The 59,669-nt window shown below is 39.3% G+C and overlaps 2 protein-coding genes across 2 annotated transcripts in view; both read left to right on the forward strand.

The window, feature by feature from the left end:
• The first annotated feature begins 7,258 nt into the window (after positions 1-7,258).
• slc6a2 (solute carrier family 6 member 2) lies at positions 7,259-37,822 on the forward strand. Its single transcript, XM_083925148.1, has 15 exons — positions 7,259-7,338; positions 7,723-8,169; positions 9,777-9,908; positions 15,014-15,251; positions 24,789-24,927; positions 25,193-25,327; positions 25,854-25,957; positions 27,784-27,908; positions 28,199-28,311; positions 29,738-29,866; positions 31,305-31,404; positions 31,796-31,896; positions 33,713-33,880; positions 35,897-35,968; positions 36,210-37,822. Exons 2-15 carry the CDS (start codon positions 7,875-7,877, stop codon positions 36,231-36,233), a joined length of 1,875 nt encoding a protein of 624 aa, XP_083781274.1. The 5' UTR covers positions 7,259-7,338; positions 7,723-7,874; the 3' UTR covers positions 36,234-37,822.
• An 18,206-nt stretch (positions 37,823-56,028) lies between these two features.
• Positions 56,029-59,669, forward strand: part of slc12a4 (solute carrier family 12 member 4) — a 22,207-nt gene continuing 18,566 nt past the window's right edge. The window contains exon 1 of the mRNA XM_083917925.1: positions 56,029-56,210. Coding sequence (XP_083774051.1) covers positions 56,075-56,210 — 136 coding nt within the window. The 5' untranslated portion in view covers positions 56,029-56,074. The remainder of the gene's footprint in view (positions 56,211-59,669) is intronic.

Here is a 59,669-nt window from a genome sequence, read left to right on the forward strand (position 1 = left end):
GTTATTATCTAATGCACAAGACTTACAGAAGCAGTCATTGTCAGTGAAAATCTTGGGTCTCAGGCTCACTCCAACAATGCACATTAAAATATGCATGAAAAGGAAATCACACAAGTAAAAAACTAAATGTGACTCTAAGACATAAAATATAGGGCTAAAGTAATATAATTTGTGGTAGACAATAACTGCAAATTAATAATAATAATAAACTGAATGTAAACAGAAAATAGAAATGTAGTGGATATACAGTATATATATATATATGCACAACAGTAAGTAAAAGTACATATTCATCTTTTGTAACAAATGAGTTATCTGTTGGTCGAAGCATTACTTTTTGTTGACCATGAATACATTTTGACACAACTAACAAACAAGGCCATAATGCTAATACAAACCAAATATATGCCGTTCTAAATATGATGTACAACTAATGTGAATGTGCTCACATGCACACAAACAAAAAAACCAGTCTGGCTCGATATGCACAGAGGAGGCTGAAATGAATGATGGAGAGTGGGTCGCTTCATTAAAAGCCCGCTGTTAGACAAACTGTGATTACCAGCTGTGATTTCCAGCTTCAATTTGTTTTAACCTTTTCAAACATACAGAGGCTCATTTCATTTTAATCAAAATTGATGAGATGGCATGGAATCAATTAAGTGACATTGTTGCCGCGCTTACAACAGTGTGACTCCTTCTCTATCCACACCTCCTGCTCTCCTCTTCTGCCCCACACCCCTCCATCCTCCCTCTTTCCTCTGCATGGCTGTTGTATATTGCTGTATCCATTTCAGCCCTGCCCGGGGGGGTGATCCTGTCGCAGTAGATTGTGGGAGATATGTGTTGGTAATGTGATTTGGTCTCCTCAGGACCTGAGTGAGTGAGCAGCCTCTGTTTGTGGACACAAGCTGGACACAGGTCTCATACGGATAGGGGACGCACTGTGCCAGGCTGGAAGGAAAGGTCAGAACCAACAGGCCATGCTGTTTAATAGATGTGACACTACTGTGTGCTACAATTGAACCAGGCCGAATGAGGATGAGTCCTGGCTACTCACAGAAGTTCAGACCCAGTCAGCCATTTATTTCACAAACTTTGAGGGTATTTTACCTATTGAAGTGTTGATGGTTTCACCTTCACAAGATGTGATATCAGCCAGATAAAAGTGAAATGTGAGTCTTTTGTCCTCCTCGACATTAATTTTGAGAAGAACCTTTTCATCTTTTTTTGGAACATGCTCATTGGATTTTGGGTTTAGCATTCCAATGAGAATCCCATTGAAACACAATTTCCTTCCCCTACACAAAGAGCAAATAAATATTGTATGTATTGTTAATCGTTATAAAATGGGTTGCTCAAATCAAGTAATCTGATTGGTTCATAGCAGTTGTATACTAACCACATACAAGGGCTATGATGTCTAATTCCTTTGCACAATTCAGTTTCACTCCGTGTCTTAGAAAAAAAAAGTTACCTTGCTGTCAGACAACCCTTTCTAACAGGGAACTGAAGCTGTTATCTGTAATCGCTTCCAAGCTACCAGACTCCTTGACCTTGCAGAACACTCTACTGCTGCCTTAATCGGTTTGTTGGTGTTATTGTGTGACTTTGGCCTTCGCATCGGGCCAAACACCGCCTCTTAGCTGTGAAATAATCACAACATACCACGGCCTGTCGTGACCTACTGCTTAATTAAAGAAACACTCTCATCCACAGAGAGTATGGACACATTTTTACATCTCTATACTAATACAGATTGTGCAGAAAATTTACCAGCATGACTACAAAACATCAGAATGATTAATTTGCCTTATGGTAGTTTAACAGACAATTAAAAAAAAAAAAGAAAAGCAAATGGGCCTCGACAGCACAAGGATATTTACAGAAAGTTACACAAGAGGAAGAAATCAAAGGTATTTTGGCTTTAGGTTCCTATACAATGTATCTTCTTGCTTATAACAACAGGATACCTGGGTGTGGATATACACTCCTGTGACCCCTCCTTTGTCCCGCATGACGAACATGGATGTATGGGTTCAAACATTCAATACAGTGCACATCAACAGCAGGCCAGAGGTTAGTTGAATCGCTGGCCAGAACTATTGAGTGAGCTAAAATACAGTAAACACTAGATAGGACACTAGATAGGAAATGTCAAGTATAGTTAAATATTCTCTCCTATTTCTCACACATGACTGAAACAAAGCCTTTGATAACGTATAAGTAATATATGCTTGTATTGGGTGGAATATTCAAACCCATGATGCCTTGTTCTTTACAGCTATACACATCATCTGCCTAGTATATCATTTTTATATAACTTTCTATTTAATTCAGCATGACATACTGGCAAACATTCAAACTTTTTAGATGTCAAAAATCATTTATAACAGAATTCGAAGATGGACACACTGCTTTGTCCGCTCATACACACCTTCTGTCCAGCTGCTCGGTGCAAAGAGTTCATTGAAATCTCGTGGGTGTCAGCTACTATAGAGCTGGCTGGTGTGGATATCTAGACATTTGTTAATGTGAGTCAGGCACTTACAAACACACACTCACACAACACACACATCTTGCATCACCCTTGACTCCTACAATCTTGAGCCTGGGAAGCTGTCCCCTTCAGCTCTTCAGGGAGTTCCTCCAAACCTCATTGTTACGTTTCCTTATCCCACCAGATGACACCTTGTTGACTTTTTCTCTCTTATTATTCTCTCACAAAAGTGATTGTTCCTAATTTCCTGTGTGATGGTTTATGGGAACAGTGAAGGTCCCGGTGAGTACAAGGTTTAGGGAACTGTATGAAATATCAATGTTTCAACACCACCAGGATCTCCAGCGGTACCCACAGGCCAAGTTTGTTTTCTTGCTCAGTGCTTTTTGGGGTGTTTCACATCTCTGCGTTTGATTCTTTTTGACCGACAGGCAACAACTTTTCCTGTTTAGTATTTGAGGATGGGTCAGCGTTAAGTTGTGGAAAAGACATTTTGTCTTTTACTTGTCAGTGTAACTTGCCAAATAAGGTGTGAAAATGTTTATATGTTCCAAACAAACTCATCCCTCTGCGCTCTATGAGACGAGGAAAAAACATGTTCAAGCACTGTTACCAATGTTTCTCTTATTACTCTGCGCCAAGTGAAATAAAGTATGATGTGTTGCAGTGTGTATGACAGTGCAACAATATCATAAGAGAACATTAGAAATGTCAGTATAAAAGTTAAGAATGTGGCTCTTATGGAAGATGTAAATTCAGTCTGAATCTTACTGTCAATCACAGATTTTTTCTGTTTTAAACATTCACATTTCCAATAGCAATAATGCCAAACGTCCTGCTGTCAAGCCTCTCTCTTTGTGCCACCTAATTACTACCCATCATTCAAACTCAACTTGTGTGTGTCCCCTATTGTGTTCTACATTCACTTAGAGGTTGAATGGATGTGACCTATTGACAGATAAAACTCTTTTATATATGGATGAAGGAGGCTGCAAAAAAACATTATTATTTTAAGCATTTTGAGGACAATGGCACCACATTCTCAAAGACTTATTTTTGCGTGTAGGTTTAAGCACGAGATGAGGTGCTGCTATGAAATTCATTTTACTGACTTGCCCCTTTTTGGTTTTGGTAAATATACAGCATATTTCCCGGATGTGCTGTGTGCTGCGGAGAAATGTTGCTCTCTGTGACTGGACATCTGACTCACACTGATTTTTCTTGACAGTGAATGTATACAACATGTAGGGAATAAGACTTAACATTGCTGAGGTGCTTAAAGCTTTGAAGATACTAGGAAAGCGCCTCCTTTTGTGAGGCTCTGGAGATATAATCCAGAGTGTTTAAATGAGGTCCAGAACAAAACAAACCCCACTCAATGCTAATACCATGAATTGGTTGCAATGTCGTAATGACCTGGTACTTAAAGGATATGGAATGATGAAACAAGAAAGGCACTTTTTCTAAAAAGAAAAAAGAGCTTGTGTCAGAATTTCACTTTTTGTTTGATTAAGTATTGTAGCACCCATTAATGTAAACATTTCCTGTAAATGTAATAATGCATGCAATACAATTTGTACTTAAACTGTAATTCCGGCGCAAAATCATCCCATGGTCTTTTTCGGCACTTATCAAAAAGGCCATCGAGACGTTTTTCCGTGTATAAACTAGGGCTTAACGCGTTAATTACGATTGATTCATTAATAGCAAACAAAAAACATAACGCAATTAATCACAATTTATTTTTGCACAGTGCGAAACGTTTCCCATTGCACGAGTTCCCGCCCAGCCCGTAATACTGAAGCACAGGACACAACACGAAAGAAATTAAACCGATGAGAAGCAAGATGATGAGTTGTTGCTGGGTTCAGTGGGCGGACATTTGAGCAAGTGGAAACGTTGATAATAGCATGGTTGAGTGCAAATTGTGCAAGAAAGAATTCACCTCTTACCAGAGCTCTTCTGCCCCCGCTCCGAACATGTTGCAGCTAACGTTAGCACAGACAACGCTCCTAGGAAGGACTGTCGTTATGGATCATTCTTGTGTCTGTGTTTTTGGAAACATGGGAGAAAAAGCACTCTATGTTTATCTGTTTATTTTATGCTAAGGATATTATTTTAAATTATCAATGTTAGGTTTCCACTTTTCTTGAATATACTGTACTGTACTAAGCACTGTGTGTTTCAGACGTAAAAGTACAAAAAGTTAGTGGTCACTGATAAAAATAAACACACATTTTGTTGTTTAAACTCTTTGTTGTGTCTATTCATTAAGTCATATACCAAAATCCATTTAAATTGAAAAATGTTGCTTCTTGTGTCAAATATTGATATGCGATTAATCAAGATGAATTAATTACAACGCCTCTTATTAATTAGATAAATTTTTTTAACCGTGTCCCACCACTAATATAAACTATAAATGGAGAAATGCGGGAGAGTTGCTAACATCAGCTAACACTGATTCGCTCGGGGCAGTACAGTGAAGGCCTTAAAATGGCTTCTTTTTTAACCACTAATCTTGCTAAAAATAACACCAAACCTCTGCAGTAGCATGATAAGTATCCTAACACATAAAATGAAGCGCCATCAACGCAGTTAGCCTACCCAGAGTTTATTAAAAGAGTGTTTTGAAAGACTTACCAACAGGCCCCGATACCAGCTCCTAAGTCAACAGTGATTCTTATTAAAAAAAACTTTATTACAATATCAGTCAGGACATTTTATGATATTATTGGTCAAGTTATTACATTATTGAGTTTTAATACAGTTTTGTTCAAGTTAGTTGCAAATCATATTACATTTTAGGCTTAATTACATTTTCAGAAAATTATAACACTATTGGGTGATACAATTATCAATTAGCACTTTACAAAAAGAAACCTGGCTCACACAGCACAATAGGCCTTTTTCATTTTCACATTTTGACTCATAAAGCACAGCTGTGACTGCTGATAACGCTAGTGATGGCTCAGTTTTATCCAAGTTCCAGTTTAAGTGACAGTGAGCCAGCATGCACAATACCAGGAAACTGAAATCAAAGCAGCATAATGGAATGCAACAAGCATTTATTTCATTTTTTACACCTGTGCTTTTCCTATTGTGAGAAGTCAAAATGTCTCCTGTGAAAAAAGGTTTAGGCTGTGTCATAAAACATGTCATAAATGGTCATTCTTATTTGTACTATGTAGTTAAGGCACTTTTTATGATGTAGGGCTGACCTTTAAATACTCAGAGAGGGTGGGTGAAAGGTTGTGTGTGTGTTGTGTGTGTGTGTGTGTGTGTGTGTGTGTGTGTGTGTGTGTGTGTGTGTGTGTGTGTGTGTGTGTGTGTGTGTGTGTGTGTGTGTGTGTGTGTGTGTGTAGTGCATGTTTGCACAGGTAAGTGCAGAGACAAAAGAACGTCAGAAAGGAACAGAGATCTTTGCAGTGACCCGAAACAAATGCTCAGGTTAAATCTATGGGTCATAGTGTGTGACTTGAGAGGCTGCATCGTGTTTCATTAGCTTCTCATCCTCGGGTCCACATGGAAGAGCCCAAACCTTAAGAAAGAGAAGGGAGTACTCAGCCAGAAGCTCATCCAGGATGATGTAGGTAACAGTTGACGGATGATATCATTTTGCCGTTAGCAGTCCTGTACACCTCTACGGGTGCAGGTTCAGTTCACCCTTGTTATTGTCTATTCTCAATATGCACCTACCTTACATCTGTAAGTCACTTTTGAAGGACCTTCAAATGATGCTACTGCTAACTACGTTAATCGGACGTTGACATTTTTAGAAAAACAGTTGTTGAATGCACAACATCACACTACGCATATTTATAAATGCACTACCCATAAAACATTAACATGACACAAAACATTTGGTAATTCTTGGCTAGAGATAGGGATACCTGACAATACAAAACAAAGGGCAAAAGAATAGAACTAATTCAGGAGAGGAAAGTAATAACTCATTATCCTTCCCTGTTACCTGGTCCTTTGCTTTACCATCACTGCAGTTATTCAATCTCCACAAACAAAACGCCCAAAACCAGCCCTATTAGGGTTTTATAAAACAAGCACTGGAGAGCAAAGAGGACATTCATTGACTTTAATGGGATGAACTGATCAACCATATCTAATAAAAATCATTGCCCCTGGCTAAAGCTGCTGTAGAATTAAATTACACATGGAACACAAAGCTTTCATGGCTTCTTAGAAAACGGTAATCCAATCTTTTTCGTACAGAGAAGAAACAGATAAAGTCCAAATTAAAACATTAAAAAAGTTTTGTTGCATGCAAAATTCAAGCACTAATATGAAGCTGAAGGTAGTGGTGATCTTATGTCTCCTGAATCAGAAAAGCAAATACATTATCTGTCTTTTTATTCTGCCCTTGACATCGAACAGTCTTCATCAAATAAAAGCACACGCCTATACAGCTTACAACTTTCACATCATGGTTTTCGAAACACAACATTTGATTTATAGAAAAGGTAAGGACTTTTATGTTCCACTATACGTGGATTAATCGTAAAACCACTATAACTAATCCTGACGGATTGTTGCACTGACAAGTCTGAAGCAGATGCACAAGTTTATGGGAACTTGAGCTCAGGCAAAAAAACAAAAAAAAAAGCGATTATGCCAAGTCCACATCAAACTGGAGAGAAAGTGTTCAATTATAAAATATCACGTGGAAGAGAGAGAGGAAACCGATTTAAAAGCTCGCATTTTATATCGTCTCTGCTGGAGAAGGCGAGTCTTATAGTTCCTTCAGAATGGGCAGTCTTCCCTCAGATGAATCTGGACAACAGCAGCATCGGGTCATGGAGAAGTGTCCCTAGCTTTACCAAGTACGGAGGAACGCCTTTTCAGCTGCAGACCTTTGAATTGATTTAGTGCCGGTGACATATTCAAATAACCATGTATCATTCATGAAGGATGTTTTTAGGGAGATTGTTTGATTGAGTTGGCTGTTTAGCGCGCAATAAACTCAGCGCGCGCGGTGACGCGGAGAGGGACTCGAAGTAGTTTGTTTTCACCTGCTAATGCTGGGCATCAGACTACAGATACGATGCTTTATTTTAATGCTGTACAAGTATTAGTAGCTGCTTTAGGGGGAATAATGGAATAATGTCACATATCCCACACCCTGCAGTCCTAACCTGTATGCCTCTGAAACTTTACGCACAAATACCAAATCTCTCCAAACTCTGTTTCTCTTCCCTCCCATCCAGCCCATGTACGCGGAGGTGTCTGCTGTAGTTTCGGTGGAGATCACCCGCTTATCCGGTGTTTGTCAGCGGGATTGCCGTCCTTAAGCGCACCGACTCCGCAGGGGCCGTGAGAGCACCGGGCCAGCGTGGGCTTCGAACGCGCCGCAGTGAAGATGAATATCCAAGTTCTGCCCGAACACAAGCTCTCGTCGGTGGCCCCGCTGAAACAGTGTAATGTGGAGAAAAAAGAGGTAGAACTGATACTGGTGAAGGACCAGAATGGCGTCCAGTACACCAGTTCCTCCATCATTCCAACCCCTGGCCACCTCGCAGGTCCTCACGGATCCACCGAGGACGAACGAGAAACTTGGGGCAAGAAAATAGACTTTCTTCTGTCGGTTATTGGCTTCGCGGTGGACCTGGCCAATGTTTGGAGATTTCCTTACTTGTGCTACAAAAATGGAGGAGGTGAGTAAACCAAATTGAAGTCACAAAACTTATGAGGCACCGTCAGGTACAGATAGGACTGAATCATTGTAGTAACATGATAATAAAGAATACGGCGCGTGACTGAGTCGGTCAGGTACATTGCAAGTTATACGTCCCAAGCGTAAAATTGTAGTAGTTTTTCCATGCATTGATGTTTTGTCTTCTTTCATTCAGGGGTCAGGTGCCAAAGCCTCTCAATTTTTTACTTTCCAATGTTTCAAAAATGCGAATGTGTTTACACCGTGTGGCAAATACAGCCTTGCTATTTTAGTTTAGATTCAGATTTAGATCGCAACTATTTTCTTATGTTGTTAGAATTCTAGTTCCTTTAATCTCGTTTAATTAACTTTCAATTATCCAAGGTTTATTAATGGAGGAACTGCACTTACTGTAGCTAATATGTTGAAGGAAATAGCTCATTTCAAAAAGAGACTGTGTAAACTGACTGTATCATGCGAGACAGATTACAGATGTGAATATATAAATATACAAAACTAAAAATTATTAAAAAATACACAAATATAAGTGTTCTGGTTGCTCCTGGGTACAGATAGGCACCCTCAAGATTGAAACTTGAAGATGAACTGTAGCTACCAGAGGGGATAAAAAAAGTGTTTAGTTCACTGATCACTAACAAAAGGTTGTGTTTTATCTCCAGTATATTTCCGATTCCTATTCAATGTTTTAAAAATAGGACAAAAACCTTAATAAACTAACTACATTGTTATACTAAAACTGTCCAGTGTAAATTGGGATCTTCTATAGCCCTCCATGACCCTTGAAGGGATAAGAAGTTTAAAAATCCCTTTTATAGAGGCATGTACATGTGTAGCCACTGTAGCCACCGTAGGCCTCAAACCAATCCATATTATCAGATGATTCATGAAATGTTTTAGCAGCTATCTGCTTTATCCTGTTTTAAATACACTGTAAGATGCATTTGCCTGGTCTAAGGATAACTGCAAAGACACATTTCTGAGCCGAGGTTTACTCAGTAAGTGTGAATACAAAAGTACAACTTTCACTAGAGTGTATTTGAATCAGAAAAGGACTGTTTTAACAATAGTGTTGTTTACCCTCAGAACTCATCAACAGAGTGTTCACCAGAATGTGTGCCCTGTCCTCTTTTTGCCTCTGTGTCCATTCATGTGGTGAAAATCAACATGTTGTGTTCAGTGCCCCAAAGGGTCATCACCAACACTGTCCTGCCAATCATATTGGCCCTCAGCAAAATGTATTCATTACTGTAGATAATGTGTCATTTGTGATGGACAATATCAAGAACAATTAAATTATGGGAGGTCATTTCCTTGTTGATGGATGTGCTACTGAGGCACAGCATGAAAATAGCTGTGAGCCTTCCTGCTGCTATGGTGTGTTGTTTTTTTCCAACAATGTCAAGAACCCCAACCAAGACTTTCCCCCTTTTTTCTTACTTTTGGTGTTATGTTTTGGCCTCATACTTATTTTCCACATTGCACCTATCCTACAACATCTTTTTACTGTAAGAAAAAAAGTCACACTAGCAGGGCATTAGCTGAAAAAAAAACCATGAAAGCAGGAAATGTAATTATTTCTCTTTCCAGGTGCCTTTTTGATCCCGTACATTCTTTTCTTGGTCATTGCGGGGATGCCATTGTTCTACATGGAGCTCGCCTTGGGCCAGTACAACAGGGAAGGGGCAGCTACAGTTTGGAAAATTTGCCCTGTCTTTAAAGGTGAGTTCAACACAAACACACATTATGCACATACATGTGAACTCGAACTCTATTTACTTCAGTCTTTGTCTTACCTCCTAAAGTGTACTATGTTCAGTGATGCTCTTTTTTGCGTCTATTCAGTGTATTGCCCTTTAATTTCATCCCTTTGTTCTTGTCCTTTAACCCTCATAGGTTCATGAGTGTCACTTGTAACTAATTTCTCTGTCACTTTGCCTCATTCTCTGTTTCACCTCCACCTTTTTGATCTCTCTCTGCTTGTACTTACAACCTTATACCCCCTTCTATGTTTTTCAAATGTCGATTTCAAATGAGTGAAGCAAAAGCAAACCAGGCTAGTGTCTGTGGCATGCTGAGGGAGATGGTGAGGTCAATGTAACTGCAAGTCAAACGATTAGATAGATTGAGATGCACCCAAAAAATCTCAAATCAAACAGGATTTATGTACTATTGTAATAGAGAAGGCTTTGAACACATTATAAAATACTGAATTACATAGAATTATGTTGTGTAAGCTTTAAACTGACACCTGCATAGGGTTAATTATAGTAACTCGAACTTACAATATGTATTGCAGTACAATATCTTTTTACCCCTGTGATAATGACTTCACTGTGAAGCCAAACCTGCAAAACCCTGTTAGACTGTGCTGACTAGTATTAGCATACATCAGCAACAAAATTAGATCTTACAATATGTATCAGGAAAACCACAGCTACACATAAGCTTCTTTGCTTCGCTTCATGTGTTTCCTTATACAACAGCTGATTATTTGAAGTAGCATCTTTTAAATAGGCTACTGATAGATAAGTTCCTCATTCTGCACTACTGAATCAGGACCAGTCATTGTTTTTGTTGGCTCTAGTGCTGAAGAGGGTTTGCTTTTTCCCTTTGGTTAGGTGATGGATTTATGGCTCCTCTGTTTTCATGTAAGGATACCACATTCCAGTGGAGACAAAACAATCCATCAAATAATTTAGGCTACTAAAGAAAAAAGTGCAAAATGATGGAAAGTAAACATTAGCACTCAATAGGTGTGTTTTGACAAATGAAGATGTGAATGTAGAGAGAATGTACAGACCCGGTGGAAGTCGTCGTTCATCTGGTTCATAAGTACACAACAGAATCATAACATAAGCAATGAGGTGTAAAAGGAAAGACACACAAAAAGTCAACATGGACACCACTGTTTTCCGAAAGAGAAATGAGCAGAGAAAGATTAATGATTAAGTGGATGAGTGAGGCTATACTAAGCTCTTGGCCAAGGAAGAACATTTGAACTTTCTGAAATGTAAGCTGCAGGCATAGAAAGAACTACAACAGCTACAGTCAGCAGATTGGATCAAAAGACTGTGAAGAAGCCTTCAAACAACAGTAGATGGTCAGAAAAATGACGATCCAACAACTGCTGCAGGAACTGTGCGGATAAATATCCTCATGATGGTTAATGTTTACTACAATTAAACAACGGTCAGCCTGTGGTAAAATAAATCATTTCCAAGAAAGTGACGTTAAAAATCCAAATATATTAACACAAAATGACCACAAAACAAGGCTAACCAACACACTGAGAAAATCCATTACACAACAAAGACTGCACCGGTTGAACAGAGCTCAACTCTTCAAGCAGTGATGATGTCTATGTTTTTGTAGTTGATGTTAACTTAGAGCTACCATAGATCCACATCAAGCTAAATGGCAGTAATATGCTAGTTTTAATTGATTCAGGATTTCAGCAAACTGTGTCAGTGAAATACATTTTGACAGAGCTATGCCACTTCCACAGGGTAGCACCCATCAAACCAAGATCTACCCCTTCGACTACAGTGTTCCATTGCCTGTCAATAGTGCTTTCATGTGCAGTGTGGAGAAAGGACAGAAAAAGACAATGTGCACATTCTTTGTGATAAGAGGTGACAGACTGTGATAGCATTGGTAGCATTGGTTGCCAGTTCCTACATCTGTAGGTGTCAAGTCAATGTTCTCATCTCCAAAGCATCCAAAGCACTGGGACTGATTAAAGTAGTCACAGCAAGATCATCCACACCACCGTGTTGCACAGTCATAGCTGAGCTGGTAGAAGGTCATCCAGAACTTTTTCAAGTGATTGGCAAACTGAAAACATTTCTGGGAAAGCTTCACATGAATCCTGACATCAAATGTACATGCCAACCTCATAGGCACATGCCATTCCACATCTGCCTGAAGGTTGAGCTGAAGACATCATTGAGGAGGTCCCTGACAAAGCAAGAATTTGTGTTGACATGTGCCAAGCTAACATGGATGATTTGACACAAGTTAAATGAAGAAACTGTGTTTTCCTAACTGGATCTGAGAGGTGGAGTTTCATCACTTTGGATGGATGTGCTACAAAAGACAGAGTTTTGGCAAATATCCCACTGCTGCCAAATGCCAAACACTGCAAGGTCTCTCTGATGTGAAGAACCTCAGCGATTAGGTAATGGTCTACGGTGTCTCATGATGTGAGCATGACAACAACCTCCAAGCACTTTACCAGAGACTTGGATAAATGGGTCTCACACACAAGATGTTTAAGAAAGAAAGATGCTGCAGTTCAGCATGCTGCAGACCCCCAGAATCCAGGTTAAATCCAAAAAGTCTGCTGGGTATTGTCAAATTTTGCTCCAAGTTTATAAGAGACTTCTCCATCTCAGAACCACTGCACATGTTCACCAGAAATGGCACAAAACGCAGGCTGCATTATGGAGATAACCAGTGATACTAGAATCTCAATCTTCTACCCAGGTAGATAGTGGTAGGAACCAGCATTCATAATTAAACAATGTTATCTTACCAACAGGTTCGTAGGATATTGTATGAAAAGTCGTATGATATCTTACGAAATATGAAGGGGAATGTGACGATTATGTTTGGTATAGGAAACAAAAGCTGAGGGTTAGGTTTAGGCAACAAAACTACACTTACATGAAAACCTGCCAGAAAGAGACAGGGACCCAGGTTTCAGTCCTACAACTTCTAGGTGGAATTACAGAAATACACAATGGGTGGCTGTGGCTCAGTGGCAGAGGGGGTCGTCCTCCATTTGAGAGATTGTTGATCCTTGGGCAAGACACTGAACCCCAAATTGCTCCCCGTGCTTAGCATGGGTGTGTAAATGTGGTGTTAATGGTTAGATTAGATGGTATGTAGCTGTTCATCGCCATCAGTGTGAAGTAGTGTGAAAGTGCCTTGAGTAGTCAGAAGACTAGAAAGGCGTTATATAACTACAAGTCCATTTACCATTTACCATTTACAATTCATGGCACAGACATGACTAGCTGATATAAAGCAGTTCAGACAAGTTAGCAGTGAACCAACAACATCACATGCATCAGACATTGTACTGTAGTAATTCCCACTGCCATGCAAATTGGTGTAACAGCTAGTCCACGGAAGAAACCAGGGCATTTTCAAAACTATAGTTACAGTTACGGCTGAAAATGACAGAAATGAACAAGTTTGCCAATTTTACATTACTCCAAAATGATTTCCAGATATCGATTGGAAAAGCACTAGTACACAGTTTTCTCGCATGTCAGGCCAACACACCAGTTGCACATACTGAGCCACTAAAAATCTCAGTTTTGTTAGAAGCTCTCTGCCATGGCATGTGGACCACTTCCAACTAGAGAGTAGATGCAGTTGCTTGTCATCATGGATGATTACAAAGGCTACTCAGTTGAGAGTGTAAAGTCAACTCCAGCTAATAGTCATCATGGGCGTGGACAAAGTTTTCTCCATGTTTGGGATCCCCAGAGTTGAAAACTGATTGAATGGTCCCCCATTCAACAGCAACCAGTTCTACTAGTTTGAAAACTATCTAGGATTCCATCCCCGGCAGATTGCACTACTTTGGTCTCAAGTCACTGCTATAGCTAAAAGATTCTTGTGCACATTGGGCAAAGCTGTTCATGTGACTGAAACAGAAGGAATTCTCCGGAAACAACAACTGAACATCTTCCTACTGGAGTACCGATCCTCACCTCCAAGCATAAACAGAAAGCTCACCTGCCAAACTGTTCTAATGCAGATTCCTACATCCACTTACTTATGCCAAGATTAAATCTCATGCAGACTCTCATTGTCATGTTAAACTACACACTGTTACTCTAGGGGACACTGCTTCATCATCAGCCCAAGCATAACCTCACAGTATAACAGTAAGCCATACACTGTGGCCAGAGTCAAAGGCTCCATGGTCACAGCAGCCAGACACTTCAGCATCAGGAATTTTTCATTCTTCAAGAAGATCTGTCCAGAACTATTGGACATCCCACCAGATTTTAATTATGATGATGATGCTGATTGTGATTAAAATGATACCTCTATAGGATCACAATGTCAAGGTACTCCTCAAGGCACAACAGATGTCCTCCCTCCTACCTACAGGACTATACATAACTTATGGACTGTTAAACACATGGATAATCTCTCAGACAAATACAGGACATGTGTTGAAGCAATTCTGACCTTTCTTGCATGTCTCACAGCGATTCCCTCCAAATACCCACTCTCTTCCCCCTGTCTGACCTCTGATGCCCCCCCCCCGACACGTGCGCTGAGAGAAATGCTGCATTCAAAGTTCTGGACCTCCACCTAGGAAAACTGCACTGGAAGGCCTGTCAAAGTGTAACCTCCCACTAGCGTATCCGAGGGAAATCAACCTATCTTGAATTCACTAGTAGGAGCAGCATGAGCAGTGCAAGTGAAAGACGAGTGAGGATTCAATATTTTTGAGTTTCAACACCTGGTGAACTTATTTACATTTAAGTGTGCCATACACTTGTGAGAAGCATTTTAAGATTACAAAAGAAAAGTGTAAAAATGCCAGAAAAGGTAAGAATTGCTTTAAGAGACATGGGCTGTTGTAAACTCAAAGGGACTGATTCAGTCTCTTTCGCTAGCTTTGGAAGATAAGTGATATTACTTTTGAAAACATGACAAATGTCGTTTTCAAAATTAATCAAATATGATCGTTGAGAGTGTGTAATAAGTGAATTTGCTAAATACTGGACTCTACCTGCACTGAGCACAGTATGAGTTTAAAGCATCATTTTTTTTCCTAATGACTCTGTGTTCCTCAGGTGTGGGCTACACTGTGATCATCATAGCCCTGTATGTTGGCTTCTACTACAATGTCATCATTGCCTGGTCCCTCCACTACCTGTTCTCCTCCATGACTAGAGAGCTGCCATGGCTCAAATGTGACAACATTTGGAACAGTGCAAACTGCACCTACCCCAAGGCAATCAACGCATCCGTCCTCGGCAATGGAACATCTTACGCCAAGTACAAGATCACCCCGGCAGCCGAGTACTATGAGTAAGTGATTTCTGAAATAACTTACCTGTGTATGCCATTGCAGAATTTACATTTTATGCAACTTCAAAAGGAAAAAATAATGATATCAACACTTTATGGTAACCTGACTTTTTTCAAGTTTTAACAGGTGCATAATATCCTAACACTTCAGATGAAGTAACCCACAGTCACACTGCTGTCATTAAAGGGATTTTTGGGGTATTTTGAAGTGTGGTTTATGAGGCACTTATCCATAGTCAGTGTATTACCTACAGCGGTCGGCAATAGTTGGTGCACCCCCAGTTTGGAGAAGCAAACAGGAATGTGGACATAAAATTTAAGCAATGTACTGCTGTGAACGAGGGTAGCAGCAAAAACATATTTTCGCCACCTAAAAAAGGCTCACTTAGAATAATCTACACTATATCATTGTAAATGTACAGTATCAACTTTTGTTCTTTTGTGTAGGGATATGGAAGTTCTACGGTTGAGAAAATGTAGTCCCAAAGGAATGGAGTGAAAATATTCTAAACATAGCGTGCATTTTTACTGATATAGATCGTCTCACAATGACTATGGATAACTAGTATAACATTTAAGGCATGGGATGAATCAGGGTGAATCTATTCTTAGATCAAAATTCAAGACATCTGGTAGATGTAAAAGTGCTGTTGTTGTAATCTCTGTTTCATGGATAGATGTTATAGTACTATTTAAATATAGAGCACATTAGTTATTGCAAAAGGATCAAAGCTTAAAGCAGGCACTGCTTCATAACATCTATTTTTGCATATTTTTCTCATTGTCTATTTGTGCATTTTGTTTCCATTTGGACACTTATAACTGATGCAGTTTTGCTGAGTCAGTGCATTGACTACAGTCCACACAACAACAAAGAGCATCATGTGGCAGTGATGCTTTCATATCTTGTGAATGTCGTCTCAATTGTACTACTACATTATGTACATCCCAGTGCACCATTATCCACAAGAAGAGGGTGACCAGGCACTGAAACATGAGTAGAGGATTCCAAAAGTAACCAGCAATAAATATTTGCACTGTAAAAAGGCGTATACATAAAAAGTTCAAATGCACTCTTTGAAGTGCATGAAAAAAACTCCAGCTATTTATACTTCAAAGACAGCCAGTTCTTCCCCAGCTTCTGTGAAGACTGACTGTGCAGCCCAGAGGAAGTCTGTGAAGTCACTTGTCACAGTGAGACACACAGAATACATTGCGCATGAGTCCCGGCAAATAATTGAGCTTGTTAAAGCTCCACTCCCATTCTGCAGGGCTGCAGTGTCTTGTACAGTATGTTTATTATATCAGTATATCTGGATATCTTTTAAACTTCCAGGAACCCTCAAGCTTATGTTATGTTTAAAGTAGGTAAACACTCTTATTCAACATGAGGAGGTAACCGTTTGTGTGAAAGGTCCAGCCTTGTAAATTACTCATGCAGTCTATGGAATTACTACATACTTTCCAAAAAGTGATGAAATATACCTCAATGAGTAGACATGATGCATAAAATCAGAAGGCAACAATAGGGGACTTCAAGACAGATCTTGCATGGGGGTAGGCTCTGCAGGGGACGATCAATCCTACTGCTTACAGTTAGCTTTGAGCACAGAAGCAATGCCGAGGCACAGCATGAGAAAATGAGGCCAACTGAGTCAACAATTCTCCTGCTTCACCTCTTACGCTCTTCTGCATCCTCTTGAGCCTACTTTCTTCAGCTATCACAAGTGTAGTTTGCAGGAAAATTAAAAAGTAAAACAAAGCATTTCTAATGGAACATTCCTTTGGACTTACGCCAGAGGTGGTATAGAGTTTAGGCTCACTAACCGAGGTGTTTAATAAAGTAAAAAGCGTTATTATTAAGCTCAATTTTTAGCTGATTTATCGTCTAAGATTTACAGTACAGTAGGGTTATTCCTGATTACCACAACCATACTGTATTTTTTTTTGTCATTTCTTTCATGTAAAGTACATGCAATTTTATTGATTTGCTGACACTACAGAAAATGGCATTGTTTAGGAACATTGATTTAGAGAAATACGAGACTACTTGATTGCAGAGGAATCCTTAAACCTGTGTTAATGGATTTTTTTGGTCACTGGGAGGCTGAGGGGAGCCCAGCGATCATTTCTCTGTTTATTTGTCCCTACACTGACACATTTCACATACATATATTCTAGTCAGTCTATATCAGTATGACGGTATATAAGGGCCAAGTATGAAAAAAAATAATTATGGACCCAGGGGAGGGGGTAATATTTTGAGAAAAAGTTGCAGATTTATGAGATTAAAGTGACAAATCTACCAGAAAATAAAGTCACAGATTAATGAGATTCAAAGTAGCAAATCTACGAGAAAAATGTTCACTTTTCCAACTATAAAAAAAAAATTAAAAGTCGGTAAAATAATGTTTTGATTTATACTTCCAGTGTTTTGTTTCATACAGACGCTACTGCATGCTGTGCAAGCTACTATGTCTGCTGCAAACTCTGAAAAATGCTGTGTTTTAAAGTTTAGAAAGAATGAAGAACGCTACAAGGTCCGATGACATCATGTATAATACGTCAGTGGATGTGAGACTGCATTGTGGCGCTTCTAATATTATATGTACGGTGGCAACGAAAACCTTCCCTATTACAGGCAGGAACGTCAGACAGACCCAGCTCTGTGGAGGACGGACATCTGTCTGTACCGGTTGGGGAGGAAGAAAAGGAGAGAGAAAGAGAGAAAAGACGGAGAGATGGACAGAGAGAGACAGAGAGGCACAAAGACAGAGACAAACACACACTTCCAGTAACTATAATAATATCTATAGTAATGTGAATATGACTTATATGTTATGGCAGTTAATACAGCAGAATAGTAGAAACAAGCACAGCTAAGGTTATAGATTATAATAGTAGCAGGAAGCGTCATGCAGGACCACGGCATCAATATGGTTATCTGATATCCGATCGTTTACTAAAACAGCTTCAGATGACAGAGATCTGATGTATAAAAGTCCACATTTTATTTTCAGATTTTGTTGCATTATCGCAGATTTGGTGTTGATTTGTATTAAGTTTTTCTGTATAGCGCCTCTTCTGTTAATTTTTGATCCGGTTAATTTAGATGATCTTGGGGCACACAGCGTTTGTATAGCTGAGCTGGAAAATGCTCCACAGGGAGCGCAGACAGGTGTGTTAGACTGCCACTCTGCTTCCTGGGCACCTGCAATAAGGGCAGCGCAGAGTGGGGTATTAAAATGTGACTCTGCTTCCTGACCCCAACACTGGGTTGGCATGGTTTTAGACCGCTAAAAACTGCGTCCAGGTTCTTAGATATGAGAGCAGCACCCTCCAAAGTAGGATGAATACCATCTCTCCTAATGGACCAGGTTTTCCCCAGAAAGACTGCCAATTATCTACGAAGCCCACATTATTTACCGGGCACCATCCAGACAGCCAGTGACAGAATGATGACATGCGGCTATACAAGTTGGGCAGGGGACCAGAGAAAATGACGGAGTCCGACGTAGTTTTTGCATATGCACACACCGACTCCACATTCATTTTAGTGAACTCCGATTGACGTAATCGGGTGTCATTACCGCCGACGTTAATAACAATCTTATCATATTTACGTTTATCCTTAGCCAGCAGTTTCAAATAGGACTCAATGTTGCCCGCTCTGGCCCCTGGGATGCATTTTACTATGGTCCCTGGTGTCGCTAAGTTCATGTTTCTCAGAATGGAGCTGCCAATAACCAGTGTTGATTCCTCAGCATGTGTGTCAATGAGTGGAGAAAACATTTTTGAAATGTGAACGTGTGGATGGTTAACCATGGGCTTTGATTTAGAACTATGCTTTCCTCTCACAGTCACCCAGGAGGACCCTGGCTGCTCAGAGATTACCGAGGGAGGGTTAGCAGAAGCCAACGCTACACTATGTGGCTTTGCACCAGCTAAAGATATAGGTGGCCGGCTAGCTACCGTAGTACAAGACTGAGCTTCCATGGTGCTGAGCCGTGCCTCTAACTCACAAAGGTTTTATTTCAATTACATTTGCACCAGGGACCGTTGCTAAGCATGCGTTGCTAAGCATGCGTTGCTAAGCATGCGTTGCTAAGCATGCATTGCTAAGCATGTGTTGCTAAGCATGTGTTACTAAGCACCTAATCGATAAACCTGTTCAAGAGGCATAAGTTAAACATGTCATGTTATAACCAAGCCGTCTGGCGTGTGCTGCGATCACTTCACTATAAGCATTAATCGCGCATCAAATAGTGCCGTTAAGGTATTTGGAACTTATTATTGACACAAGTTAAGACGAAAGCTTTCTGTATCCATTCCAACTGTTTTTCATAGATTGCCACAAATCTTTGTCCAAGTGCTATAAAGGTGCTGCTGGCTGTAACAAACCAGCATCTGTCTCTACCAAAGGTGGCTTATTATACATCATTAGACCTTGTAGCGCTCTTCATTCTTTCTGAACTTCACAACAAAGTATTTTTCAGAGTTTGCTGCAGACATAGTAGCCTGCAAGGCATGCAGCGGTGTCTGCGTTGATCCTGAAGCAATGTAGTTTAAATGTTCCATCATCATGTGATAGGGCTTGTTTCGAAGATGTGGAGTGGAAGGGACTATGTGCAGACAGCCAGAGACAAGGCCTCTGCCAAAAAAACTGACCTGGAAATGAGAGGTCTGGGCATTTCCCTGTGATTAATTTGATAACTTGTGAAGCATTCAGAGATCAAAGAAACCTCCAGACATTTAACTCCCAAATCACAGCATCATGTCGATATAAACTCTACAGAATAAAGCTGTCTCAATGCTTAAAGGCATAAAAATCATGAAGCCCTTCTTAAGTTGCCCATATGCTTTATTAGAGATTCTTGTCAGATGGTTGAACAGCTTTGGAAACCCCCTCCCTCCAAACCTCTCTGACAGGGTATGTTTGCATCTGACAATATCTGTAACTTTTACAAACCAACAATTTGACAGTCATGTCCACTCCAATCAGCAATGGACCAGCTGTGAGGATGTAAGAAAATGAGCAGGATTTGAACTTTGAACTCAGTTCTTCTTTATCCTTCTTAACGCAACAATTTTCTGCCACTTGTGATGTGAACATCCAAGTGCAGCACATGGACTTCTTCCAGGATTTAAATTATCGCATCTCTATGACGTTTGGCTTTTACTCCCCACAAATTTGGATGCCGAGAACAGCTTTAGGCTAAACACATTTGCACATCATACTCAAACTAGTCCTTTAATATTTAGCAACGCCTGGCCCTGAAGGTCATGGGCAAATATCTAAATTCCCACAGTGCAAAGAATAGTTATACATCTTTGAACAAGTAGTGGGCTTTCTGTGTAAGTCCTCCTGCTGGCACACAGATCACTAAAGGTAGCTAAGTCTGTAGAGATTTTTCTTGGTGTCACTTACAGCCAACCTATGGATGTGGACTGTTAGCTGGAGAGGTGTCAGTTCACCTCATGGGCGCTGCCAATGTGCCCTTGAGCAAAGCAAGCCCTAACCCTAACCCTTGAGCAAAGCACCAAACTCCTAACTACTTGGAGCACCCTTCCATGGGCAGCCCCACTCTGCCACTCGCCATTTGATGCATGTGTATAGGACCTGTTTGCATGTGTGTATTTTGGGACATATGTGTGTAAAAGGTAACATAACAGAGTTAATCCCCCCAGGGATTAATTAAGTATGTGTATTGACAATAAAAACACCAATTTGTTCCAGTAGCATGTACCCATATCCTTTCTCTTTGGATCTAGAGAAACCAGTTTTGATTTCATGTCAAGGATAACTAGACTTGGTAAAAAGCCCCCATTTAGATTACATAGACACTTGAGAATATTGTTATATATATTGTTTTTACTTCAATCTCACGTGCAATTTAACATATTTGTTGGAAGAATAGCATTTCAAATGGCAAGTGCATTTGTAACTAATTACTGTAAACATATCAAGTTGAAATGCAGTAAAACTCCTTAGCCATGTTTTGATACCCAGGTCTATAGTCCTTTCTATTTATATATTTTTAGCATGCCCTATTTCACACTCTGTAACCAACATTAAGACCATGCAATAGTGTGCCAGCTTTAAGTATACAGAGACCGACTAATGGCAACAGTGAGTGATAGGATAGCAGCGTAACCAGCTCGCTGAGTGACGATAAGTTTAAATGTGTTTAGAGTAACTGGGCCAAAGGGACCGGATTGGTGTTATACTAAGCATTTACTGGCAGCGCACTATCAATTCTATCTGATGTACAAGGAGGCCTTGAGGCATTAAAGCACCAACACGAGGCCTCCAGGTCAGAGCATGGACTCTAAATGTCCTTCTCCAAATAAACTGATGTTTTCACACCGCTATCTTCATCCCCAAAGACCGTTTAGCTTTGAATATATTATCAGCCAGAGATAAAAAAAAATTGCTAAAGAGGAGATCCACAGATCTTTGGTCCCTTCGGATTCTATGTCTGAACATACTTCAACTTGCGTGTTCCTGAGAGTGTTTTGTCTCAAACTGTTGTGTAAGCCACCAGAGTATCATATCTAAATCCAGTTCCGCTGTTTATCAGCCCTTAACATCATATGCAGACATAATTGAATCTTTCACGAGAAAAGTTTTAGGACAAATGTTAAGGGAGCAAAAGTGCTTTTAAAGGGGAATTACACCCTTTTTAAAATTTTCAAACATTATCCCTGTGGTCTAAGACGGTCCAAGAATATTAGTAAACATAAACAACTCCCTCTCAAATCCAAAAACTTCAGTACTAAAACTCAAATTAGTATAAACTATTAAGTATAAAGTATAAATTGTGAAGCTGCTCTATAGACACTGAATTGGGAAAGATGTTGCTGAGAGCACCCAGGGTAATTAGATGCATTTACTGTTTAATACTGACGACACTACACTATAAAGCTCATTTGGGTATAAAAAGAAAACTTTCACATTTCATCATTCTCCCATTCATTGTCTAGCATCTCCAGACCTTATACTTTCTTCTTAGTTCAAAAGAAGTCTTTAGTTCAAAAGTAAATGGCACCCAGCACTATGCATTGACAATAGAAATAGAACGAGTTAGCCCCCCTATTTGCAATGGCAATGGTAAACGTAAAAATGGCCACCACTCTGACCATCCTGCTACGTTGATTTGAATGGGAAAGTCTGTTCTATTCTCATTCTATTTCTATGATCAAGAATGGTCACTGTCCTGGTCTTGGAGGGTCACATGTCAACCAGTTCCTTGTCGTGGCCGTGTTAGTATCAGGAATTTAAAGTTGAATTATGTCACCATGTATCAATCACAGGTACACAATCCATCCGTGGATATCTTAGCTTTTTCTTTGAAGTGTATCTTAAGATCTCCTCAAGAATCTGATCACCCTAATTATATGTCTAAAAAACCTCTGGGCACATCTCTAGTAAACAAAATATTTAAAGTTGTTCTTTTGCATGATTCTTTGTGAGCAACTTCAGTTTTACAGATCTGTCAAATAAATCAACCAATTGATTATTGACAAACAAATTGCTTTTTATGTGGGGTGGGGTAAAAAAAGCGGATTAAATTCTCTTCATCTATTAGAGCTATTGGAAGTTTGTTGCATTCTACACATTGAAGGCTAATCATTCTGTGACAGTTTAATGTTCAATTCTAGTTCCGATTTTACTTAATAAATAGCTTCCCTTCTAGTCTGTATAATCTTTTACACCGAGAATGGACTGAGGTAGAGATTGACCTAGATTTACCTCAATGTGTTTCGATCTTACCTGATTTCTTGTCTTTTCCCTTGGCCTTGCTCCTGCCTAGATAAAGCTGTTTACCCTATACTGTAGATTTGGGGATTTTAACTGGTAGTGATAAAAGGAGTCCTTGGCAGCACGTTCAGTGGCCCTCCAATGCAAAAATATTGCTGATCAGAATTTTTTTAGAGCATGAGGAGCAGTCCATTCCACTGAACTCAAACAAACAGTTGTCCGCTCTCTCTCTCCACTTTGATGATGAGTAACTGGAACAGTGACAAGACGTTTATCACTTGCGAAATTATGACTACCAAATAAATAACAGCACCCATCAAGGGTCAAGGTCTAATTTGTGTTACGGCAGCAACAGAAAGTTTGGTGATCCGTTGGGGAGCCAGTGGTCCAGGATCAGCAAACTTTCTGCAAACCTTTACCAAAAAACCTAAGTGCGCCACCTCTTTGTCCATTTTTGGTTTAATCGGGAGATCTTCTTTCCGCTATTCAGACACCTAAGGGTGATGTGACTATGTCCACATTTTATAGTATGTTTTTAATATATTCTCTTGTAATAAATGAATAATTCATCCTCAAAATGATCATTTGTTTCTCAATTACTCACCCTGCATTACCTTGAATTCTTGAAGAAAACTTTTTCTTTCATGTTTCCACGGAGAACTAGATTATTTGATCATTGTTCAGTGTTGATTTGCAAATAGTCATTTTGATGGTGAACTCTCCCATTTCTGTCAAGGTCCTCTTTAAGTGAGCTGATTAACATTTTCTTAACAAGACATACGGTAGGCATATAATTAATGCAGGTGAGCGCATATAGGACAACATACTGAAAGCAGCTTCTGACCAAAGCGGCCACTACAATTTTATCTAATGTATCACATGAAGGAGGTCTCTACTCAGATTACTCGGTGAGATTACGATTAGGAACTGAAGTTGTGAGCTTCCTTCCCTCTAATCTGAGCAGACAATCAAAGAATGAGCTTGCAGCTGAAAACAATGTTTAGTTAGGAATAGAAGAGGCAACATGGTTCTCCCTTTGTTTCATGATAGGAAAATAAAACTCTTGAGCCTTGATCTGTCAGTAAGTGTTTGGCTTGAGAACAATGGCTGATATAATGAAACAGCATTCAAGGGCATTTTGTGCTTGTAGTTCAGAGAGAGAAAGACAGAGAAATTGGACTAATTCACTTTTTTTTAATAATCTGATTGAAAAGCTGAGTGATCCAGCTTCATTAAGCTTTCACCAAGATTTACTTTAGGTAAAAGTTAGTTTGAAAGATAGAAATTTGAAAAGATTTATTGTGAGCTGTTTAACTGACGTGAGTTGTTTAACTGAATACCTTGACCAGTGATGAACTGGGATAAGGTGTCAGGAACAGATTGGAAATGTGGATAGAAGGTGGAGTGCTGCATTGCTTGTCCTAGCCTCCCGTCCTCACCTCAGACATCTACAGTGTGGGCTGCTTTGTTTAGACTCCTCCAGCTGCTACAGACCGTGGGTGGGCCTTTTTGACAAAAACATCACTAATTGTTAAGATGTAGCAAAAACAAATATTATGTACACAGTACCACAAAACAATGTCATCACATTCTTGGTTTTGCTTGGAAAAGCATCACAGCAATTATTAGTGCTTTTCATAGTGCTGTGAATCATGATACAGCATTTTGTAATCTATTAATCAAACAAATCCAATACGGATTTACTGTATACAGTTAATCAGAATTAAAGAATGTCCTATCGTGATACAGTATATACTTTTCTGTCTTTTCTGCAGACGGGGTGTGCTGCATCTCCATGAGAGTAGGGGTATCCAGGATCTGGGTCTGCCTCGCTGGGAGCTGTCCTTGTGTCTGGTCGTGGTGGTCTTCATCCTCTACTTCAGTTTGTGGAAAGGTGTCAAGTCCTCAGGGAAGGTATGGGCCTGGAGTACCAAACAACAACAACACTATACTGCACTACAAATCACTCATACAGTATATTTTCATGCTGTATTAATGTAACATATAACTTTAAAACTCTTAGAGTCAGACAGTAAGAGAGGGGGAGTGGAACCTTTCTCTTTTTTGTTTATATACACTGTCGGCTACATTCTGTGGCCGTTTATTGACAGAATGGTTCAATGAAAAAAGCTACATGATGTATTTTTTCCCCCTTTCATCTATTTGTGTGTGTATTTAGGTGGTGTACATCACAGCTACTATGCCCTATGTGGTCCTTTTTGTTTTGCTGATCCGAGGCATAACTCTACCAGGGTCCATGGATGGCATCAGGGCCTACCTTCACATCGACTTCAAGCGGCTCAATAATCTAGAGGTTAGAAACAGTGCTTATTGGTCACACACCCTCCATGGGAGTTGATTTTGAATGGATTGCCACAGAATCAGTAGTGTTAAAAAAAAGCAAATTATGTATGCGTTCAGTTCATTCAGGACTTTAATATCTTTTCATTTATGTTAGACTGTAACACAGTAACACTTACGTCAGAGATGTCTATGTGGATTCAGAGAGCCTTGTTTCTGGGAAAATAATTCATTGGGTGGGGTATTGCAAACTCTTAATGGCTAGATTCCCCCTGGTGCCTCCCATACCGAATGTATATAGTCACACAACCTTCACTATCACACAATCTTTAACTAGCTGGGTTGACGTCTATTTGTGAGTTAAAAGAAAAATCGTTTGTTTTGCAGGACATTTGTGTCACTTACTGTATGTATCGTCTTGTTTTGCAAACCAGAACCATGTATTTTACAAAGCCACTGTCTGTGCAGTATTTTAGTCTGCAAGCCTTTTTCTTTAAGAATTCAAAAGCTTACTCCTTTGTCTTTTATTGTTGCTGTAGGTGTGGATTGATGCTGCCACCCAGATATTCTACTCACTAGGAGCAGGATTTGGCGTGCTCATTGCTTTTGCCAGTTATAACAAATTTGACAACAACTGCTACAGGTAAGAGCTTGCACTTCATTTGGGATTTTCGATAGTCCTAAACAAGCCCACAGCAACATAACATCCTGCTGTTTTTCAGCAGTCAACCTTTTCAAGCATGTAACTGGATCACGAAGCAGCAGAGGTGATGCTAATCTGTTCAGCTGACCCCAATGGCCAGGTGTTATCAGGATAGATAAAATACAGACCGCAGGAATGGTTGCAAGATAATAGCCAAAGGCTGTATGTTGACTGTTTTGTCATAGTGCTCTTCTTTTCCAAAAAAAGCAGGCATGAGGTTGTGAACTTCTTTTTCACATTAATAGTGGTGATGTTTGAGGCAATACAGCAGTTTAACATATCATGTGTGTAGATATACTACACAGTAGATAAAACGATAAAATGTGTTCCCCTGTTATGGGTCCTTCCTCCCCTGCTCCCTCTCATTTCCTCCACTTTCTTCTACCCCAAACGGGCCTCCTGCCTTCCTCCCCTTTCATGTCCTATTTGAAGAAGTGTGTGGACTACTGGCAGGTTGGATTTGCATGATCAAATCTGAACTAGGTGAAAGGCAGAAGCAGGGAAGAGCCAGTGCAGTAAGAAAAACTAGTACTGAATATAGACTTTTGATTGATTGTGCACAAAGATGAAGGGACTCTGCATAAAGTACAGTGCAGTGAGTGAGTAGCAGTGTGACCCCCAGCACACAAGAAAAACATAACCCAGGGAACCAGGGAAAAATATCTATCAAGTTTAAATTTCCCCCCTTGACTGGTAGAAAATCAGACAAGTACAAGATGAGGACGCAACACAGCGGCCATTCTCTGTTCTTTGTTTTTTTCTGCTTTTTCCTGCTTTCAAATGTTCCTGTGCCCTTCTTGACTCAAAATGAGAAAGCCTGAACCTATGTGTAAGTAATGATCTTATTTTCCAGACTGAAGAAAATAATAGGACTGAATAAAACAGAAAAAGTTTTATCACACCCTGCAAACAATTCAAAAATAAAATAAAAATCAGGGGGAAAGTCAGTGGGGACAAAATGCTTCATTAAGAGATTTCTGCTCCCTTAACCCAGGAGGTGGCCATTGTTAAGTTGACCTTGCTCAGTTAGTCAGACAACTGCAGGTTAGAGGCCAAAGAACAGAACACTAATTACTGATCAAACCACCAACAGGAGCAGATAACAAAGGCTTCTCATTAACCTGAGTATCCCCTCTAAAACATAGTGTTTGGCAGATGACCAACCCATTTCAATGATAGCAAGTAGCACAATTGACTTTACGTGTTCAGGCCAAAGGAATGATACTCTTTTAACAAGAGACAGTTTGTCACTGTAAAAAATAAATTAGGTGATACCTTAGCCAAGTACTGAAACTACAACTGAAACAGGCTGTCCTTTTCCACTTTTCACACAACTATTAAAAGTAATGCACTGTGATTTGTGATTTCAGGTTGGAGTGGTGGATGGGCCCCAAAACACAGTCCCAGTTTGCGTCCCTAAAACACTAAACAAAACCATGATCTTTTTTCTAATCCTGACCAAGTTGCTTTGATCCCTCAACCTAAGCATCGATTTTTGTTGCCTAGACTTAACCGACGCAGTCCGTTTCTGGTCACTGTTTCATGGCGTTAAATAGAATGTTATATTTCGTAAGATATTCACATTTGTATGCATAACTTTTCGTAAGAATTACAAACCTGTTGATGACAATATATTGACTGGAAACACAAAAACTTTGGTTGGTAACATGGACCTTCTAGGTTGGAGAGTTTAAAAATCGAAAATGTACAGATAAAGACCTTTCTTTTGAACTTGTTTTTTGTTGTTGTCTGTTTTCTTTCTTTAGAGACGCTCTTTTGACCAGCACTGTGAACTGCGTCACCAGTTTCTTCTCAGGGTTTGCCATCTTCTCTGTGCTAGGATACATGGCTTACAAACATGGGGTTAAAATAGAAGATGTGGCAACAGAGGGTAAGTGCCGGTGTCCAAGATAGTAGTCTGACTTACCGGACATCTGGCCCGTGGCCCTCTGGTGTATCTAATTTTCAAGGGCACGTCCACTTATGACCGCCATGACTATTGTGTTTAAAGAAATACAAACAAGCCAGAGCGTTTTTTCATCAAGTTTTGATAATAGTATTAGCTTGTCTATTACTTGCTATGAAAGTATTAAATGATACAAACATACAAATAACCACTTTGTAAATGTTTATGAAGGCTATAAGTTTTGTGTGTTCATGTTTCTGTATGTGTATGTACAGGGGCAGGATTAGTGTTCATCATCTACCCTGAGGCAATTTCTACACTGCCTGGCTCAACCTTTTGGGCTATTGTGTTCTTCATCATGTTGCTGACTCTGGGCATTGACAGCTCCGTGAGTTTAAACAACCCCTTCTATAGAACTCAACAATGTTATGACCAGAAATATTTTTAGCAGGATGACTGCTCTGCTACATACATGTATGAGAATAAGATGCAAAAGTATTTTCCAAAACTTAGCGCATAGAACATGTATAAAAATACAAGAATAATATGCAAGTGCTTAGAAAAGCACCACTCCCTTTACTGTGCACATACAGGGCAGTGCAGACACTGTACATTCAGATCATAGTAATGATATCCACATATCATGTTGGAAGAGTTTCTTATCCGAGTTTTCCATTAAGGCTGACATTTATTGGAACATAATGGTTATTGCATACTCACTGTGCAAGTTCATCTATGAGAAACAGTGCCATTTGATTTTCCCAAAGCACAAATTTGCTTTGAATGATGAGATATTACCATGTGAACAATCAGCATGCTATGATCTAGGGATAATACCGTATCATTTCCCTGGTAGCACCCTTACAGTTCAGGTTCAGGTTAAGAGTGTTAAAATATGATGTTAATGTAACAAATAAGTACTGTTAAATAATAAATAAACATCAGACCAACTTTAATACCTAATATGTTTTATTCACCATGAAAATACCAATTACCCTGGTGTTTTAGATCACTACTATTCCATGAGCAGGGTAAATAATAAAATATCCAACATAGATAATTAGAGTAAAGTAATAAAGAGTAAACTATATTTGTGTGGTCAACGTTTAAGTGACTGTAAATGCTATGCAGCAACAAAAACGTCATTCTAAGATGTTTCAAAAGCCAGCAGTAATTTAACAAGACATCTGCTCAATGACTCACTCAGACACGGAATAAACACAGGATAGTTTAATCTTGTCCTATCTGTCAGCAAATAACCCCAAATAAGTCACTTATCCTCTCAATCATTTACCAAGTAGATCAGATGAAGACCAAGTCAGTATTACATGGTAATGCACATTACACGGTAATGTACATTGTACTAGGTATGTGTATTTTAATGTATTATTCTCTATTTTTATGCCTGTGCTTTATGTGCTGAAGTGGAAAACACATTTACAGCCCTGGTTGGATAATACAGCTAATGTATATTCTATTCAATTCTGTCAAAAATTAAAAGCAAGACCTTTAAACCTTTATTAACAGACATAATTATGTTTTATTGGATATTGCTACATACACCACTGTAAAAGTTACACTTGCCCATGTCAATCAGACGTGAAAGACTTAAGGGTATTGTATGTATCAGCATACTTAAGCATTCTTTGAACTTGTAGCGATTACAAATTATCAATAACATTTTTGTCGTATTGCAGCTCTTGTGGGTTCTCTTCTGGCTAAACTGCTATATACCATACAAAATACTGAAATACTGATGTACTGAAATCTTTAAGTCGTAGACATTTCTGAGGCTCTCTGTTTGTGTCCACCAGATGGGTGGCATGGAGGCAGTCATCACAGGCCTGTCAGATGACTTTAAGATCCTGAAGAGAAACAGGAAGCTCTTCACCTTCGCCACAGCCTTTGGAACCTTCCTGGTTGCCCTCCTCTGCATTACTAATGTCAGTATCAGGTTTCAAAGTAGGGCTGGGTGATAATTCAATATGATAGTTTATCATCTTTCAATGGAATTGTATTGAGATTAAATCATATTTGAGATATCATGATATGCAATTCCGTGGTCTGTATTGATAATAAGCACATACTGACTCTGAGGGAATATCATTTGCAGATTGCGGTTTGGCTTTAACATCACACTATTTGTGTGCATGCATGTAAACAAAATTGTAATATTAATTTCGCACTAAAGTTCTTAATAAAATTAGAAAATATTCTGTACTTCCATGTTAAATATATGGTTATTTCATATAGGCTATTAATTTATGAAATTAGAAAATGTGCTATATTGTGATAAGATATGATATTACTTGTATCAAGATTAAAGATTTTGAGCATATTGCCCAGCCCTATTTCAAAGTTCCATGACGATTAATTGTACAATTGCTGATATAATGTTTTTGATTGTATTATTCTCAGCAATGCACAAACACCCTACTGTACAAAGAACAACCTACACTACTCAATTGGCTGTCTCACAGCAAGAACTATTCTTATAAAATATTTCAATTTTTTGTTATACCTAAGTAGACATGGCCTGTAATGCTTAAACATGATACATGAGTGTAAGAATTGTTTGCTCAGAGCTCCCAGTCCCGGCAGCACAGCAACCTGAGCTAACTAATGTTAGCTGACATGATGGCTACAGTTAGCAGTTAGCATTACTCGGCATCTCGTCATGACAGAGGCACCATTCTCCCTATAAAAAGTCAGTGTAGCATCACGATGAAGCTGTTATTTTAAGGTAAAATACTTACATAATGTTACTTTGTACTGCATGTGATTGGTGCCTGGGAGTCTTATGATGTAGCCTAATGTCATCACAGGAAAGTTTTCAGCAAACTGTTCCAAAGAATTGATCAAAAATGCTATTGCGTAGAATTGAGTTAAAGCTGTATCCAGAAAACAAATTTTTCATTTTCTCCGGAGTTCCTATTCATTCACATGGCATCAGCACCAAAGAGAAACGATCAGAGAAATACAGACTTTAGAGACAGAAAAGGTATTATGTCAGTGGCTCACATATTTTCTTCCTGTCATCTAATCAATTAAATTATTGTGTAGTAAATGATGCCTTTCACATGCTAGTTCTGTGGTACAGGATACAGATTGTACCACTACAAACCAAAGATTTCATTGTACAAAATCTATGATACACACAAAATCCCTGAATTGTCCATGTGAGGCTTCTCTATGCTCACACGTCAACAAATCAAAGTGCACTTAAGTTACCTCAAACAGGAAAACAAGCATTTACAGTATTAAGTCTGAGAGGCCATTGCTTATTGACTGCACACAAGGGTCTACTTATCTTCAAAGGCAAAGATTTATATACCGCACACACACACACTAAACTTTCTCTTCCTCTTTCCCTCTCTGTAGGGTGGGATCTATGTACTGACCCTGTTGGATAAGTATGCAGCTGGGACTTCTATACTATTTGGTGTGTTGATCGAGGCCATTGGAGTGTCATGGTTCTACGGTATGAAATTCTACACTACTTTACTCTGTTTAATTGCTTTATTGATATATCTAGTCTTATTCTATTACAAAATTATATTAGCAACATCAGTCAATTTGTAATCACGTTAAAAAATTAAAATGAAATTAGCAAGATAAAACTGAAAGATCTTATCCACTCACCAACTCTCACAGTAACAAAAATATATTGAAGGAGACAAAGAAGGAGACAGCAGGTCAAGTTAATAGAAGCCGCCTGTTTTCAGACTCAGCGATGTAAAAACGATCAACACCTTGATCAGAAATATAATCAGAAAATTAGGCGTGATTGTAACTTACATTGTATACTCAGTGTAATTTTCTGGAACAATCAACAAGTTGTGATTAATGTCAAATCTTTGTGCTCACTCCAGGTGTGGACCGCTTCAGCGAAGATATTGAGCGAATGATGGGCTTCAAGCCAGGACTCTACTGGAGGTTGTGCTGGAAATTTGTCAGCCCAGCCTTTCTGCTGGTAAGAATAATAAAAAACAATGAAGTAGTTACATTGGGCGTATAACAAAGACACATTAATCAAACTAGTTTAATGTCTGATGTCATTCACAAAAGCCTGCACACTGTATGAAGGTATAATTCAGCATGTAGTAAATATCTTAGTTTGCATGTCAATGATACAGTGAGTTAACATAGAATAAGAATTGCAACCCTATTGGAATCAATAGGGTTGCAATTCTTATTATAAAGTAATATAATATATTGGGTGGCACACAGGGGCAGAAGTGATTCTTGCTTGTACCCAGAGGAAAAGTTGGATCATGGGGGAAAGTTTGAACTTAGTGTGCCTCCTGGGTAGGTCTTCACTGGCAGAGGAAATTAGTAGCTTACACACTATGTGCATCAGAGCAAGCACATGGCTGTGTCCACTGCTGTCCAGGGGAGGGTGAAGCCAGTCATATGCTTCCTCTATTTCAAATGGCTGTCTACACCCTCCACTGGACTACTTGTAGTAGTTACAAGGGCTGCATACAGGAAAATATCTTGTTTGCATTCACATGACTATTTTGATGCGCAAATTCCAAACGGAGGGCAAGAAGTGAAAACTGAGCAATGGATAGTGAATATGTGAAAACACAGGAGCCTACAAAGAGCAGTCATCATGAAAGTATGTTAAAAAATATTGCATATGATCCACATCAACTCAAGAAAGGGGAATTTTCTTTCCATTTGGCCGATTTGCGATTGACATCGCCAACTACCTTGTTCTCCAGACCTCCTACTATATGGATAGCCAGATGAAGGCTTACAATAACCTGGAAGCCTCCAATTATTTTGTGTGTGGATGGGTCAATGATCTCTGTACCAAAGACACATTGATCAACTGCCATCTTGTTTTTCCTGAGATATGCTATGAGTAGATACGTTATAGTGTATGCTATGTAGATAGCAGCTGTTGATAGCTTCCGATAGCTAACACTGCAATATTGCAGATGTATCTAGCTATAGCTATCGATGTTTCCTGTGATATCCATAGGTGGTTGAAATCGCCACCTTGTTTTGTATTTGACAGTTTTAGCTGAGGTTTGTTAGCTTTTTATAGCCTTACCTTTCATGAAGTAGTCACTGCATAGACAAGCATTGTAAGACTCCCCCAGACTTTAGACGGAGGTTTTGAATCTAGGACTGCTGCCATTTTGCAGTTAGTTTTTTAAACTCTGCCCCTTTGTGTTTAACAACTTTTGGGACTCGAAAGTAGCTCATGTTATTTCCCCCAATTAGATCAGTTTGAACAGCTGTAAACAGCACAATCCACTCGCATTGTTAGCAGTGTAGTAGCAGTGTTGGTGGTCCTTCATCTGAACACTGTGCCTATTTGTGATGTTCTCTGTAAACCAACTATTTGTCATTCTCTATTGTTAGTGAAGGGACAAATGTAACAATATATTACCAATATTTACCGATATATATCTGTATATAAGATACTGTCCCCTGTAAACACACTTTTGTACTCTAAAAACCTTAAAGGGAGTGGAATAGTTATGTTTTCATCATGCACCATTGAGAAAACACCACACCCTTCCAATTGTGTTTCACATCATCCAACCTTTTCTTGTAGATCGATGTGCACTGAAATTATTATTATTAAAGGGATACTTTACCTATTTTACTCAAGGTCTACCTTATCCTATGTCTGTATCATGGCAATGTGGGCATTGTGTTCAGATGAACGGTGGGTTTGGCCTGCCTTAGTGGCAGAATGCAGATACTTCAAGTGACACTAATACAAATAGATGTAAACCTCCTTATGTGTCTCTATCTTCTTGCTTTCACAGTTTGTTGTAATAGCCAGTACCTTGACATCGTCAGGCCTGAAGTATGATGAATACGTCTTTCCTCAGTGGTCAAACGTAGTTGGCTGGGGTGTGGCCATGTCCTCCATGATGTGTGTCCCCTGCTATGCCATATACAAATTCTTCAGCTTACCAGGAACATTCAAACAGGTAAGTGTCAAAACGTATACATTGACTTAAATTAGTGCCAGAATGATCATTGAAGAGGAGGGAATACAGTAAAAAGTATTACGAATGACCCATGACCATAGTGAGAACAGTTGTGGTGCAAATAAAATAGGATCTTACACCTGTGCACTGATAAACAGTACAATTGTGATTGTGGGCATAGAGTATGTTCCTCTTTCAAACAGATCTTAAAAATAGCATGTGATTTAGGAGTGAAATTGTTTTTTAATAATAGCTTGATGGCACTAGCACCGTGAGAACACAGACACAAATTAAATGATCGATTCAAAGCCTTGAGAGTTTATGTTAACTATCATCAAAGCACTGGAGAACTATTTTCATCTCTCAGCAGTCAAACAGTGTCAGCTTCACTCTACTGTAACAATTATCACATCCCATTGGCATTTCCTGTTGGTACCCAGGGTTTAGGATTCTCCTCAGATTCTCAGGACATAAATTATTTCCAATAACTAATTCAAAAAAGCATTGGGATATTTTGCCAGAGATAAAGTCCATAATGACTCTTACTAATGTCCGATGTTAGATTTGATTGCTCTGCCTCTATCCATCCCTCCTTGATCCTCCAGTACTCATTCAGTAATCTGCCTGGTTTGTCATTTCACTAACTGTCGTTGCCTGATGCCTGTTGGTTAAGCTTGCCTTCTTTGAATGTCCTTCTGGTTTAGACCCTGGCTTTTTACTAGAATACATCTTTTGGACTTTGTTACTCACCTTGATTGTTTAAGAGTAATGCTTATGGGTGCCTGTTTTGTGTCAGTGAGCATTACAGTACAATGAAAAATGAACCCCAACAGACTCTAAGACTCTCAGGTGGAAGATAGCAGCATAAGCTTGTGCACTGCACTGGCATGAGCAACATCTCACCCCCATGATGGGGGCACTCCAGGAATCTTCTGCACAACATGACAAGCACATGCATGACAAGCAGATCAAGCTGCTCACCCTTGCCAGCCGGAAGCCAGCTGCTCCTTTGCCTATCAGTCCCCCTGCCCAAACTTTTTTATCCTTTGCTCTTTGATCTTCAAACTGTAGCCCAAATCCCACTGAGAGGTCACGGGTCAGGCTTTGCACTGGGGTAGCACCAAGTGGGAGAAGCAGTCTGAACTCTGTTCTTCTTTAATGGCCTTCTCTGATGGTCTCTGGAAGGTGTTCAACCACGCTACCTCTGGCAAGGAGGCGATTGTTTAATCTGGTCCAGGTCAGTCATTGACTAAATTGATTTCCGGACCCTTGCAGCAGAGAGATAATAGAATAATAATTTTTCTGTCCTAATATGGATTGTCTGACATCACCCAGTACAAGCTGGTGTGTCAGGCATCCTCATCAGCACAGTCAGCTGGATAGACGGATGTCTCCGAGAATTTATGCAAGTAACAACTCTAACTTGGTCAGACCTCAAGTGCCCCTGGTGACTAGGAAGAGCCCATGCCTGAAGTTGACATTGTGAATCATACAGGCCACCTTAAATCAAACTGCAACTATTCTGTATTTGTCAATTTGAAAAACAACGGAGCGCCATTCCCCTGTATTAGTGATCATCTGATGACCGAAAAACCATTCAGAGTGATACGTCGCCTCCGGAGTCTTGTAAATCCCTCTGTTCATCCAGTCAGCCAAGTGGCTGAGCCACAGTCAAACCAGGTGGGCCTTTCTGTCACCCATTGCCCAGGAACCAAAACACAGAACCTGACACACAGTGGGGATATGCTTCCCTGTAAGCTTGGCATCCTGGGGTGGCTATGACTTCCTTCTACGGAAATGATTTGGTCCATGGATAGGGACAACCAGGAGTTTGTGTGGCCTCATGTGAAAATTATTAATTTATAAAGGAAAGAAATTAAGAATCAAATACAAAAAAGAAGATATGTATTGAGATATGAAAAAGGGCAAGTGTGGTTTATCTACATCTATATGAGAGGATACACTTGTTTTGTGAGAAATGTTGAGAATGATGTGTTGTAATTGCTTTTTTTGCAGAGGATAGCCTATTGCATCACTCCAGAACATGAACATCATTTGGTGGCTGAAGGAAATATACGTCAGTTTACAGTAAGGGCTAATGTTTGTGCTTTTCATTAACATTGTTCATTTGAACTGGCTAAATGGCAGCAATTAATCTTGATTAGTGAATTTGTTTGTGCACTGACTTCTGCTAATGTATCAAAATTAACAATTTGAAGAGTAGGAAAAAAGACAGAGATTGTACTTTGGGGTCTTGGCCTTTTAAAGAGTGGCTCACAAATTCAACAAATGAGCATAAAACAACTGTATTTGTATTGTTTTCTTCCAGCTCAAGCATTGGTTGGCCATCTGAAGAATTCCAGAATTCCCTCATCCATTTTCCATATGTCGTGTTTGGAGTTTCTGTGTGCCACCAGTGGTCAGACAGACAGACTCTCTCAGCAGCCTGAAACTTTCCCCTGTACGTTTACTACCCAAAGGCCTTTGTTCAAGCACTTTGATTTCAGATTTAGGCCTGTTAATAGTTTGAAAACATACAACAGCTTTAGCTCATAAGGGCCGGGCCCCTCCATGGGTACGATGTACTGTTAATTGCCCATGGACATTATTATGTTTTTATATACAGTACTATTTTAATTAATCATGTATGTGACTATTATCTCCTGGAAGTAACTAAACTAAAATTAAACCAAAAACAACAGGAGACCCAAAAATGCTATATTTAGGCCTATGATTTTTGTTATTATTACATTAATATTGATAGAAAGTCTCTGTTCTTGCTGTTCTGTTGGCATAGCAGCTTATCTGTGTTAGTGCCTTATCAATAGAGACACTTCATGTTTTTGTCAGTCCTTACTGGAGGAAAGGAAATAAACTATGTTGACTCAGGAACCTACCAAATCAAGCCACAGTTTGAGGATGAGAATCTCTCGGTTTGACCCAGTTGTTTGAAACTGATGTCAAACAGCTGGCGTTCATCAGTGCATCAAGGTCAAGCTCCTTAGTAAAGATTATATTATATCAGGCCTGATATAATGCTTGTCACATACTGTTACAGAAAAGGGAATAATGCATTCATTACTCCAAAGATTTAGGCAGTCTTCATTCACCTCTTATGCTTTGAAAGGCCAGACTCACAACAACGCCTTAAACTCAAAGAAAGACTAAGGCTGCTGAACCTGGTCAGTGCCTGGCTGCTTAATGAAGATGAAAAGTTCAGCAAAACAAATGGCGTAACTGTTAACAGTTTTGTATTGTTGTGTGATTTTTACTTTACATCTTTTTGTCTGTTCAGTGTTTCTGATGAATATATGTGGCTTTTCCTCCAGAGAAACAGCAAGAGAAAGAGGGAGAGAGAATGTGTGTGTGTGTGTGTGTGTGTGTGTGTGTGTGTGTGTGTGTGTGTGTGTGTGTGTGTGTGTGTGTGTGTGTGTGTGTGTGTGTGTGTGTGTGTGTGTGTGTGGAGTTAGTTCACAGTACACGGAGGAGTGACAAATGTCAAATGCCTCTTCCACTGCACTGTATAATAACTTAAATGTATAACACATGTATTATTTTTTTCATTTGAAACATATCTTGTGATGTTCCACATTTTCATCACCTTAGAAGTGCCACTATGTTGTAGGAATGTTTTTGATTATCTTATTCAGTTTCTGTTTTTTATTTATTGGAATAAAGTTGAATTTTAACCATGAATCATAACAGACCCTTACTGAGAGGAATAAAGCCACAAAGAAAAAAATAAATATATGTGGAATATTTAAAAAGATATAAAAAAAAGTATATAAATATATTCTTCTGTTATGTATAATCTTGTATTTATCAAATTGTTTATAACAAAACGTGAATGTAAAGTATTTTATGCGTAACTGTCCACAGTCATAACATGGTGTTTGATGTACTGCTAAGATGAACTATTTAGAAAAAATATTCTTCAGTGTAACCCCGGGCTACTTTGTCACATATGAATGTGAATAAATGCACCCTGGCTTTCCTGGACTATGTTTACAAAAATACTGTGTACAATACCAATGTCCTGTTGAACGTGAGTGACAACTATCTATGAAGAAGTCTGCAGTATTCACACTATGATAATAAAGAATTTCTCAGTCTACACACACATAACCTTGTGTTCTGATTTAATGACTTTCAGGCGGGTCCCTCATGTCTAACTGTTAAGTTTTATTGCTGACTAACGGCTTCTCAAAGTGGCAGACTGTGCCTTTCCACTCTCCCCCCTTTGTTAGCTTTCTGTACTACTGACATACGGGCCTTCGATGTCCATTCTTTGTGCATTTGCTTGCTAAGCTACTATTGTTCATGATCCTCTGCTGCACACACGCACAAAAAGCTATACTACAAATACATTATTATTGTAATAATCTGCAACAAATGTCAGTTTTGACATAATACTGTGGTTTAAACATGGTTCCAGATAGGTCTTCACTGGGAAAAATCTACTGTAGCATGCTGAAAGTGACACATTTTATAATTCCAGTGTTCAGCTCTATCCTAAATGTACACAGCATACCAACAATATACAATATAAACTACATACCAATTTTCAAATCTGTTTCACACACTACACTAAAACTACGGTACAACTATGAATGGCTTACATGGCTCATGTACAATAAATAAGAAAGGAATGCAAGGTGTAAAAGTGTAAAAGAAAAAGAAATTAGCACATATTGCCTTTTTAGGAGTAATAAAAACACTTAGATATAAGAAAGAACTGAGGATGTTTGAAAATATAACTTTATATTTGTTATTGTGAGTTTTGATAGAGTTTATCCAGAAAGAAAACTAATTGATCAGAAAGTACACTTACTGTCATAAGAAGGGGCAATTGGGACACACAAAATGTCTTTATGTAATAGTCTGTCAAAAAATTATTTCAAAAAGATATTGTTTGTACATACACTATTGACCAGAAAGCTTTTAAGCTGTCTGAAGACAGAGCATTTATAGCAATGTATTGGTGAACATGAAGTGGCTTTTGCCTCGGAGAAGATTTGAGATACAAAAGGGAGTAAATAACCTGGATCCTACCTAACACACAACCCAAGGGAAAAGTCAGAGATAACCCTAAATTATGTTAAGACAGTGAAATGATATTGTAGATGCCGTTCTAACCATCACCTCACAGCAAGAGGGTTCAGGGATCGAATCCGGGCTGGGGCCCTTCAGTGTGGAGTTTACATGTTCTCCCTTGGTCCGGGTTGGTTTTCTCCAGGTTCTCTGGCTTCCTCCCACACTCCAAAGGATGTACCCCGCCTCATCCCCAATGTCAGCTGGGATCCACGCCAGCCACCTGTGACCCTGTGGAGGACAAGCGGTTGAAGATGATGGATGGATGGATGCCTTTCTAACCATTTCACTTCCCAGCCTCACGTTACCCACAAGATAAGCTGGGTGCTGGCATGCTGGTGCAGTGGTTAAGATTGTTGCCTCACAGCAAGAGGGTCTCGGGTTTGAACTAGGGACTCTGACTCTGGACATCTCAACATTGCCCATATGTGTAAATGGTTGTCTTTAGTGTGTGAATGTTACTGTTGACCAGATTGCAATCCACCTAATAGGCTTTATGCAAACCTGCAAAGGATAAGGAGGTATAGATAATGAATTAATGGTGGTAGTGACCATTGTAACAATGGGTGGATGAGGTTCAATCTGAGATACTGAAGGCTCTGGATATTGTTGGGCTGTCTCATGCAACACACTTCTTCCTCTTTGATGTTGCATGGAGGTTGGGGCAGTGCCTGTGTACCCGCAAATGGGATTGTGGATGCAATTTTTTTTCCTCTGTAAGGAGGATAAATTTTATATTCCATCGGGCTGGGAATCTATTGGGATCCACCACAAAGACCTGGATGATAAGGATATGGAAGAAGAAAGCCTAACTTAATGTATAACCTGATGAGAGACAGCTGGATGAATGGATGCATTATTCTGGTGGGTGACAATGCATCTAAAATATAGAGTCAGGTGAAACCTTTTATCTATTAAAGTTGTTTGCCATATGTTGCAACTGTAGCGGCCTTCAATTCACACAAAGGAGCAGAGGGCAGGCTGGGCCTAAAAACAAAACAAACCGCTGGTCTTGGTAAATATAGGAAAGACAAAGACACTGTAAATTCAAAAAGGAAAAAACAGAGAACAGACCCGAATACAACAGTAGATGGACAATTAGTGAGGGACTGTAACATATGTCAATAGATTGTAGATTAACAAGTAGCAAATGCCAACAGCTGGGGAGAGTCCACAAAAATGTGTTTGTTATTTCAGTTTTGTTATCAGAAAAGGCAAGCCCAGGGCAAATTTCAGGAGACCCAGAATGGGTGTAACACAACACACTAAAAAAGAAAGTAGTTAGTGGGAAGAATAAAAAACAAATAGCAAACAAAGAAACTTAAAGGGACAGCGACAAACTCAAATATGTTCAAAGAGAGACTGTTTCATGTCAGAAGTGGGCTCTGTTGCCCTAGCAACCACACCCAAAGGTGAAGTGAATGGGTAAGACACTAAATGAATCCAGAGTCCAGCAGTTTCTTGGTTTTATTTCAGTTGTTTAGCAAAACTACCAATATTGGAGGATCTTGAATTTGCCAAATGTAGGAACAGCTTACTTCTAGAACACAATTAAACCAGCCCCACTGTGCAACAATGCTCACTTTGGTGCTGCTGCAGCATTTTTAGCAAGGTGTGTAAAATAGAATTAGACAGTGCTGCATGTGGTTGATTAGCCTCGCGAGATAATGTATTTTACTCGCAGATCAGTCTAGTAACTTGCGGCAGAAAATCATTTACCGACATGTTGTTTACTGAGCTTTTCTTCCGCGTTGATAGCATGTAATATGCTTCGTCAATCTGATTGGTTGATTTGTCCCGTATGTTGGTGATAGACGGATCGTTTATCCAGTCAGCAACCAGTATTTTCGGCCCTTCCCACAAAATCTCCAAACGAGAGTTCCCAGATGGATATGCTGAGCAAATGTGAATCAATCCGTCAGGTTAGTGGTTGATTACTTGAATATCAAATTTCCTGATGAGCCTTGAATGTGTCTGTTTTTTAAAAATGTATAATGCAGATCACACAACGTCACGTCTCCTGGAATCATCCTGAACTGCAATCAGCGCTACTTTCTTACCCAGTGAAATTATTCTTTCACCTTTAGACCCACCTGATTTGATAAGGAGCACTTCCTTAACTGATCTTGGTCATTTTTTCTTTGATCTGTTGTTTTGAAGTATGGCTTGAATTGTCTGCATTTTCCATCACATTTCATCTCAGCCTGGCTTCTCAATGCTTCCAGTTCTACCTTAATGCAGCAAAAAGGTCAAAACCACAAACTTTCATTGAATTTGTCTAGCCAATAAAAGTCAAGCCAAACCACCACAGACTGATTCTTAATTGGCAGCTCTGTTCACCTCTAATGTGATTGGGGTAAAGTAGAGCCATTTTTTAATGTGCCTCCTTAGACTGAGCACTTATCCTATACTCATTCAATTTCTAGAGAATAATCCCTGTGACTGGGGAAGTAAAATCTCTCTGTGGTTTTCAGGAGCTCTTCATACGGAGAATCCTGGCACAAAGACATCAGTGAAGGTGATGATATGGAAGGGTTAGTAATAAGATATTCTGAAAAATATGTTTCATATATATATCTGATATCTATATATATATATCTTATATCTGACATTTTGCTTAATGTGACAACAGTGAAAGGCTGATTTATTATATGCTTGCAAAGCTCTCATGAAATGTGATTGTTGTGTGTGTCAGATTTCTGACCTGCTCTAGTTTCTAGGTTCTAATTTTGATCTGATTGTGACCCACGAGATCTGTCTACTGTATATACACATCTGTAACGTACTGTATATATGTAAGCCTATACATCATTTCTGATTTGTTGTTTACTGATAGTGGGTCAATGGATTCTCCTCAGTGTTCATGGTACATGATATCTTATGAAAAGTGATGTTCTATTTAATGCTATGAAAAGGTTTTGTATGATCTCTTTCCAAGTAGGACATTCTATTTAACGCCATGAAACAGCGACCAGAAGTGGATCACAGTGGTTGGGTGTAGGCAACAAAAGGTGACAGTTAATTAGGGTTGGGTATCATTAGAATTAGAAAAAAATTCATGGTTTGGCTTTGTACTTCTGGGACATAAACACTGTGGGGACACGAACACCAATGCTCAGGGTGAAAGTTTGGAAACCATACACCAACCTGACCTGTACGTAATCTCTACTGTAATAGATATGTGGATAATACACAAATTACAGTGCATTACCTTTCGTAGTTATATGTATAAACATTGAAAGAGGACAGCCTGGGTGGATAAGGGTTACTGGGGTTCAAATCCAAAGCCTCTTGGGTTTAACAGAAAATGTCAGACATCAGTGCTTCTTTCTGGTAGAGAAAATATGATGCTGTTTTTCTTGGAAATGTGAAGAAAACTCAGTGAGTGATGAGCTTTTCCACCATGAAGTCCAACTGTGACAGCAACTATCTTTCAATGCTTGAGGTTTGTTATGCAACAATAGGTGTTTTCCATTTCTAAATGCCAAACTGAATCACTAAATTCATTTGATTATACTACTTTTTTATGTTTTGTTTTATGTAACACTTCTAATATTTCCTGCAGATATAGGTAAAGGAATTATCAATAAGTTACATTCAACTATTTTTTCCAATGGAGTCTCTGAAGGCTTGGCAGTCTGTAACCACAGAGCAGCAGTGTGCATTCCTTACAGGCAGGAAACTCCTCCCATGGGCACACTTTGTGGGTGATGTATTTCCTGTTTATTTCTTGTGCCACCCCTATAACTGTGAATACCACAAAGAATCTGGACTAAGTACAAATAATCTTCACAAGAATCAGATAACTGTAAAAGACCATGTGGCCCTTGCCCCTGCATTTGTGGTTTCAATTCATCCTTATTTGTCATTAGTAGCAAATGTTTCTATAAAAAGTAGTGCCTGTTTCCTGTCTTCCAACCGAAAACAGACATCAATCTAATAGACGTCATATTTAGAGTTCCACATAAGGTATGGAAACATAATGCCACAGCTTCTCAGAGCATTTCTGACCTCAGGTCATGAATTTAATCTGGTCATTGAAACTTACAGTAAATGACTACTTTCTATGTCCCAGAAACACAAAATTCTGAACAATTGTGTTATTTTAGAGAGGCATATGATGTAGGAGTTGTTTACCATTATATTCCACTGTGTCATAAATCTCAGTCAAGTTGAAGACATTCAAAATGTGGTCTTTTATTTATGATTTGTCTCTCCCCAGTTAATATAAGTGATGTTTTGCTAGCCCCGCATGAATAAAGCAACATAGTCTATAAGTGTGTATATCAACACATATTTTTACATGCATGTGTGCATATGCATACTTTTACAAGAACACAGTTGCAAACACACACATACTGTGGAAACACATGCAAATACTGCCTTTGCAGAGTTCAAGCAATCTGATATAAATCTTTCTGGGAGGGTTACTGTGAGGTTGATGTTTTTCTACTAATTCTTCATTCATTTCACATGATGAAAACACCAGTCTGCAGATGCATACAGTAAGCCATTCTGTGCATTCATTATCACACACTAGATGTTTTTTTCATGTTTATGTAAACTGCATTTAATGATATTTCCAGGGTTGATATCAAATCTTTTTAAATCTTCACAGACCTCTGGGGTTTCATGTGCACTTATAAGCTTGATGTATATTTCAGTGATAATCAGTGGCAGTTCTGGACCATTTATAACACAGGTGCCAGACTGGACCCTGTTGTTTTTTTAAAGGGCCAGTTAAATTAAACCTGTAACTAAGTGACAATCTCAGTGTTCCTAATAGCTCACCAGATTATGAATGTGGAAGAAAAACATCCAGACTCCCTGCTGATTGTTCTTGGGGACACCCTGGAAGCATTAAGGGATGCCTATTTCTCTGTCACACATGTAGCTTTGGGACTCTCTGATCACTGTCTGGTTTATCTTCTCACAACTCACAGGCAGAAACTAAGATCTGCTAAGCCTGTGGTCAAAATGGTGAAAACAGCGTGACAAAGCTGTAATTACAGGGCTGCTTTGACTGCACTGATTTGAATGTTTTGGATGCAGCTACAAACCTTGATGAATTACTGACATTGTGACACCTCATATCAGTTTTTGCAAGGTGTGTGCCGACCAAAACCTTCTGCACATACACAACGTGGGGCCATGCACTGGTCAAAATGGTGAAAACAGCGTGACAAAGCTGTAATTACAGGGCTGCTTTGACTGCACTGATTTGAATGTTTTGGATGCAGCTACAAACCTTGATGAATTACTGACATTGTGACACCTCATATCAGTTTTTGCAAGGTGTGTGCCGACCAAAACCTTCTGCACATACACAACGTGGGGCCATGCATTATCATGCTGCAACATGTGGTAGAGGATAAATGGCACAACAATGGGGCTCATGATCTCCTTACGATATCTCTGTGCATTCAAAATGGCATTGATAAAATACACCTGTTTGTTGTCCATAACATGGAACCCTCTATTCACAACGTTGACATCAGCAAATCGCTCACCCACATGACGCCATGGAGAAAACTATAATATGCGCAGATATCTTTCTCAGATGTCAGAGAATACTGGATGTCTGCTTCAAAAGTCTGTATAAAGAGTTCTTTTCCGGCACCAAAACAGATAACAGGTCCTGGGTGCTTGACACAGCTCCCTCTCTCCCTGTCTATAATTTGTGGTGTGCCTTGATTTTTCAAGCATTTGGCATCAGGATGTGACTATGCAAACATGCTGTACCAAACGTTTTTTTCTGATCAGATATCCATGTCTTAATCCATATATTCATGTAAGGACAACCGGGGCTCTTCAAGTTATTCTTTATTTATCATGTGGAAGAGCCATCAATAAGTGCAAGTTTTCTACATCACTTGATCAGTAAGACGTGCTCACTAACAGATTGAAACACATTTGTGAACAGAAATTGAGAGAAATGGGCCTTTTTGTGTACAAAGACAAATCTGAGATATTTTATTTCAGCTCATAAAGAATTAGAGCAAAAACAAAAGTGTTTATATTTTTGTTCACTGTATAAGCATGTACTGTACATGTTTGTATATGCAGGAGAGCATACATGTACTGCATGTGCAATTGCTTAACACCGGACTGGTATATATGTAGGCCTGTGTGCAAGTGAAGTATGGATGTATATGCAAGTTCAATTGCTTATACCAGTAAAAATCTATGTGCAAGTGAAGTATTTAATTTTGGCCTAGATAGCATCTCATAGAATACACATACTTACTGCATATGCTACCTCCTCATCTATTATATGATTAATGTCTACTTCAGTCAATAATGGTCAGCTCCAACGTTTTAAATGAATCCAGGCAGCTAAACAACATCACTTCTTACTTTTCAGGCAAACATATCAGAGATCAAGGCTAGTTAGTTGCTATACTTTTGAAGGAACAAATGTTGAACGTACCCACTACTGGAGGAGCTTTGTTTTTATAACTAAATATTGTGGGTCAAGAACAGGATAGGGAAAACACAAACACGTCCTGCGGTGATTGAGGGGAGAATGTTTGTTTTCACCTAACCCTGGATTATTATCTCTACCTCTTCTGATAACTAGTCCTTGCTGCTCTCGGTTTTTTTCTTCTCTCTTCCACATTTCTTTGTTTTTACCATCCTCCCCTCTCTGTTTCTCTTTTGCACTAGCATTTGTAATCCTGTTTGAGCTGTTGCATGTCTGCTATCTGTCACAGATGGAGCATGGACCTGATGTTATCATGTCCATCAACAGTAGATTTCCTGAGAGGAGTGTGTGGGTCTTTATGTGTGTGTGTGTGTGTGTGTGTGTGTGTGTGTGTGTGTGTGTGTGTGTGTGTGTGTGTGTGTGTGTCGGTGTGTGTGTGTGTGTGTGTGTGTGTGTGTGTGTGTGTGTGTGTGTGTGTGTGTGTGTGTGTGTGTCGGTGTGTGTGTGTGTGTGTGTGTGTGTGTCCTTGTGAACATAAAATTCTATGCGATACGAAGCAAAGCTTTTGTGTGACGCACAAAAGAAGAAAGAAGGTTGTAGCAGGTTTTGAATGGCACTGCCTTACAAAAGATACAATGTATGCTGTAGAAATAGTGAAATAAAACAGTTGAATAATAAACTCCCTCGTCAAAAACAGCAACAGCAAGAATATTTGCTATTAATATTACTGTACTTTGGAACAGGAGTTTATGTGATGAACATGATGTGTATTCCACATCCTGCTTTGCCACCGTATCTCTGTGATAAGACACAACTGTGTGCATTAAATGTGTGTGAGAAGAGACATATGGCTAAGTTATCTGAGCTGTTTTATATCAGTCTGATTTATAGTCTAAACCAGGGCATCTGGTATGGGAGCTGAGGTCCAGTAAATTACATAGGGATTGTGGCATACAGAGGGAATTACAAGACACCTCGATGATATAAAGCATGTGATCATTGTTGTATGGAAATCCACCTGCTGAAAACTATTTGCTATAACGAGTGAATTTATTTTATGGAGAAAATATCTGGTAATTTCATGTAATTGACGCTCAAAGTCTGCAAGTTGACCTGTAGGCTGACAAACCTAGCTGTGACCAGATGAAAAATTTTGACATCCATTACATGAAAAAAAAACTTTGTTAAATACCATTGTTTTGAATTCACAAAATGACTGCCAGAGCAATAAAAAAGTGACGCTAAGAGATCCTGACCAATAACGGCCTTCTAAACGTATGGTAGGTAGACTCCTTCTAAGCCATATCTATGAGATTGACAAGTGAAAATAGCCATTCAGTGGAGAGATAACATTCAAAATGAGTGTAATGTAACTGTAGGACGAATGTGTAAAAACCAAGCCCCCACCACAGCGACTTCCTGGTTGATCCAATACGGAAGTGCCAAAAACTGCAGTTCTCCCAGTGTCCAGTAGGAGTAGTTTGCACAATAGAGCAGTTTCTCATTGACCCCCATGTTAAACAGGTCGATTTTCACATAATTAAACCTATTTAGGGCTTCATCTCCATGACAACACTTAGGAGGGTGAATATTTTTGCACCAAGCTAGTTTTTATTTTATTGGAGGTTAAAGTTTATGAATAAAAAGGGGCACTGTCTCTTGAGTGACAGTTGGCCTCTGGCCCTCACTTCTCCTCAGAGGCTAGTTGTCAGGATTAGCACGTTAACTCCATCATCTCGACCTGGACTGCGGTCATTCATGTGGTGGTGTTACTATAAGTGACAAGAGGGTTTTCTCTTCCATCAACTGTACAAACAGATGGTTTAGGAACACATCTAGTTAACGTTAGCTTTGTTATGCTAATTAAATAGCTGCACTTGCACCATGACTTGCAGTACAGCCTGCTCTCTATGACACATACACTAGATGCTAATCTGCAGCACCAGGAGGATTCGGGCCATGAGGGTCAGGGTTTTACAGTCTATGGACATGGTACTGTGTTGAATATCAGTTTGAATCATAGATCATAAATGCTGGCTGCCTGCACTTCACTCCCGGAGCCGGTGTAATCTCCGCTAGAGACTATGGACTGTATAAATGAACTAAAAATTCATTCAAATCATTATACAGTCTATGCTAGAGACACGAGAGTACCTACACTCGACTCGCTGAGCCGTTTCTTTTTGTTTGTTTGTTTTTCAAACTTTATTTCATATCATAGCTGGTGTAGTCTCCGCTAGAGATACGGGACTCTCACTCCCCTAGTAGCATGTGTTGTTGGCCTACCTCCGGGCGGTAGAGCTAATGTTAGCTAATGTGGCTAATTCTGTAAATGTCACCCAGATGGATGCATCTCTCCCCAACATCACATCAATGACCTCTTTTGGTAAGAGGAAATGAGAAGGGGTCAAAGTCTGACAAGATGGCGACTCCCAGAGGCGAATATGATTGGATCAAGTTTCGCGAACGGGCCTGGCGGAGACGCTACGTCCATTCTTTATACAGTCTATGGTAAAAATTTGAGTCAGTAAGACATTTTTCACAAATAACTGTATAGACTTCGGCCATAGCCATATTGGCAATGAAATTAATCCGCTTGCTCCTGGCTAATCCAAAAATTGGCAAAATGTACCCAGTTCTCGGTAGCCAACAAGGCTATTTTCGACCGTTTCTTTTTGCCTAACCCTAACCAAGTAGTTTTGTTGCCTGAGTACCGATGCTTAACCTCCTTACCCACAGTTAACAAACATAACATTAGCCGCCTGTGAGGCAGCTTCCTGCCACTCAAAGCAGCCTTGTCCTTAATAATACAGAATTTTAGGTATCATTTTAACAGGTTTGTTAAAAAAAATTCACCACCGTACAGTTTTCATAGATAAAATTTGCTTTAGACCCTGAAACCATTTTTTGCAACAGGTTGTAGACATATATTTATGCTGTAAAGTTGGGTCATGTTTAGATGGAAACCTGAAAGTCTTGCGAGCTAGTTTAAGGTTGAATATGGAGAATGAGCGGAACACTGCCATGTAGTGTCTCAAGTATGCTGTGTGTCAAATGATCAGCCTGCGCCATGTCAAGTGATGAATCATACAGGGTAATGACCAATTTTGCATAATCAATTAATTTTACAATTCAGACTAAATTTATTTTTTTTATGGAAAAGCAATACTTTCATTCTGTACCCCTCAAAAAACCCTGTGGGTGTTTTTTTAAAAAATATATAGCTTTTAATAAAGATTCTACATATTCAACCTTTAAGGCATTGAACTCAAATGGTTTAGGTTAGATGGTGGGGTTTGGCATTGAACCCGCAAGATTAAGTTTGATCTTAGGCGGTGAAATCTAATGGTTAAGATTAGTAGAGTCTCTGGAGAGTTTTTGTGAGTTTTCACAAATCTAGGGTTTCTTCTAGACATTACTTTAAAGTTGGGCATTTTTCTGTTTTGGACCCAGCCCCAAGTGGCCAATTGATGAACTGCAGCTGTTGAAATTCCATGTAGGCTTCATTTCTCAGAACTGGAGGTTTCCACTTGATGCCACCTAAGGCACCACAAAATGCCACTATAGGCTTGCATGGAGATGAAACACACAATTAGACAATAAAAATGGTTATAACAGCACAAGTTGGCCCATAACAGTAACTGTTAAATCTACCTCATCTCAAGTGATTATAGACAACATCCATTCAACTGCTATGCCAGAAAAGTAGCCAATTAACAATTGAATTACTGCAACAACTACGATCTGGAAACACCGATGATACAATATCACTGAGGACATGGTGCATGTAGATCACAAACCATGAAAAGAATATAATGTGCACTTTGTTGTGGCGAGGATCTCAAACCTTGGTTATCAAGTGTTTCTGTGGTCAGTTTGCCAGGTTAAAAAAGCATCACAAAACCAGGAAAAGAGTGGAGTCTAAAGCCTGGCCAAAACCTTTTATGCCAACGATGTCTCATGGGAGGGCGTATAAATAGCACGCCACTTTTCATGACTTGCATGACTTTTCGCGTGCATGTCTACGCATATTAAGCTTTTCGCATGTCATTTAACGCCAGTAGTTCCCCAGGGTTAGGGTTAGGGTTAGGGTCTGGGTTAGGGTTAGGGTTAGGGTTAGGGTTAGGGTTAGGGCATTTCAAGCCCGTTATTTCAGCCATCCTTCACATGAAATATTGATTTAAAAACAACCCTCTGACAGAAAGCTCCACCACTTCGTATTTCTCCGGAAAGTAGCGGAGAAATACGAACACGTGGGTTTTCCCTCAATGACATTTGTGCGTGAAATGACAACGCCATCTCTGCACTATACAAGTCAATTGAGACTACATGGCGTGAAATGACACGCAAAAAACAGGACATGCGTTGTAATTATACGGGAGATGGCTTAAGAGAAATAGCGTGTCATTCACACGCCTTTTAGTGAGACAAGGCTGTTTATGCAGCCTTCACATTTGGTCCCCAGTCCTCCGGTTAATAAAGGAAAACCAAAATTTAGTATGCTGTCTCAAACTTTGGTTTTGAGTAGCCTGGGAAGTGGTTTTCGCAGCCTTTAAATAGTGTTCACTTAGTGCACATTTAATCTTTAATTGAGATTAATTCCACCAGTCAGTAAATTCATTAGGCCTCTGACAACATAATACTGGAGTGGCAAGGTCACCTAGCGTTTATAGTCATGTCATCATTCACAGGTTCAAACCCTAAAGTAATCAATGCCGACCAAAAATATAAAACAATGTTTCGAAGCTTTCTCTATTCACCTTAGTGTATCTTCATCCCAATGATGGCCAGACAGAGAAAAGCGCTTGGACTAAATCTTTCCCACTGCTTTCATACAAAGAAACGACTGCAAATATCTTTGATGCAAATGTTTTTCTTTTGGCTATACAAATGAAATTGACTTCACCCTCACCCCTCCAATCTAGTGATGTTAAATCAGATTCCATGCAGTATTACAAGTTACTTATCAAAATGTAGGCAGGTGAAATGAATGACACCAGACACAGAACTATATTCAGGAATCTTTATTTCTGTCTACTCTTTTAATGGGAGATTAGTATTACATTATCTGGACTGGTTATTTTGGGTTAGATTAAATAAAGATTATTTTACAGAATAAACTTTACACACTTTACACTTCAGTCCCACTTCAATTTAACTCACTGTGCAAACATCCAAGTTTTTACAACTCTTGGATAATAACATATGAAGTGCATCAACCGTTTTAGTAATGTGAATTGAATGCTAGGCTAACTTAAAGGACATCAATGCTGTACTTAAGTCAATAAATCAGTTCAGTGCAAACATTTCAGCAAACATTTTCAGTTTTTTTCTGTTTTAAAACCAGAACAGAAAAACAAGGGAGAAAAAAAAGGTGTTTTTTTGTGTGTTTTGTTTGTTTGCTTGATAATTGGATATCTACATTTACCGTTGTTGTACCCCTACTTTACCCCTCGTTCATGAGATTGTTCAAATTCACAAACATCTTATGGGTGATTTTTTAATCCGTATCTCATATCTACTGTGGCAGATATGATTGTATAAATGCATAGAACATTACCGCCTCTGAAAAATTAACTACATCAGCATCCAGAAAAAAAATAGTTTCTTAGAAAATATGAAAATATGCATTACAAAAATGCATTTAGCAATGTGTGTTTGCTCAGTGTTGCGGCTATATTGACCACTACATTACAGCTCCACCATCCGCCACAGTAGATATGAGATATAGCTTGAAAATCGCCAATAAGATGTTTGTGAATCTGGGACCAATCTGGTGAAAGAGGGGTAAAGTAGGGGTACAACACACAAACAAACGCTGTTTTTCCGTTCTGATGTTAAACAGAAAATCGGAAAAAAACATGAGTGTTTGTTTGTTTTGCCCATTTGGTTTTGAAATGGAATGACCAAAGGACAAACCATACACAGATTCCTCTAGATGTTTGTATTTTTTCTTTTGTATGACTGTTTGGATTTCCATCACTATATGAAGCATCCTTGGGGCTTTTATGCACTATATCAATCTTAGTTATTGTTATTTTTATTATTTAAATGTACTTCACTACATACTACAAACTGTAGTGGCAAGTCTTCTAGAAATGGAATATAAAATAAAAATCCACTGTGACAGTGAACGCCAATGAAACATGAAACATTTGATACATTACACTATCTCTTTGCAAACTTCAGTGCACGTGTGGCAGCAGCCATTAATCTCATACAGCACAACAATAAAAATAAACTACAATTTCAGTATCGTGCACACACATATTAAACATTCACAAGACTGACAACAAAATATATCTCTGTAAAGTGAACATACAATGCTTTCAAAAAATATAAGCCATGCAGTCCTCTTTAAATACTCTGCACATGTGGATGAAATCTGTCGGACCTACTAATTCACCACTGATGGCAAATTTTGCAATTTTGTGCTATACAATCATTTGAGTGTAGCCTACATTCTTCAAAAGTTTTGCACAGAAATTACATTTTAAGCATATTTACCCATTAGAAAAACAGCAAATATCCTCAAAATAACAGGTGAATCATTCAGAAGGAAAGGCTCTCTACTTCCTTTTTACTTTTCATTTCATGTAATGTCTCACATTATTTCTCTGCAGCACTTATCAGTCTAGGGATCCCTGAAAGGGCACAGTGCCATCAGGTGGCTTTAGTGTGGCCTTTCCATTCAGCTACATAAATAACAAATTTGTCAAAGCTTAAAACAAAAAACTAGGATGAAACATTCCAAAAAGCAACCACCAGATGTCTATGAAGGTTACAAACAATGACAAATCATCTATAGTCAAACAATGATTTGACGACTAATAAATATGAAATCGGGGGATTCCAAATCTGTTCGAAGCTCCAGCAGGCCCTGTCCATGGTGCTGAGGGTCTCTGGGATGACAACAAACAGCCCTAACACAACTACCTTCAGGCACAGATGAAACATTGTATTCTGCCCATTGCCAGTAATATAAACACAAACAATTATGCATCTTCACAGCAAACGTTTTGATAGGTCATAGCAGGAAAATTACAGGTGTATAGTATTTAACAATGGCTCTCTGTTCACCTCAAGTGTCTCAGTAAGCAAGGACAGTGTGACAGGGAGTCATATGCACAATATGGGATGCTAAGACCAAATGGAATTCATCCATGACTCATTTTTCCGTATTTCCAATTCCTGGATCCAGGAGCCTCTCTCTCCCTTTTTTGAATCTCTCTCTCTCTCTCTCTCTCAATCTCTCTCTCTCTCTCTCTCTCTCTCTCTCTGTCTCTCTCCCTCTCTCTCATCCCTACCTTTTCTGTCCCTCTCCAAGATATCACTATCCAACAAAAAGCAGAAATACCAGGAAATAAAATATAATATAGAGGCTGATGTTAAAGTTATCACCTTGTGTTGCAAGTTCCAGACCCACAGACTGAAACCAAAAGGTGCTAGTCTAGACTGGTAAAGCTGCTTTGGAGACAATATAATACCATAGCCAATCTGTCAGTCATCATTGCTGCCAGGGTGCATGGCATTAATTGTCCACAGATGCAGATCTTGAGTGCTAGGGACAAAGTGGAAGGGTCCCTAGGGCCACGTCAAGCTAATGATGGCGGCCAAAGGTAATTGGATCGACTTAAGTCCCCGCAGGCATGGTATTAGAAAATCTTATTCAATGAAGAAGGACAAGGAGTGCTTAGCTTTCCCAACCAATTAGATTTAACCGTGCAGCAAAAGACTATTCATTCAAAATACAGAGAAATCCCCTCGTTCAGACAATGGTTCTTAAAGTTGTTCCTTATCTTGTGAAATTTCAGGAACTAGACAGGGTGACTGTGGGAAAAGATTGTTGTAATACAATCTGGGAAATGCACTACTTCTGATTTATTTTTTTACATCACAGTTTCCACAGTATTCCATAGTGACATAGGTGATCACTACAACAGTTTGAAATATGTGGTTTAACTATTTATTTAGAAAATAAGTGACACAAATCTTTCTCTTCAAACAGAGAGTAACATTTGTACTGTCTGACGAGAACTTTCACCATGCCTTAAGACCAACTCCTCTTTAGAAATACAACACCAAAAAAGAGTTGACTCAAAGTTAATTTTTTCTGATACTGATCGATCAGTTTATATCCTGAACACAGACTTGTACTTTCAAATCGGTTAAGAAGCATAAATGTTTCTTTTCCAGCTGACTTAATAAGTTTGTGAATATTCTGTAATTCATATGGTGCCTATTAGAGAAAGTGTGTTTTAGGACCGTTATTAAATACATTTCTGTCAAATTAAATAATGACAGGTTTCCTTTAAATATTTGTAACTCTCTCTATATATTTATCAAATGCTAAAAGTATGACACCTAGAGGGAGATCACTTATATGTTAAATATATTTTATCTAGAGGCTGAAAAGACCTAATGCATTTCCAGAGTGTTTGCAGTATTCTAAGGCTGCCATCTTGTGGTTGATAGCCATAATCACAAGTCAGAGAAGTATGTACTGCAACTGGTAGCACCAAATCTTAAGTCTTAGATCACACAATCTTAAGTCATTCAGGCAAAAGAACACTCACATCTTCTGGTATATCAAATGTTTTGAAGAAAGTGCACGAGGCCAGTAGTAGTCATCAGCAGTTTGTTATATTCACTGAAAGGCAAAGCAGAAAAAAGTGGATAGAAACTTTTTTGAATGTTCTTTAAATCTAGTGGGAAACAAGTGGCCCACATACTTGCTTGTCATATTTAAACTCATCCTACCATATGTTGTCTAGCTCTCATAAATGTTTAGAGTCACTTTTACAGACAGTCTTTTTTAAGTCGAAACTGACCTTTGAGCATAGGCTCAGAAGTCATGCTGGACTAGACCAGGACCAAGTGAGCAGCTCTCACTGTAGTGCTTTCTCAACTCAGTACCATACCCTCAAGTCTCTTCTCTATGCTATAAACAAGCTGACCCTCATGGGCCTCATGCTCCCTTGGACCTGCTGCCTACGTCTTTCCACAAGACTGACTAATTGTGGTGAAAAAAAGAGTGCCCTGCCTGCCTGCTGCTCACTGACCCTCACTTGTACACAGCACTGCATGGGTTAGAGTCTAGGAAATAAGCTTATATGGTTGATGGCATCTAATGTGTATTACTTTGCCAAGCCATCAAGGAATCACCTCTTTTACATCAAAGCTTAGTCTCAGTAGAGGTTTTATTGTGGGACAGGGCTTTAAAAAGTACAAAGGTACCAATAACTGAAGAATCCAATTTTTTGTGAAATCATGATACGTTAATGTGATGGTTGCTATGTAAAACAAAACAGTATGTGTTCACACAAACAAGATTTGTCATGTAAAACAAATTTCTACATGACACTGTCTTTAGGGCATCCTCTGCATACGTATTGGTCTTTCACAATGTTACATAAAACATGGACAAACATCTCATATGAGCTAACATCCTGTAACAAATGATAAAGCCTCTATTTCCTTAATATATGATTGTATTTATCTTCCATTTATTGTAGTCCATACACCCTATAAAACCACATTACCCTTGACTGTAAGGTCTGGATTATCTCAGATTGTCCTGTATGCCCTGAATCAGATCTACTTGGGGAGGCTAGTTTGTAATCAACTGGTGTGTGCAAATTATTTTTCTTGTATAGAATATGATTGTCCGTTCAATACCTCGGCCAAGTGAATGCATTACTCTCTTTTGTAGATTATTTTACAGTCAAGTTGTAGTCAGTGGTTTCTAAATCAAAGTGAAGAACACCCGAGACACACAGTTAACAAAGCCTCTGCAATTCAAATGGAGCAATAGCAAGATCTAAAACTGCCTGAAACAGGTCACCTAATAACAGCCTTACTAGAGAGTCTTTGATCTGCTGCTTTTATGGTTTGAGTAGCTACTATTCTTGGAAAGAAGGAGGTAAACTTTACCCTCTGTCAGTGATGTCACTCTAATTTACTGCAGAGCCTTTCCTCATGGCTTCAACAGCTGGAGATAATCTCAGTTCACTAAAGTATATGATATATATGTATATATATATATATATATATATATATATATATATATATATATATATATATATTCTAAATGACCATTGGGGTCAAAGGTTGAAAAGGCATCCAGCTGTTCAGTTGTTTGAACAGTTGGGACGTGGGCTGGGATGATTTACTCTTTTCTCTTGTTTGTATTATTTTCCAACTGCCACGTCACTCTTTGGGAATGGCCTGCATACACAGAGGACTGTCTGTCTGAACCTTGACCAGACAAGGTTCACTGTGTTAGTTGTCAGTATGACATAAACAGGAGCAAAGTGGTCACCCTACTATCTTACCCTTTTACTCTACATCAATGAGGGATGATGACGGTAACTCTTCAATCAGAGTTGTGTCTCACAGGTCACTCCCTCCCCTTGGGGTGAGGTGTGGTGGTGGTGGTGGGGTGGGGGGGTGTCTTTCCAAGTGCATCCCTGAGACCTTCATACCCTTTCTGTTCACACAAAAAGCCCAGGAGGGGCTGGACTGTGGGCGGGGAGTATGATAATAGCCTCTAGAGGAAGTGAGCGCAGTGTAGTGGAATGTAGTTGCCATTAGTGGGAGTTGAGCTGAGGCTGCTGGCTAACAGCTAGCCTGCTAAGTTGAGTTGCTGAGCTGGAGACGCAGAGGATAGTGATGAAAACATGCCTCACTTTACAGTGGTACCAGTGACGGATCAAGCCCAGTCCAGCTACGACAGTCTCGAGGGGATTAACTGGGTGGATTACAGGGACACTGGACAGGACCCAACTGATCATCAAGATACTGTCAGCTCTGATGGTAAGTCTCAACTAACTTTAACTCATCTCTTTATCTCTCAGCCTGGACACAACATGACTCATTTGGAAATTCTGGAGTTAGTAAATGTGTCCTAAAAGTGAAACTTCATGAGTTGGACCCAGCACAGCGTGGGAAAGTCTTGCTTTGTCCTGAGAGCCCTCTGAACAGCTGGCTGTATGGTTACCATGGCAATTCTCCAGGGCCGGAGAGCGGTTTTCCTACAGCAGGCAGGCCTGGTTTTGACAGCTCACTTTGTGTAAAGTTGTAGAAACACGACTTTTGTCATTTTGGAGTAATTTATTCCTCTATGTGGAAGCAGTTTAAAATGAATTCAGGGACAGATGAAAGGGGTGAGAACGTTGGGGGAAAGCAATGGGGGTGGGACTGATTCGGGGGGTGGTGGTGGTGGTGGTGGGGGGGGACACTGCCACAACAAGGCCTCAAGTGCTTCCTTGCACAAAAGATGGAGCTTCTCTTTGTGTGTGTGGAGGATTTCCTTTCACAGAGATTGGCTGCTCAACAACACAGGAGCAGATTTCTCCCTCTACGCTTCTCTGTTGAAGCTTGTTTCTTACTGTCACTCTCTTGTTTATCTCAGCCTGGAAAGTGCAGGGGCAGTCCCAGACAGAAGAGAAAGGGAAGGACAAAGGGAAGACAAGGATAGGAGTGGGGAGTTTGTAGCTGCTGGGTAGGATTATGTGAGAGCAGCGCTGATTTCTGTGGGCTGAGGGAGTGTACTAACTAGGGGAGTTTTTTAATAAAAGACACACATGGGTGCGGCCTTCCAATGAAGCACCCACGCTTAACCATGCTCCCTGAAGGCCAGACTGTGCACACACACTGACTGGCTGCCCACATATATTACCTTACCATCACACTGCCTGTGAGCTCCCTACAACTGAATAGTATCTGAAAGGACCAGAGTTCAAGACAGAAGACTTTAACTACTGTGTTAATGAGTCTCCGGTGAGTGAACAGGCAGTATGTGTAAAGGGATGGGATGTATGTGCATGCCTGCATTTTTGTGCATAGATTTGCCAGTGCATATACATTTACAAGAAAACTACTGTAGCCATGCAGATGAGATGAGATATGCTTCAGTGAGCCACAGGGCTCAAGTAAACTAATATTTTAAGCATGACAAAAAGGAATCGAATCACATGTTGAACTAGCTGTCTGCTTGTGTATTTCTGGAATGCTTGGAAGTTACCCTTTAGAGCCAAATGGGATTCTCGAAATGTCAGAAATTCAAGTTAATACACTTACATACTGTGCACAGCAAGGAAAAAAAGTAGTGGCTCAATTGGTATAAGCGAAACTCTGCTCCTACAAAATGTTTTGATGATAGAGGGAATAGCAGATGTCCTGATATAACCCTCTAAGTTTTATGGGTGAGTTTTGCGCATGCTTGTTGCTGCCTCCCTGTCTTCCTGCTGTCATAATTCTCAGTTACACACCCAATGAGAGCTTCCTGAAGCCTGAGAGCAACTATTACAACCTTAGGTGGTATAGCTGAAGGGGTGACTGTATGCTGGACATGGTAAGAAAGAATGAAGTGAGACTGTGATGAATGATGAGATGGAGCACAGGGCATGCAGTATGTTACCATTAAATTTCAAACACATGGGAACTAAACATTAAAGCTACTCAAGTCAATGTATTTGACCGCATTTTTGTAGCATTATATACATATATTATGTAGAGTTATTTGCACCATACCAGATTTATCTTATAAGTATAAATTCAAAAAAATGTTTTTTTTTTCGGAGTAAGAATGACAAGTGTAGAAATAAATGTGGAGTATGTGCAAGTAATTTTAGGCATGTACATGTTCAATATTTCTTCAACTTGATCTTTATATGCAGCATTATGGCATATTCAAGCAGTAAAAAGTTAAGTGGGTTAGTCCTTACTGTGATAAAACCACCCAAATGTGGTTGGGTGTACTGGCTGATTTCATTATGGGAGTGGTGGGCTTGGGTAGGTACTTGTTTTGTGTTTCAGCTTCAGTGTGACGTCTGCAGTATGGAGGAAGTGACACAGTGCAGAGTCTGTTTCAGCCTGTGAGCTCAGCTCTGTTCAGCCCAGGACAGGGTCAACACTGTTGTCATTGTAACTGTGCTGTACTCCTGAGCAAGGGGAAACTACCCTAAAATAGAATTCACATTTCAGGAGGAAAGTTTGATGCTGAGACTTGCTCTTCTTAGTTTCTTACTGCTGCCTGATTGATTGCTTGTAATTTGTATATAGATGGCATCCTAATCCCAATATGCAACCAATAGCTGATTAAAAACACATTTGTCTCATTTTCTAGTTTGTAAAAATAAGTAACACAGGGTTTACAGTAATCTTCATGAAGTCTGTTTAAATTATGAGTGCTTCCAGTTTTTGCTTCAGAAAATAACTATTGAAAGAAAGGGACATCTGTGGAGATATGTGTCAAGTGGTAACCTCATAATCCTGTCAATCTGTATCTTATCTGTGTGCCTGTATTTCTAAGTTTTTAAGTAGATTTCTGATGCTAATCTGTTTATTCTATCATCACAATCCTCATGCCATGGTTAAAAATTATTGATACCTTTGGAATCTAGTAGGATGAGTGAGCAAGAGACTAGTTTCTCTTCTTAAAGGTCCCATAATGTAAAAAGTGATATTTCCATGCATTTTTTTATTATAAAGCATGTCGTAGTACTATATAAATACAAAGTTTCATGCTCAATCCACAGAGAAATACTCACAGCTTGTATCCAGAAACTGTGCCTTAAAACGAGCCGTCAGGACATCGGTACGTTTGTGATGTCACAACTATACTATATATAGGTAAAAAGTGCTGCTAACAGTCATTCCCCAGCTGCATATATGGTGCAAAGATGCTGGTGTGCAGATGTTGAAGATCTGGAAAAGCTGAGAAATCAGAGCAGACTGGGCTTTTTCGGGAAGTGGACAGGCACTAAACAGCATTTCAGACAGACGGTGAATACAGGTATATTCAGAAAGACAGCATGACAAAAATAATGTTTTTTTTACATCAAAGCAAATCAACATATTCTAGAAACCCAAAATACAAATATTGAATTCTGAAAATGAGCATAATATGTACCCTTTAACAACAAAGTGTCCTTTATTGTGGACTTAATAAATGAACCATCAATGAAATTCTATTTAACCAGTATACCACCAGTTAACTTTCATTTCTCTTATAAATGAAACATTAATTTGATCCATTGTAAACAGTTTGATTAGTGCATGTTGCTTTAATTGTTATTGGAAAGAAAAACAAAAATACAAATATAAGTGTAATCTGGGTAATTAATATAACCATATAGTGGTTATACGTTAACGGATACTGTGAAACTCATAAAATGAGTGGATGATTTGGTGAATGCTGTTTGCTTGTTCCCTCTCTAATTCACGAGAACATGATGACCATTCCTGTCACGCTGTCTGGCCTGCTGCTTA

Source organism: Echiichthys vipera, assembly GCF_963691815.1.
Source record: "Echiichthys vipera genome assembly, chromosome: 1".
NCBI classification, from domain to species: domain Eukaryota; kingdom Metazoa; phylum Chordata; class Actinopteri; order Perciformes; family Trachinidae; genus Echiichthys; species Echiichthys vipera.

What these genes read in the sequence shown, in the direction of transcription:
- slc6a2 (XM_083925148.1), top strand. Translation starts at nt 7,875, where the DNA reads ATGAATATCCAAGTTCTGCCCGAACACAAGCTCTCGTCGGTGGCCCCG. An exon ending in AGAAGATGTGGCAACAGAGG is followed by an intron (nt 27,909 to 28,198) that starts GTAAGTGCCGGT and finishes GTGTATGTACAG; the next exon opens with GGGCAGGATTAGTGTTCATC. An exon ending in TCAGCCCAGCCTTTCTGCTG is followed by an intron (nt 31,897 to 33,712) that starts GTAAGAATAATA and finishes TTGCTTTCACAG; the next exon opens with TTTGTTGTAATAGCCAGTAC.